Source organism: Macaca mulatta, chromosome X (assembly GCF_049350105.2).
Source record: "Macaca mulatta isolate MMU2019108-1 chromosome X, T2T-MMU8v2.0, whole genome shotgun sequence".
Lineage (NCBI taxonomy): Eukaryota > Metazoa > Chordata > Mammalia > Primates > Cercopithecidae > Macaca > Macaca mulatta.
Window position 1 is genome coordinate 108,504,828 of NC_133426.1, and position 72,089 is coordinate 108,576,916.

At 38.6% G+C, this 72,089-nt stretch overlaps 1 protein-coding gene, 1 long non-coding RNA gene and 2 other non-coding genes across 31 annotated transcripts; 2 read left to right on the forward strand and 2 right to left on the reverse strand.

Moving 5' to 3' along the window:
- Positions 1-5,717: 5,717 nt before the first annotated feature.
- Positions 5,718-5,824, reverse strand: LOC114675142 (U6 spliceosomal RNA). The gene has a single exon (XR_003726240.1). It is a non-coding gene; the product is annotated as a U6 spliceosomal RNA (small nuclear RNA).
- Positions 5,825-24,410: 18,586 nt separating this feature from the next.
- ARMCX2 (armadillo repeat containing X-linked 2) lies at positions 24,411-29,237 on the reverse strand. 27 transcript variants are annotated; one of them, XM_077987757.1, is made up of 6 exons: positions 29,021-29,237; positions 28,561-28,643; positions 28,221-28,293; positions 27,603-27,710; positions 27,204-27,276; positions 24,411-26,846 (listed from the first exon to the last, which is right to left on the reverse strand). In XM_077987757.1, exon 6 carries the CDS (start codon positions 26,717-26,719, stop codon positions 24,821-24,823), a length of 1,899 nt encoding a protein of 632 aa, XP_077843883.1. In that variant the 5' UTR covers positions 26,720-26,846; positions 27,204-27,276; positions 27,603-27,710; positions 28,221-28,293; positions 28,561-28,643; positions 29,021-29,237; the 3' UTR covers positions 24,411-24,820. The 27 variants fall into 27 exon arrangements, with proteins under 27 accessions (XP_077843883.1, XP_077843884.1, XP_077843894.1 ...); XM_077987758.1 differs by having other exon boundaries at positions 27,200-27,276; XM_077987768.1 differs by having other exon boundaries at positions 28,221-28,281; positions 29,021-29,048.
- LOC114674673 (uncharacterized) lies at positions 29,076-34,115 on the forward strand. 2 transcript variants are annotated; one of them, XR_003725797.2, is made up of 4 exons: positions 29,076-31,668; positions 32,902-33,035; positions 33,284-33,360; positions 33,495-34,115. It is a non-coding gene; the product is annotated as an uncharacterized LOC114674673 (long non-coding RNA). The 2 variants fall into 2 exon arrangements; XR_013413031.1 differs by having other exon boundaries at positions 33,284-34,115.
- Positions 34,116-63,378: 29,263 nt separating this feature from the next.
- On the forward strand, positions 63,379-63,485 carry LOC114675174 (U6 spliceosomal RNA). Its single transcript, XR_003726269.1, has one exon. It is a non-coding gene; the product is annotated as a U6 spliceosomal RNA (small nuclear RNA).
- Positions 63,486-72,089: the final 8,604 nt, after the last annotated feature.

Consider the following 72,089-nt stretch of genomic DNA (forward strand, 5'->3'; position numbering starts at 1 on the left):
TTGTACCCTTTAAGAAACATCTCTCCTTTCCTTGTGCCTCTCCTTACCCCCATCCCCTGGTAACTACCATTCAACTCTACTTCTATGAATTCAACTTTTTAAGATTCCACATATAAGTGAGATCATGCATTATTTGTCTTTTTGTGCCTGACTCATTTCACCTAGTACAATGCTTTCTAGATTAACACATGTTATTGTAAATGTTGCAACTGACAAATTTTCCTTCTTTTTTTTTTAAGAGACATAAGACATAAGAGTCTCACTACGTTGCCCATGCTGATATCAAACTCCTAGGCTCAAGAGATCCTCCCACCCCAGCCTCTGAAGTAGCTAGGACTACAGGCCAGTGCCAGTACACCTGGCTGGCTAGAATTTTCTTCTTTTTAAAGGCTGAATTGTTTCCACTGTATTTCCATTTGCATGTGCCACATTTTCTTTATCCATCCAATGATGGACACCTAGGTTGCTTCCACGTCTTGGCTATTGTGAATAATGCTGTAACTAACATGGGAGTGAAGATATCTCTTTAATATACCGATTTCAATTACTTTGAATATATATGCAGAAGTGGGATTGCTGGATCATACGGTAATTATAATTTTAGTTTTTTGAGGGGCCTCCATACTGTTTTCCAAAATGGCTGTACTAATTTACACTCCCACCAACAATGTTCGAGCGTTTCATATTCTCCACATTCTTACCAAAAAAGATTGTCTTTTATATTTTTGATAATAGCTATCCCTAACAGGTGTGAGGTGATATCTCATTGCGGTTTAATCTGCATTTCCAGATGATTAAAGATGTTGAGCATTTTTTTCACATGTCTGTTGGCCATTTGTTTGTCTCTTTTGAGAAATGTCTTTTCAGATCCTTTGCCCGTTTTTTAATTGGGTTATTTGTTTTCTTAGTATTGAGTTGTTTGAGTTACTTATATATTTTGGGTATTGCCCCTTAACAGGTATGTAATTTCCAAATATCTTCTCCTTATCTGTGGGTTATCTCTTTGCTCTGTTAATTGTTTCCTTTGTTGTTCAGAAACATTTTAGTTGGATACAATCCCATTTGCTTTTTTCTGCTGTTGTTTCTTGTGCTTTGGGAGTCATGTCCAAGAAATCGTTGACCAGACCAATGTTGTGGAGATTTTATCCTGTTTTCTGAAAGATATATGCTCTTACAGCAGGAGGAAACTGTAGTATTTGCAATGCATTTTCCCATACATGTTGATTAATTTCTTCCTTTTCTAGATTTTTTTTTTTTTTTTTTTTTGAGACGGAGTCTCGCTCTGTTGCCTAGGCTGGAGTGCAGTGGTGTGGTCTCGGCTCACTGCAAGATCCGCCTCCCAGGTTCACGCCATTCTCCTGCCTCAGCCTCCCGAGTAGCTGGGACTGCAGGTGCCCGCCACCATGCCCAGCTGATTTTCTTGTATTTTTAGTAGAGACGGGGTTTCACTGTGTTAGCCAGGATGGAGTCTCGATCTTCTGACCTCGTGATCCGCCCGCCTTGGCCTCCCAAAATGCTGGGATTACAGGCGTGAGCCACCGTGCCCGGCCTAGATTTTTTTTTAATGGGAAATGATACCTAGTTACTAAATGTTTTTGAAACCTGAGCAAAATTGTTCCTTCTTAATTTTTTTCCGTTTTCAGTCCTCTGTTCACTAAATTGTGATTTTGACTATCTTCATGTTAATTTTTGTGGTCCCCTTACAATAAGCTATAATGAAAATCCGGACTGAATGAAATGAATTCATAAAACAAAACTTTTGATTTTTATTATCTTCCATCACTTAAAATGTGTTCAAATGGACTCTCTTTTTGATATTAGAAATGATGGAATATAAAGAAGACTGAATAAAACAAGCAATATTTAAAGTACTTTATAAATCTTCAATCCATTCAAATGGACTTGGAGAATGATTCTTTAAAATCAGTTATTAATCATCAATCATCACCTCTTCTTAAGTTGGTCCATGTAATCTATAGCCAAATATTCGAAGTGTTAAATAGCACCATGTCATTCATGAAAATTCAATGAATTCTGGCTGCTTTTCTTCTAATATAAAAGTAAACCCTTTTATTATGAATATCATAACTTGTGAATGTTTATGAATATATGCCACATATAAATTACATTTGTTTAGGTGGCTATGGTTATAACTGGGGAAATATTATGGTATTACTAAGACCCTGAAATTGTTTTACAGATATTCCAAAAAAAAATTGTTTTTACGTCTCTCAGCTCATACCTGTTTTTCAACTATTTTTTAAACTACTGATAGAAGTCTCAGAATTACATATATACACACACAGACACACACACACACACACACACACACACACACACACACACACACACACACACATATATATATATATATGTATGTTTCAGCGTAGAAAGAGAAAAAATTAGCATCTGGGAACAAAGACCATATTATAGCCTGTGCATCGGAGGGTAGGATTTTGCATTGAACTAGCCATTTGACCACCACTTGGAGATGGATTTGGGAGTTACCAGCACTCTGAGAGATTATTTTTCACAATGAGCTGTATTTTAACATTCCTTATTGTGTTTTCTTAGACCATAGAAATAACAAATGCTTATTAAAAATTAAAACAGGTAAATATATAAAGTAAAATATGCAAATTGCCCTATTTCCATCCATCTATACAGTTACCTACTATTACCAATCTGATGTTTTCTATGCATATACATAAATAGATATTATACATACTCACATTTTTAACAGAAAATGAACTCTTAGTCCATATAGTGTTCTATTCTGTAACCATTTTTTTCACTTAAAATACATCACACTTATTCTGCCATGCATATCTTACCTCATTTAACTGTGTTCATGGTGTCATTCTCTGTAGATGATCTACATTTTCATGTAGTCATATCCCTCAGCCTTTCCCTTTATGGCTTCTAGGTTTGAGGTTGTGCTTCGGCCTTTTCCACTCCATGATTTAAAAATAATTTTTATATTGTCTTCAAATATACATATTGTCACAATTTGTAAAAGGTAGTCTAATAAGTGGCCTGAGTGAATGTGACAACACTTCATTGAAAGCAATCTTAGGTTTTTCCAACTCTAGTCAATAATAACTTAATTGTACATTCTAAAATGACTCAAAGAGTGTAATTGGATTGCTTGTAACTTAAAGGATAAATGCTTGAGGGGATGGATGCCTCATTCTCCATGATGTGCTTATTTCACATTGCACGCCTGTATCAAAACATTATATTTATCCCATAAATATACACACTATGTACCCCCAAAAAATAAAGATTAAAATTAAATATTCAAAAAAAACCAATCTTAATGTTGTCCTAGGACATATGACAATGAATAATCTAATCAGTGTACTTGAGAGTTTGAAAGTCTGCTGGCTATTCCAGCCTTCCAACAAGACAGTTACTATATATTATCATGTGTGCTTAGAACCAAAGATAAGAAACTGATCTTTTTGAAGCATAAAATGAATTGTCAGATATAGAGGTTTTAGGCACTATAAGTTAAGACATTTGGTGGACACTTACAAGATAAAGTAATATGCTTATCAAGCATGATGAAATACAGATTAAATTTATAAAATAAATGGGTACAAATGGAAAAAATAGTAAATCATATAATAGTGTAATAAAAAATAAAATAAGTATCAGAGGGACATTGAGACTGATACAATTGGTTGAACTAGCAGTTGATGCAACCATTCTATGCACTAGTTCAATGAGTTTGATAGATGATAGCCATTTACGAGTGATATATATTCTTTTAATCAAAAGAAATAAAAGAATAATGTTGATCCATGGGCTCTGTAGTGTAATATTCTCTAAAAACTTGCTAGAATAGAGAAAAGCTGTTGATTTTAAAAATATTTATCTTATGTCCCACCACCTTTTCTAATTTGCTTATTGACTTTCTAATTTTTAAATAGTCCCTTGTTTTTAGAAAAATACAATCATTATCAGTTGTAAATATAAATTAATTTTATCTTTTCCCAATTTTACTCTAATTATTTCTTATTGCAATAGTTATAATCTCAAAAAACACTTGAATAAGAATGGAAATTGTGAGTAACAGTGACTTGTTTCTGGTTTTAGTGGGAATTACTTTAGAATTTCATGGTTTGAATGAGGATTGCTGTTGATTGTTGGTAAAAAGTGCTTTTAATATTTAAGTAATTCCCTTCTATTTCTATTAGTGTCTGTTAGGATTAGCTACTGATTTTTTCCCTGTTTGCTTTTCAGCATCTATTAATAGAATCATGTACTTTTTCTCCTTTAATTTTTTTTTTTTTTTTAGACAAGAGTTTCGCTTTTGTCACCCATGCTGGAGTACAATGGTGCGATCTCAGCTCACGGCAACCTCCACCTCCCAGGTTCAAGCAATTCTCCTGCCTCAGCCTCCCGAGTAGCTGAGATGACAGGCATGCGCCACCACGCCAGGCTAATTTTGTATTTTTAGTAGAGACGGGATTTCTCCATGTTAGTCAGGCTGGCCTTGAACTCCTGACCTCAGGTGATCCACTCACCTTGGCCTCCTCAAATTTTTTATGTAATTAACTATATTGATAGAATTCCTGGGGGAAAAAGACACTATCTGTCTCAAAATACACATAGAAAAAAACTTTTTTAGAAAAGAGAATTCAGTCTGCAGTCCCAGCTATCTGGGAAGCTGAGGTGGGAGGATCACCTGAGCCTGAGAGGTCGAGGCTACAGTGAGCCGTGATTGTGCCATTGAACTGTAGCCTGGGCGACAGAGTGAGACCTGTCTCAAAAACAAAAACAGAACAAAACAAAGCAAAAAACAAAAAAGAATTTGGTATTTGACTGTTTATTTTTGCCTTTGTGGATCTATCCCTATCAGGTAATAGTATAGTTTTTTTTCTTGCTGTACTTCTGAGATCTATTTGTCTACATATTTTAGAGTTTGTTAATATTTTATTCTGTTTTTTATATTATTACTGATAACTGCTTATAGTTATCTTTTTATGTGCTATCTTTAACAGATTTTGGTCTCAGCTTTGCTAGCTTTATAAAATTATTAGTGAACTTTCCATTTTTTCCTGTTTTCTGGCAGAGTTTAAATAACATTGGTATTATCCTTTCCTTAAAGGTTAGTTAGAACCCAACTGCAAATCTATTTCCTTTTGGTTTGTTTACAATGGTAAATCTACAAACACATTTCCAATCTCATCTGTAGTAACTGGTCTAGTCAAATTTTCTATTTCTTGAGTTAATGTTGGTAACTTCTATTCTATTGGGAAATTATATGTTATCTTTAGATTATCAATTTTGATGTCATATGTTTGTGTGTAAAATTATAATAATAACAATTATAATATAATAATAAATTACCCGTGTGATTTATAATAATCACATCTATTTGTGTGGTTCAACCCTTTAATCATAATTTGTATGCTTTTGCTTTCTCTATGTTTTCTTAGCCATAATCATGATGTTTATGTATTTTATTGGTGATTAAAAAAACAACTTTTTATCACTTTTTAAATTATACTTTAAGTTTTGGGTTACATGTGCAGAGTGTGCAGTTTTGTTACATAGTTATACACGTGCCATGGTGGTTTGCTGCACCCATCAACCTGTCACCGACATTAGGTATTTCTCCTGATGTTATCCCTCCCCTAGCCACCCACTCCCTAACAGAACCCAGTGTGATGTTCCCCTCCCTGTGTCCATGTGTTCTCATTGTTCAAAAATATATGGAATGCTTCACGAATTTGCGTGTCATCCTTGCACAGGGGCCACGCTAATCTTCTCTGTATAGTTCCAATTTTAGTATATGTGCTGCCGAAGCGAGCACTATTTATCACTTTTACAATGGGCTGTTTTTGGTCATTATTTTAAACTTTAATTTTACTAATTTCTTCTACTGTTTTTGGATTATTTCTGTCGTGCTTTCTAATTTCTTCAAGAAGAATGTGTATTTCTTTTATTTATGGTTTTATTGAATAATAATGGTAATTATGACTATGGATTTTTCTCTGGGTATATCTTTAGCCACGCCACAATAGGGTTTCATATGATGTATTCTCTTTTTCTTTGCTTTCCATATAACTTGCAACTTTATTTTTAATTTTCTTTTTGACGTAGGGGTTATTTTGGAAAATATTGCTCTATTATCAGGCAATTACTATGGTCATTTTAATTATTTATTTCTAATTTTATTTGTTAAGATAAGAGGATATGCCTATATATTCTCTTTTTTACAATTTATTAATGTATTTTTATGTTTTTGAGGACATGATTGATTTCTTAAAAGTTTTATACATGTAAGAAAAAAGATGCACATTCTCTCCTTATATCATGCAAACTTCTCTCTATTGAGTTAATATTGTTGTTTGATTATTTATTCTCTATGTCTTTGATTATCTTTTCATCTAATGGGTTGGTCAAATTCCGATAGAGGTGTATTAAAGTTCTCCTTGTAATTCTAACAGTTTTTGCTTTATCTGTTTAGTTGCAATGCTGTTTGGTACATACAAGATTATTATAATTTCTTTAGAGGTGCCATTTTTATTCACACAAATAATGATTTAAACTGTGTTTTTTTTTAGAGCTTCCTTTGGCTTATATTAATATTTTCAACCATGTTTTCTTTTTGCTTGCTTATGCCTGATACCTCCTCACCCACGGATTTGTTTCAACGTTTCTTTGTTGCTGTGTTGTAGGTGTGTTTCTTATAAAGAACATATAGTTGGATTTTTAATTCACTATCATGGTCTGTGCCCTTTTACCTTTAGTGCAACATTTAATACCCTTGATTTTATTCTCTTCATTTTGTTTTACGTTCCTATTATTTTTACTATTAATTTTATTTTGTTGAGTCCTATTTCCTTTTCCTTTTTTTTTTTTTTTGGTTTATTCAAACTTCTATTCTTACACATTCATTATATTGTGAATTCAGAAAATTTACTATGCTTTTCTGCACACTTCATTCCATGAGTGCTAGCACTCAAAATCAAACAATGTTTCTCTACTGTTGAATCCAAATGAGATAATTACACCACCCGCTGAGGTGCCTTATTTTCCCACTGCTCCCTGACTTCAAAAATAGGAAACCTTTAGAAACATTTATACAAAGTCCAAGTAGCATTCAGTACATAGTGGTTAAATTAGTGATCTCAGAATGACAGTGGCTGAGTTAAAAGCTATTTATTTAAAAGCTGTATTTTCTTGGGTGAGTTTTAAACCACTGTCTATCTCAATTTCTTTATGTGAAAATGAAGCTAAGAATTGGATTATCTCATAAGGTTGTTGAGCTGATATGTAAAGATATGTAAAGTGCTCAGAGCAGCACCTGACAAGTACTAAGTGCTCAATAAATGCTACCTGTGATAATTTAGACATGGATTGTATTCTCTCTGAATCTTTGCATGCTTGAATATCTTACTTCACCTTGACTTGTAATGATTATCTAGGTTGGGCACACAATTTTGGGGTTACTACTCTTCCCTTTTAGTAGTGTGTGGATATTTCCTTGTTTTCTTACTTCCAGGATGGCAAGTAAAAATAATTTACCTGTCAGATATTTTTCCTTTTTATGTAACTTCTTTTTTATAATATTCTCTATCATTGGAATTTATGAATTTTATAATGATACTTCTAGGCATTTGAACTTTTAAAAAATAATGGTGTCTGGCACTTGGGGTATCTCTTTATTGTTCAGCCTCAAGATTTTCTTTAGATTAGAGAATTTTTTCTTCATAATTTCTTTACCTATCACTTCTTCATCTATTTCTCTTTCTCATCCTAGAAAGTCATTAATGTATTGGGCCTTTTGGATGGGTCATCCAAGATTTATCTTTTCCTTCATCATTTTCATTTATTGTTTAAATTTTCACCTGATCACCTTGGCTGCTTGTTCAATTTTCAACAGTGACATTATCTCTTTCATTTAGTCTGAGTTTTTAAATTTGAAAATCATGTTTCTCAATTCCAGAAATTATTTTTCCTGTTTTAATTTTATTTCTTCCAGTGTTGTTATTGCTTTCTGCTAAATATGATAGTTGACTCTTTTCCATAGTTCTATTTCAGTCAGAAATAATATAAATTTTGAAATGCACAGACAATGGATATGAATTGTCCCCTACGGAAATACTACAAGGGACTGGAGAAATTTGGAGAATGGAAAACTCCAAGGCAGGTCTTTTGGGGGATAGGCAAAACTGGGATTGATTGAAATCAATTTTGTGATTCTGTATTTCTTCACTGCATCAACATTTTGCTTCATATACTGTTTCTTAGACATACCTAGAGAGGCCTACCTAAGTGATGGATTAAAGATTTTAAGCAAATATCTTTAGACTGTAATCCATAATATACTTACTCTCTCAATTTGTCTTCCCCATCCCTTACAAGTCCCTTTCTTTTTTCTTTTCTTTCTTTTTATTTTTTTGAGATGAAATTTCTCCCTTGTTGCCCAGGCTGGAGTGCAATGGCCTGATCTCAGTTCACTGCAACCCCTGCCTCCTAGGTTCAACCGATTCTCCTGCCTCCGCTTTCCAAGTAGCTGGGATTACAGGGGCCCACCACTATGCCCAGCTAATTTTTGTATTTTTAGTAGACATGGGGTTTCACCATGTTGGCGAGGCTGGTCTCAAACTCCTGACCTCAGGTGATCCATCCACCTCGGCCTCCCAAAGTGCTGGGTTTACAGGTGTGAGCCACCACGCCCGGCAGTCTCTGATACTTCACAGTAGCACATTGCTCCAGCTACCATTATTGTATGTTGATTACCTTAGTTGTAGCTTTAAAATAACTATGCTCAGAATTTAGTATCAGGAGAAAGCAGGACAGTTAAGCTGGGTAGAGACTGTGGCTTGACTAACAGCTGATACGATTTCTCAATGGGATCGTTTCTCAATGGGATCGTTTTGTATATGTTCCCAAGAGAATCCTCTGAATAGTCAGAAGGAAGAAAATGTTCAATGATTTACGAAGGAATGGGATGACAGATACAGAAAACTGTTAAACATTGTCACGTACCCTCTGACTGGAATCCTGGAAAGAGTGCTATATCCTCCTTTATTTGAAAACAGTTTCTTACTTTTTCTTTTTTTGGTTTTTTTTCGAGACGGAGTCTCCCTCTGTCGCCCAGGCTGGAGTGCAATGGCCGGATCTCAGCTCACTGCAAGCTCCGCCTCCCGGGTTTACGCCATTCTCCTGCCTCAGCCACCCAAGTAGCTGGGACTACAAGCGCCCGCCACCGCGCCCGGCTAGTTTTTTGTATTTTTTAGTAGAGACGGGGTTTCACCGGGTTAGCCAGGATGGTCTCGCTCTCCTGACCTCGTGATCCTCCCGTCTCGGCCTCCCAAAGTGCTGGGATTACCGGCTTGAGCCACCGCGCCCGGCCAGTTTCTTACTTTTTCTTAAAAAAAGATTTACCATTTCACTAGAGATTGTAAATATTTACACATGTGCATATATGACAGAATAGTATGTTTTATATATAAACTTATGTTCTTTTGTTTCCCAGAATATTCCTTACTTTTCCATTTTTCCATTCCTTGCTTCAGGAAAGGTTTATGGAAGGGCTTTTTGATTTCCCAAAGCCTAAACACATGAAAATATAGTGTTAGGTACAGTTGGTGCTCTTCCCTAAGATGTATCAAGCTATGGCTTTACTTCTATTTGTGCTGCTCAAGGATTCATGTCTTGCATCAGTTGTTGAAAAATTCATGCCACTATCTCTTCAAATATTGTCCCTTCCTCATTCTCTCAAGACTCTCTTTATGGACTTCGTTCTAGGTATATTTTGAAACTTTCCCTTTTTGTGCCATGTCTTCTAGCTTCTCATTCATATTTTGTACTGTTTTATCTTTGTGTGCTGCATTCTGGGTGATTTATTGAGATGTATATTTTCTCCTTGCCTTTGTCTCTGCTAGGGCTATAAAAGTTTCACCAGTTCCAGATTAATTTTTGTATTAGTGTATGTCCTTTGAGTTCTCTCACGTGTACAGATTATGAATTCAGCCTATGAATGGAGCTGGCCTGGATTCTGATTGCTCCCAAGGCGCTCTGTATCCACCCATGACTTCACATAAAAGATGAGCTTTCTTCTCATGTATCTTTGCTGTGGGATAAAGTTTTCTAGTTACTATTTCATGTGCTGGTTGTGTTTCTGTGGCGTCTAGATTTAGATTGGAGCTCAGTACCAGCTTCCCATCTTCCACTGCGTAGAGGCATTGTTTTCTGTCCCTATGTGGGATTAAATCCTGGTCTCTAGATCTTAAAGCCAATAGCCGTCTGTTTTCATCTCCAGCTCATTGTTGCTAGCTCCTTCTTTGTTTCTTAGAGATTTCCATTTCATGACCATGAACTTGACTATATTACTGTCTTTGGAGAAGGTGAGTATTCTATCATATCTGTGAGTTTCAAGTGGGAAGGGGGAAGCTTTCCAAGTCAGTTCAGTCTGCTGTTGACTGGAAATTCGTTGAACAGTTTTGTTGGATTAAATTGTGTAGGTGACATGTCATACCTATTAAGAGATACCTGAAGCATGGCTGCTTTATATTGCTTCTAGACATATAGTATAGAGTCTAACGAAGTTTTCTGTATCTCAGCATAGCAAAGGCAGGGAAGCAGCACAGAAAGTCTTGATCATTCAAGGTTGACACAAGCAAACTAGAGAGCTACAATATCTGAAAAGGTCATGAGGAAGGAATGAGAATGGCGAGTTATGTAGAGCAATAATACTAGAATCATGTGGACCTCTTCCAACAACTCTAAGGTGCTTTGTAAGCATCTTTGATCTTAGACACACAATGGAAAACACAGCAGATCCTAAACTGATTCCATTTCAGCACCACAATGGGATGAGAAGACAAAATATAAATTATGAGTATTGCTATGGAAAATAAAAGCTGGATGTTTTATACACTTGGGTTTGTGGACTGTGATTTATTCCAGTTATACATATGTGTTAGCTATGGCATTCTGCAGGATGTATGATTACAAGACATTTATATTATCCTCTTTGCCTAGTACTTATACTTTTCCTTATTTCCTCTCAAATTTTACTTCCTTAGGAAAGCTTTCTTTGTTCCCATTTTAGCCCCTCAGAGTATGTCTTGATCTGCTGCTATATACTCATATACATATTTGTGTTCCATTCCTTCTTTGTATTTATGTGGAATTATAATTATCTGTACACTCATGTGATTATTTGATTAATGTATATACCCCACTAATCTGTGAGCTTCATGAATACAAAGACCTAGTCTGTTTTTTCTACCATTGTATTCTCAATGCCTTGCATAGGCGCTCAATAGAGACTATTAAGTGAATGAATGAATACAATACATTCTGCATTGTTTGACATTTTTATAATGACTATATTAGTTTTACTATTAAAAACAATCATCCTATTTAGAACAAATATAAACACAGACCTTCTGGGCCAGTGGTTTTTAATATATTTAGGGTTATACTTCCCATTAAAAACATGTTAATAATTATAGCTTATAGCCTCTCACCTGGAAAACTTATATGCACCCTCCCCTCACTCCCAATACATAGCCTTGTATACAATTTCCAGGAATTTATAGACTTGTCCAGTTGAGAACACATGGTCTAAGTTAATCAGTATGGTCAGTAGGTGAGAGTTTCTTGGACACTGTCCTTAGCCTGGCTGAGGGGCCACTAAGGAGGAAGGTGACTGGAAGGCAGCAACCGTGCAGTAAGGCTAGGTTCCCTAGACTCCCTGGAGATGCAGATTTGGGGCATGAAAGGCCCACCAGACTGCACTGCTCATGATAGGTGGGAGGCAGCAGATAGCGTCCAGGGAGGCTTCCACTCAGACACTGTGAATAAGGGCAGAGAGCAGGGAGACAGTTAGGGATACTCCCCCAGCAATCACTTCTCCAGGCCTCATGGACACCCTCAGCTGCAAGGGTCTAGAAGGCATGCATTCTGGTTTCCAGTGGCAGGAACAGTGCTCCCTTCTCTGCTGGGGCTGGGTTACCCCAGTGGAAATTTAGGAGAGGGAGGAGGGAAGGATCCAAAAGCATTTACTCAGGTCACCACCTTGGTCATCTGTCCAGGTATATTTTTGAAGTGAGCAAGAGTCAGGTGCCCATATGCAGGAGATGAGAAGTTCTGAAATATGAGAGGGGATGGGGGCAGCACCTTCCCCCGATCTTGACTGGGCAGAAAGGACAGGACCATCTCTGCATTCCTCATACCTTGCAGCATCAATCTCACAGCTCTTCCCTTTGCCCAGAGTTAAATCTCATTGTTTAGAAGGATTCAGTCTAATCCTTCTAAATACCTTATCAAAAACCTTACCAATTACCTTATCAAATACCTTAGCATGTTTATAAACTCTTCTTGTGTAGAAAAGCAATACATTCATAAAACTTAATTGTGCTAAGGCACTTCCTCCCTCTTAAGTTGAACTTTTTTTTTTTTTTTTAGACTTAGTCTCCCTCACTCTTACCCAGGCTGGAGTGCAGTGGCGCGATTTTGGCTCACTGCAAACTCCACCTCCTAGGTTCAAGCGATTCTCCTGCCTCAGTCTCATGAGTAGCTGGGATTACAGGTGTGCACTGCCATCCCCGGATGATTTTTGTATATTTAGTAGAGACAGGGTTTCACCATGTGGGACAGGCTGGTCTCGAACTCCTGGCGTCAAGTGATCCACCTGCTTTGGCCTTGCAAAGTGCTGGGATTACAGGTGTGAGCTACTGTGCCTGGCCAGAAATATTTTTATGATAGATTTTCCCAGATTAATTCCTCATTAATTTTTCAGTGACAATAACTTCATTTTTTTTCTGATTGTAAAAATAATTGCGTGCTGATGCTTTTTTTTTGAGACGGAGTTTCTCGCTCTGTCACCCAGGCTGGAGTGAATTGGCATGATCTAGGCTCACTGCAACCTCCATCTCTGGGATTCAAGCAATTCTCCTGCCTCAGCCTCCTGAGTAGCTGGGACTACAGGCGTGTGCCACCATGCCCAGCTAATTTTTATATTTTTAGTAGAGATGGGGTTTCACCATGCTGGCCAGGCTGGTGTTGAACTCCTGACTTCAGGTGATCTGCCTGCCTTGGCCTCCCAAAGTGCTAAGATTACAGGCGTGAGCCACTGCTCCTCGCCACTGATGCTTATTTTTTTAAGGCAGTAATAATACATGAGGAAGTGAAAATATGAGGAAGTACAATCTCATGTTCATTCCCTGCCTCTGTTACCGACATCCTGTCCATTTTCTAATTCCAATCGCTGCCTGCCTCTCCGCCCTCACGTTTTGAGGGATGGACACAGTTGCAGGGGAAATGGAAGACATTACTGATCATGGACATCGAGGGTGGAGAGAGAAATTTGGGCATCAAACTAACCCTGAGAAATGTACCAGGGAGGTTGAAAACATTTGTAAACCATTGCCCAGGAAAAGCAGTCACTGAGATCTGCATTGTGGATGATTAATATCTTTTAAAAACATTTTATAATTCCCTCAACAAAGTTCTTGCAAACTGTGGTAGAGGCTGTTAGTGCTCTCCAATATCCATGCTTTCTGCCCACTCCTTGGAATCCAGCTAGACTGGTTAATAGTGGTCTAGCTATAGTGGTCAGCGTCCCTTATGATTGGGTGCAACCATGAGACTGAGTTCTGGCCAATGGATTGTGGCAGCAGTGATGTGTTCCAGACTTTCCCTCATAAAACGTCCTCATGCTTGACATGTGCTCTCTCTTTTCCTAGCTACCGGCTGAGTGCAGATAACTTTGAGTACCTAGAGAAGGGTGGAGCTACAAGATGGAATGAGCCTGGGACCCTGAATGGCTATGTGTAGCAGAGCCTCTCTGCTGACCTGGAACATTAACCTCAGACTCTTTTGGTAAAGAATATATATTTTTTAAGTCATACAATTTTTGAGTTTTTCATTATAGCAGTTTAGACTTTTATACTACTACAACATTAATGGATTATTTTCTTTCCTTTTTTTTTTTGGACCTTAGGTGATGAGGATTATACTAACCATATTCTTCCCTTTGTAGCATACCATCTGCATTGATCTAATCAAACCCATTTTCTTTTCTTTATTAATTCATTTACTACTTTGTTTCCTTTCTTCTCTATTCTTTACTTCCATCTCCTCCCCAAAGGCAACCTTCTAATTTATTTGATGTGTATGTTTGTTTGAGTTATTTTAAAACTTACTTTATTTTGTATGCATGGATTTAGATAGTAGTATGGTGCTGTGGATCTCATTCTGACTTCTTTCCCCACTCAGTAATATTTTTTTAAAGATCCATCTATGTCACTCTGTGTACGTCATCTGTAGTCTCACACTGTTGTATAATGTACCACGGTATTCATCCACTCCAATTTACTTCCTCATTTTCCTGGAAATAAAATCTATACTGCTTCCAACTTACTGTTACCTCATACATTGTGATGAACGTCCTCATGCATGTCCCCTTATGGACCTATGTGAAAAGTGTTCTGGAATATATATAAAATGAATGGAATTGTTGAGCCATAGGGCATATGTATAATTCATTTATGTATGTCAGATTGCTCTTTGGAATAGCAGCTCCAGTCTAAACTCTAATTAGCTGTGTGCGTTAGAATTCTTCTATCTCTGTACCCTCAGTAACAATTGGCATGTCCCAGCTTTAAAATTTTTGGCAGCCAAATAGGTATAAACGGATTTATAATTGAATTTTAATTAGCAATTAACTGGTTAATAATGAGTCTGAATATCTCTTCATTTATTTCTGAGCATTTTGGTTTTCATCTCCTCGGGGTATATTTGTCATGTTTTGTCAGTTTATTTTTCTCATTTTACTTTATTTTATTTTTTGAGATAGGGTCTCAGTCTGTCACCCAGGCTGGAGTGCAGTGACACCAACATGCCTCACTGCAGTCTTGACCTCCTGGGCTCAAGCAATCCTTCTGCCTAGCTGCTCCAAGTAGCTGGAAGCAGAGGCATGCACCATCACACTCAGACAATTTTTTAAAATAGTTTTTTTTTTTTTTCTTTGTAGAGACAGGATCTTGCCATGTTGCCTAAGCTGGTCTTCAACTCCTGGCCTCAAGCTATCCTCCTGCTTTGGCCTCCCAAAGCACTGGCTTTATAGGCAGGAGCCATCTCACCTGTCCGTCCTCTTTTGTCACTATAGGGCAGTGTATTCCTGTCCTTTTCTTTTGGATTTGCAGGAGTACTTTGTATATGCTAGCTATTAATCCTTTGTTAAAGGTATTGTAAATAAGTTTTCTCTGTCATCTATTAACTTTGTTTATGGTGTCTCTCATTGAATAGAAATTCTTATTTTTTATGTAATCAAATCTATTAATCTTTTGTGTCTTATGGCATCTACTTCTGAGGTTTTGTTTAAGAAATTGTTATCTAATTCTAGGCAGCAAAGATATTCTTCTATATTATCATCTATTAAGTTCACAATTTTAGCTTTCATATTTATTTTGTTCTCTGTAGTCTGGATTTATATTTGGTGCTAAGGGGGGTTCCAGCTTTATTTTTCTTCAAATAGCTAGTCTTTCCAATTCCATATATTAAACCGTCCATTCTTTCTCCATTGATTTGTGCTGCCAGTTTTTTCTGTATCTACTTAAGTCTGTCTCTAAGCGCTTCCATTTATCTATTTATCTCTTCCATATTACTTTTGTTACTATGACATGGCAAGGATAGCTGGTACTCACCAAATGATTTTTGTACTTACTTTCCTAACTTGCCTTGCAGTTAGATTGAGGTCATATGACTATCTGGACTACACACTACAAGCAAAGTAATGTTTATTATTTCTGGGTTAAAGTTATTTAAAACTGGTGTAAAAGGCTGTGTGTTTAGATGGAGGAACCACAAGATGCAAGAAGTCTTAGGTTCCTGAGTAACTGCGTGGAAGATTGGAGAGCTGCCTAATCATTAAATTTTACGTAAATAGGAAATAAACCTTTGTTTAGTTCACTGAGGTTTTGAGGTTCATTTGTTGCTTCAGTATAGCATATTGTTACCCTGACTGACACATACAGTGTATCTTACTATCTAGTAGAGTAAGTTTCCAGTAGAGTAAGTATCCTTTGTTTCCAAATTGATGTAGCTCTTGTTGGGTCTTTATATTTCCATATAGTGTTAGAATGTATCAATTAAGCTTTGATAGATTTTTTAAAATGTTAAACCAGCTCTGCCTTACCATTCTGATCATGACTTTTTAAAATATATTGCTGGATTCTACTTGCTGGTATTTTGTTTAAGATTTTCACATCTATATTTTGAGACTTGTTTGAAATTTCATTTTTTTATACTGATCGTGTTGGTTTTAATATAAAAGATATTTGACTCATAAAACGCATTGAAGAACATTACTTATTTCTAGGCTATAGAACAGTTTGTATAAGATTGGACTTTATCTGTTACATCTGGGTCTATTTTTTGAGGAGAGGGGCAGGGAACTTTTAAACTGCTGATTTAATTTTTTCCCGTGGTTATAGGACCCTTTGAATTCTCTGTTTCTTTCTGAGCCAATTTTGGCAAGTTTTATTTTTCCAATAATGTATCCATTTCATCCACATTTTCAAATTCATTGTCATAAAGTTAATTATGGTATTCTCTTATCTCTTAAAATCACTGCATATTCATTATTATGTCCTCTTGTTCAGTGCTAATATTGTTTATTTTCACCTTTTTTCTTGATTAGTCTTACCAAAGATTTGCTTTTTAAATTATATCTTTTCAGGACCAATTTTTCATTTTTTAAAATTCTATCAAACGTATTTTTTTCTATTCCGTCTATTTCTGCTCTTGTCTTTTTCATTTTATTATCTTTACATTTATTCTATCAGTCTATTTCCAACTTTTGATTTGGATGCTTAGCTCATTAATGCGTACCTTTTTTTCCCCCCAGTCTAACATAAGATTTTTAAAACAGCTTTATGAGATATAATTCACATTCTAAATAATTCACCTATTTAAAGTGTAAAATTCAACCTTTTGTTGTATGCTTCCAGAGTTGTGCAACCATCACCACAATGAATTGTGGAATATTTTCATTACTCCAAACAGAAATCCTGCACCTATGAGTTGTCACTCTTCATCTTGCCTCTGCCTCTCCTTTCAAGTATTACTTTACTTTCTGTCTTTATAGATTTGCCTGTTGTAGACATTTCATATAACATAAAAACTTAAGACCATAAATTTCCTTTGAAATAATATTTTCATTGAGAACACAGGGACACAGGGAAACAACATACACCAGGGCCTGTTGGAGGGTGGGAGGTGAGGGGAGGGATCTTAGAGAACGGGTCAATAGGTGCGGCAAACCACGATGGCACACGTATGCCTATGTAACAAGCCTGCACATTCGGCAAATGTATCCCATTTTTTTTCCTTTTAGAAGAAATAAAGAAAAAAAGCAATACTGTTTTTACTGAATCCTACAAATGTTGGTATTTAGTGTTTTTGTTATTATTCAGTTTTCAGTGTTTTAGAATTTCTATTATGCTTCCTTTTTTAACCCATAAACTACAAAAAACTTTTCTTTTTTTTTTTTAAATTTCCAAACATGACCGTAGGTGGTGGCTCACACCCGTAATTCCAGCACTATGGGAGGCCACCCGCCTCAGCCTCCCAAAGTGCTGGGATTACAGGCTGAGCCACTGTGCCTGGCCTCTTTATATGTTTTGAGGCTATTTTATTAAATACTCACAAATTTATAATTTTTTGGCGAATTTAACTTTTTATCATCATTTAAAAACTTTTGTTGTGAAATAATTATATATTCACCTGTAACTGCAAGGATAATACAGAGAGGCAGGAGAATCACATGAGGTTAGGAGTTGGAGACCAGCCTGGGCAACATAGACAAACCCGTCTCTACCAAAAATACAAAAATTAGCCGTGCAACGTGGCATGCACCTGTAGTCCCAGCTACTTGGGAGGCTGAGGTGGTGTGATCCATTGAGCCCGGGAGGCGGAGGTTGCAGTGAGCCATGATCGCGCCACTGCACTCCAGCCCGAGCGACAGAGTGAGAACCCGTCTCAAAATAATAAATAAATAAATAAAATAAAAGTTTCAAATACATGGTTTTAAAAACATATTACCTTGTTATTTATTTCTATCCTAATTGCATTTTGGTCAAATAAAGTGATTATTATGACATTGATTCTTGGAAATTTGTTGAGATCTGTTTTATGGCCAAATTCATGATCATTATTATAAATAGTCCCTGTATGCTTGAGAGGAAAGTGTATTCTCCTATTAATTGGTGCAGGATTTTGTGTATGTCCATTAAATCAGATTGTTGACCACATTGCTCAATATTCTATATCTTTACTATCAAGATATAATAATAGAATACTTTTTGTTCTCCTTATTCTTTAAATACTTTAGAGAAGTATGTTGTATTCTTCCGTGATTGTTGATTTGTTCCTTTTATAGTTCCATAACATTTTTCTTTATATATACATATATATGTTTTGAGATGGAATCTCGCTCTGTCACCCAGGCTGGAGTGCAATGGCGCAATCTCGGCTGACTGCAACCTCCGCCTCTCTGGTTCAAGCAAGTCTTTTGCCTCAGCCTCCTGATTAGCTGAGATTACAGGCACGCGTCACCACGCCCGGTTAATTTTTTGTGTTTTTAGTAGAGATGGGGTTTCACCATTTTGGCCAGCCTGTTATTGAATTCCTGACCTGAAGCGCTCCACCTGCCTCAGCCTCCCAAAGTGCTGGGATTACAGGCTGAGCCACTGTGCCCAGCTTCTTTATATATTTTGAGGTTATTTCATATATACTCACAAATTTATAATTTTTTGGCGAATTTAACTTTTTACCATCATTTAAAAACTTTTATTGTGAAATAATTATATATTTACCTGTAATTGCAAGGATAATACCAACAGGTCTTCTGTACCTTTCCTAACAGTTTCCCCCGATGGCTACATTTTATATGACTGTAGTACAATATTAAAATTAGGAATTTGATACTGGTAGAAAATGCATCATATAGTTCTATACCATTGTATCACACCACTGCAATCAAGATGCAGAACTATTCTATCCCCACAGAGATATCCTTTGTGCTGCCCCTTTCCAGTGATACACACTACCCACCCTACCACGCCTAACACCTGGCAACCATGAATCTGTTTTCTATTTCTATAATTTTTTCATTTTAAGACTGTTATACAAGGAACTCAACTCAAGAGCAAAACCCCAAATAATTCCATTAAAGTGGGCAAAGGATCTCAACAGACATTTCCCTAAAGAAGACATACAAATGGCCAACAGGTATATGAAAAAATGCTCTATATCAGTAATTATCAAATAAATGCAAATCAAAACCAGAATGAGATATCAACTCACCCCATTTAGAATGGCTACTATCAAAAAGACAAACAAATAACATGCTGGCGAGGATGTGGAGAAAAGAGGACACTAATATACTGTTGGTGGGAATATAAATTTGTACAGCCATTACAGAAAAGAGTATAGGGGTTTCTCAAAAACAACAAAATTAGAACTATCATCCAATCTAGCAGTCCCCACCACTGGATATTTATCCAAGGAAAAGAAAATCAGTATATCAATGGGATACTTGTACCCCCGTGTTTATTGCAACACTATGCACAATAACCAAGATGTGAAAGCAACCTAAGTGTCCATCAATGGATGAATGGATAAAGAAAGTATGTTATATATACACAATGGAATACTATTCAGCCATAAAAAGAATGAAATCCTGTCATTTGCAGCAACATGGATAGAACTGGAGGTCATTATGTTAAGTAAAATAAGCCAGGCACAAAAAGGCAGTTGCATGTTCTCACTCACATGAGGGAGCCAAAAAAAGGTTCATCTAATGGAGGTAGAGAGTAGAATGATAGTTACCTGAGTCTGGGAACTGGGTGAGGTGGGTAGCGGGGGATGAAGAGAGATTGGTTAATGAGTACAAACATACAGTTAGATAGAAGAAATAAGTTCTAGAGTTCGATAGCACAGTAGGGTGACTATAGTTAACAATAATTCAAAATAGCTAGAAGATTTGAAATGGTCCCAACACAAAGAAATGACAAATGGTTAAGGTAGTGGATATCCTGAATATCCTTGATCGTTACACCTTGTTGGCACATATCAAAGCATCACATGTACTCCACCAATACTACAATTATTATGTATCAATAACAAAGCTAAAAGAAGAATGTTATAAAAATGGAATCACATAGTATGTGACTTTTTGAGATTTGTTTTCTCACTCAGTATAATGCCCTTGAGATTAATCTAGATTGTTGTATGTATCAATAGTTCATTCATTTTTATTTCCAAATGGTATTCTATGTTATGGATGTAACAGTGTGTTTAATCATTCACCCACTTTTTATCTTTAACAATGTTTTTTGCTTTAAAATCTATTTAGTCTCATATTTACTTGGCTATGGCAGCCTCCTTTCGGTTAATGCTTACATGGTATAACTTTTCCTATCTTTTTGCTTTCAAAATTTCTGCATGCTTATTATTTAGCATGTAGATGGTTTTCAAAATCCGGTTATATATATATTTAACAAGTAAATTTAGCCATTTTCACTTATTGTGATTACAAATACATTTGAACTATGTACTTTCTATTTGTCTTCCTTTTTTGAGGCTTCACTTTTCTCATTTCTCACCTACTTTTGGATTAAAAATATTTTCTCAAAGTGCATTTTTTCTTTTATTGCTCTAGATATTATATACTCTATTTCTATAATTTTAGTGGTTGTTCTTGAAATTTTACCATTCATGTCTAACTTAACTAGAGCTAATCAATGTATTATTCATGTATTAACAATAGGTGAGAACTCTAACTGCAATTAATTTGGACTGATCTAAACTCTGTCCCCTAGTCAGGCACACTGAAAATCTAATTATCTGGTTTTAATATTAAATTATCAACCTCATATTTTAAAATATCAACCTCGTATTTTAAAATACGAATTTCAGTGGGGGCATATGAGGCAAATTGTTATTTTCTTTATAGGCAGGGCATAGTCGAACTATTTTCAAAAATCCCAAAAAGGCTCAGGATTTGCCGGATTACCTATCCTGGTTACCAGTGTTTCCAGTTTCACTAAGGAAACCTGGTAAGGTGGTGAATTCAACTGATATTACAGTTAAGTAATAGACAAGGTCAATTCCTAAACTCATTCTTCAAGAGATCTCTGTATGACAGCCTTAACTGGAAAGGCTTCTTGCAGTAGGATTCCTTGTTGTTTTATCTTTTACATTAAATTCCATATTCAAGCCTACTCACTGTTTTCACTGGAAGTTGTTCGTTGTCCCTAGATACAAATACCTGATCCCACTCAATTCCTCTTCCCCATGAAATTGTTCTATAGGAGCAATTGCCTTGTCACATAGAACTTTTGTAACAGGGAAAGCTCTCAATTAATTATAGACTGTTTTCGACCCCAGATTGGGAAGGAAGTCTCATTTGCATTTTGCCCACCTCAACCCAAATATCCCATGATTTCATGAGACTCTATTGCTTACTACCCCATCTCTCATCTTACTCTTAGTATGAGGCCTTTTGCTTAAGCGCAAAAGGATAATTTAAGGAAATATATTGTAATAGATCTTACAATGGAAAAGTTGAATAACCTGGCCTGATAAAGGGTGGAAACAAATGCAGCTCCAGGAACTCCAAGAATAATAGAATACTATACAGCTGATGTTCAATTCCTGGTACCTATTGTTATTATTCTATGAAGTTAAATCTTTCAAAGAACTACTCTTTTAGGATTTAGCCACACCTGAACTATGCTCGTACTTTCACATGTGATGTGATTTAAGGCACAAAAATCCAGACCTTAGGAAATAAAGCATTTCCCTATTGAGTGATTTGTAGCTTGTTCATTAGGCCAGACCACACATCTATGTACGGGAATAGGTTTCACCTGAAGATTATGGAAGTTTCCACTGTTAATCAGAGCAGATGAAGCTGGTTAGACTACCTGAATAGTGAGGATCAAGCCAGGAGATGCTGATGCATCCATCTTCCAAATACAAACTCAAATACTATCTTACCCCAGAAGTCCTTTTCCAGGACTGACATATTTTCAGGTTCCCCTTAGTAAGGGTTCAAAAATTCTTGGGTCTAACCTCACTCAGGGTCATGTTGTTACCACAGCAATTGTATTATTTATTAAATCGCCGTGGATTTGATGTCATATGGGTTACAATGATTACAGTAAAACTGAGTAAGAACAACATTAAGCCCTAGGGTCCTCCATCAATTTTCTCCTAGGAGAAAAAGAAAAAAAGGCCATCACCTCCATTATTATCACCACTGATCTCGTCAGAAAAATCTTCAAGAGAAGCTGTCAAGCTTGCATTTGTGGATGCAAGTTTTATAAATTTCTAATTTTGCTTAAAAGCTCAAATTTTATTGTTGGTGACAAATCCTGTCAGTTGTTTTTCTTGAAGTCTCACTTCATTCATTTTCAAGAAAATCTCTAATAAATACCCAAGTCTGAAAAACCATAGTTTGTCTGCCAGTCATTCTTCAAGTAAAACTAATGTTCCATGAAAATAGCAGCTAATTCAGTGCACAACTAAAATGATTATGCAAATATTTACCTTAGAGACAACCATTGTCCTAAGCTATGCGGCAGAAATGCTTTGTGCGTACTTCCTATTTCATCACATGGAATATTAAAAAGACATGCACTCAATCATTGAGATTTTATCATATACAATTTATATAAATAAGGACTTTATTATTAAAGACATTTTAAAATAAATTTGGATTAAAAAAATTAGAGCGTGTGGTTCTAAAGAATGCAATCACTACTAGTATAGTATGGGGACACTGCCTTAATCCATGCTAAGGCACCAGCAGCTCTACCCGCCATTGCTTTTGCACCATCAGTGCAAATGTCAACTCAGTGAAAAACAGAAAATAACATGTTACTATTGTTTTGAAAATAGTTTTGACCTTACTGTTTCAGGGACCTGCAGTAGCCCATGGACTACACATTGAGAACCACTATCATACAATATGATTCCAATTTTATGAAAAAAATACACAGGGATGTATATAATAAACATCTGAAAGAATTTTCACCCAGTTTTAATTGTGTGGACTTTTTGACTGATGCAATAGGCCCTTACATGTAGTTAATGTCTTTTCACGCCAACATGGACGTATATAACAATTTTTAAAAAATGTATTTTTAGTAAACAAATAAGAATTGTATATATTTAGGGGTAAACATGGCATTTTGATATATGTATACATTGTGGAATGGCTAAACCAAGCTAATTAACGTATGCATTTGCCCCATATAGTTACCTTTTGTGGTTGGAACACTTAACATCTACTCTTTCTGCAATTTTTAAGTATACAATATACTGTTAACCATAAAGGGTGTCAGGAAAGCAGACTGGGTTTGGAAAAATCTCTGGGACCCTCCCACTTTCTCATTGCTTCAGTGGGCCAGGGAGGGGAGGGAGGAAGGTATACCTGCTCATAAGTGAACTTGGGAGTGGGGATGGGAACTCCCATCAAGGCCTCACCAGTGCTCTTCTTCTAAAAGACGGCAGACCTAAACCTCTAACCCTAGGAAGTCAACCACTGCTCTGTGCCAAGAGTCATTCTTTCTGCAACACTGCTTTTTTCTCACCCCAAATGGTGACTCACTTTGTCATTGTGCTGTCTCCTCAGTTGCCCCCCAAAGAGGGCTCTTCCCTCTCAGGACCTGAATGAGGTTACACAATCCTTCAGCTTTGTTGATCCACAGACAAGCGTCTTCGTCCTTCTTGTTCTGTTTTGTCTCTTATCATCATCATCCACTAACAGTTCCTTTAGTCACCACCCCACTTCACCCCTCATCATCTCTTGCTTGGCTTATTCTAACTTTCTAATAAATGTCCAGTCTCCAACATAGCTCCAATCCATCTTTCATATTGCCACCTATTTTTCCTTTATTCAAAACTGTTCAGTGACTTGCATAATGAGACAGGATATATTTCAATATTTTGGCTTGGGGTTCAGGATCTTCCTCAAACTTTCCTCACTCTGAATTTTCACATTTATCTCTCATTATTCCTCTTCCCATGGCTTCCATTCCAAGCAAACTGGCTACCTTCCTATCACAGGAACGGATTTCTCACTTCCATGCCTTTCTCCAAAGCATTTCCCCCTCCTGGAATGCCCTTTTATGTTGCCCTTCAGGGCTCGGCTTAAATGCGCCCTTCCTCCTTGAAACTTTCTCAGCAACCTCTGCTTCATTTAAACAGATCATGTATATTCGACAAAGAGCATATGCCCAGGTACTGTTAGTAATCCTTTTGTATTTATTTATTATTATTATTTTTCATAGATCTTTGTATATATCCTTTTGTATTTATGTACCTTATCTCTCCAGCTGGGTTTTAAATTCAAGCATTAGAACGACTTTTTGTCAGTTGAAACATACAACTTTATTGATGATACACAAATGAAGTCTTTGGTGGATAAATTGAAGTCAAAACAAATAATAGAACAGTAGGCCATTCATAATGGACAGGTTTACTGTCAATTCAGAAGAACCAGTAAAAATATTTCCATCCAAGCAGCACGATTGAAGTCACAAATATGTTTTCAGTACAAGAGGTCTATTTATTTGGTATTCATAAAATGGTTCAGCTTAAAGCTGGTGACTGTCACAGATAACATCACTCTGGATGATACATTATTCAACACTGGCAGCTGAAAGGATTCCTTTACTACATGAGCAAGTGGAAAAGCAGTAACTTTCAATTTTCAACACTTCCAGACTGCAAAATCAAGAAATTTCTTTCAAGTCTTTTGACAGTACATAACCAATCAGAATTTGTTCACTAGCTTTATAACTTTCACTTTCACTAAGAGGTCATGGTGATTTGCTAAGGCTCTAATTTTCTTAACACACACTCCAGATGTAGTGCATAAGTAAAAAAGGGAACCCTTATTGAATTCTCTATAGTTAAACACTTCTGCTCTGAGATTGTCATAGATAATCTCAAAAAGAGTAAGGGCATTAATAAGGATTTCTGATTCCACATAAGAATTATAGAGGGAACTAAATGATGCTGGCACTTGGGTACTGAGAAGTTTCTTCAACATATCTGGATTTTCAGCAAAATTTGAAAGTATTTTCAAAATCTCAACCTTGATTTTTCCACCTCCCTGAGATAGCAAACGGAAAAAGTTTGCAATGGAATTGACAAGCAGGTGCTGGTAGTCATTAGTAATAGTCATGTTTGTTAGAAATTTTAGTCCAACTACTTGAACTGCTGAGTTCAGGTTAGAGGCCATGATATCATCCATCACTTTATTCATGTACACCTGAAGCCGGCCCTGATTTTCATAATTCTCACTCAGGTTATTCATGGCCATTAAGGCTTTTTCTTTAATGTGGGGATCAGTTTTGTTGATCATGTTTGCAATAATTGGGAGGCCTCCCAATTTGCGGATTGTCTCTTGATTGCATGAATAATTGGCATTGTTGCTCAGAGTGAGCAACGCTACCTGTTGGATGAAAGGATCATCAGATTTCTGAAGCAAGGCAAGGACCTTCCTGAGATCGCGAACACCCAGAATCTCATCAATTTCATAAGGAAAGGGGCGCTTCTGCATGGCAACGGGTCTTCTTCCCCTCCCTCTGCGCTGGGTTTCGGGCTCAGAGTCTGAATCTGACTCTGTGTCAGTCCACCCGGACTCCCCTTCCTCAGAATCAGGGACCTCTGCCAGGAAAGCCTGTCCGCCATTGGCAGAGGCTGCAGCAGCTGCTGCAGCCCCATCTCCAGGACGGAAGCCCATCCCCAGTTCGTCTACTTCAACCTTGCTTTTCTTGCCCTTGCCCTTGCCCCCATTCCGGGACCTGGTTACACCCTTGGCTCCACCTTTGGGTACCGCTCCAGTTGCTGATGTGGCTTTAGGTATAGCCCCAGTGTGAGCCCCAGGGGTTGCTTTCTTGGCGGCTGATGTCCCAGGAACCACCGCTGTTCTAGGGGAACCAGAAGTTCCAGGAGACTCCGCAGCCCCAGTAGGTGCTGCAGCCCCAGTAGGCGTTGCGGGCACAGGAGCCTCAGCTGCCTCAGTAGGCGATGTCACCCCAGGAGCTTCAGATACTTTGGTAGGTGCTGCTACCCCAGGAGCCTCGGTCACCTCAGTGGGTGCTGCTGCTTCGGTAGGCACCACTGTCCCAGGAGGCACCGCTGCCCTGGAAGTCTCCGCTTCTCTGGGAGCTTCTGCCACTTTGGGAGCCCCTGTCATTGCATGGGCTTCTGCAGCCCCAAGGGCCTCTGTCACCCCGGGAGGTGGTGCAATTGTAGAAGCCATTGCAGCCCCAACTATTGATTCGGCCTTAGGCCCAACCCTGGCTCCATCTGCCTCTTGGGCCTGACCGCCTGCCCCACTCTGAGCCTCAGCGCTGGATGCAGCTGGGGCCACTGCCTCAGCTCCAGCTGTGTCCAGAACAGAGGCTTCATCCTGAGCCCTGTCCTCTGCTTCAGCGCGGACTGGGGTTGGGGGACTGAATCCTGACCCAAGGTCGATTGTGAATCCGGCTCTTAGCCCAGCTCTAGCCCTGGCTCCAGTCCCAGCCACAGCCCGGTTTTTGGGCTTGGCCATTCTCTTCTTGGTCTGGTCTCTTCCCCTGGTGTATTTGTAGACACAGTACCAGGCACCAGCCCCTATCACTATCCCCGCCGCTACACAGCCAGCATCCCGAACGCGGCTCATGGTGCAGCTGGGGTTATTCACTGATCCAGGGCGTGGAAGTGGCTTGCTTAAGGTTAAGGGATGCCTGCTCCTCCGGGTGAGGCTCTTCAGTTTAGGCTTACAAGTTCTGCTGAGGCTTAGGCAGGGCCTAGGGGTAAAGGATAAAAATGAGGCTTAGGGCTCTTGCTCACTTCGTGTCTAACCAGTTTTACTTAGAGAAGAGTTTAGGGACACAATGCTTGCTCGGTGGGCTAGCACCCAAACACAGGTGTCAAGGCCTGTGTTTGCTGATTCACAGACCTAGTTTAACGTTTTCTACATCTTCAACCTTAGCCTGCTCTGCCAATGCCTACAACTTGCAGCATCTAAATGGGGGGACGAGAGCCAGTACAGACATCGGCAAAGCTGGTGGAGAGCTGGGAAAACAGTAGAGACCTCAGATACTGCTATGATGTCCCACTCCCTACCCCCAAGGTCCCTAGATGTTGCTCATGCACATACCAACCTCCTGGGATCAAGAGTAGTTTGCTTTTCTCCACTGTAGCTGCAGTTGCACAGAGCCCAAAAGGAAGACAGACCTGAGGACAGATCAGAAAGGGTGTTTTTGAGCCTTTGGTGGACAAATTCTGGTTCTTTTCCTGATTTGAAACCCTGTGGGTCAAAAGTTTTCCCCCTCTCAGGGATCCTTTTTTCCTCTTCAACCTTTCCTCCCCCAAATATTAACTAAGGCAGATGCCACGCCCCTTTCTCTGCACCAAAAAGAAAGGGCCCGGGGAAAGGGGCAAGGGTGTCTTTTAAGTTAAAAGAGAGAAGATGCAGGAGGAGCCTCTGGTCCCATACTCTGCTCTGGTCTCTGCCACACCCACACCTGGGGGCCCCAGACAATTCCAACCCCAACACTGACCTCCAAAGATTCAAGGCTGTTTCTCCTTACTTCAGTTCAGTTAGAGATTCATCCTAAGGACAGACTGCAGAGCAGAAATATAGCCTGTCGCCGTTAGACAATGAAAGCCTGGTGGATGGATCAGCACCAGGACAAGGGTCTTAGTAACTGCCTTTTCGTATTCGCACACCAGAATGTCAAATGATTCTACCTCTCAATTCCTTCAACTCTTCTCACCCCACCCTCCCTTCTCAATCCTCCTCCTGCGCAGGCTCCCCAGGCACTCAATCTCTCCTTCCGCTTTGCCCCGCCCCCATCCGCCATTTCTCCGGGACACACCGCCACACCCCTTCTCCTCCAACGAAGCGGGAGGGGAGCGGGGCGAGGGCGAGGGTGCAGCAAAAGCCGGATGGGACGCGGTATGGGGGACTCCTGCCAAACAATTCAGTGTTCCCCTCCCAGGATCACCTGTCTTTCACTACCCAGCCCCTAGGCCTAGGATTAGCCTGCAGAAGAGGGGCCTCAACGTCTGCCTTTTCGGGTTCAGGGTTGAGATTTTCCACGATTTCTCTGTTATGGGCTTTACCTCCCACTTTCCACAAATCCCCCCAACAACCGCCATTTCTCCCGCCTGCATACCCGAATTCCTTTTCCAGGACTGAAAAGACGGGGGGTGAACGGCTGTGTGGGCCGGAGGTGTCTGGAAAGCAGTCTGCGAGTTAACAAGGCGGTTTAATACCAGATTCTCTCAGGGTCCCCCCCACCCCCACCTCCCGTGAAGCCCAGACAGCGCCAAACCCGCCATCTCTCCAACAGCAGCTGGTACACCCATTTCCCAGCACTCCCAAAGCACAGAGGGTCGGCTGGGTGATGGGAGGGTGCGGGGGCGGTGGTGGGGGAGGTCAGGGTGGGAGTGTACGGCCCAGATTGTTACCAAATTGCATGCCCCACCCCCGCCTCCTGGTTACCCTTTCCCAACCTCTCCGCTGGCCTTCTATGCGCTGCCACGTTTATTTCTCTTCCCTCCTCCTCTCAAAACAGGACGGGATGCGGGGTGCGGGCCTGAATGTTATAAACAAAACCAAAAACACTGGCTGGACAGGAAGTAAGCGGATTCTTCGTAAACTCTATCAAAAGTCTTTTCGTTTTCCCCTCCCCCTTTCCTCGCCGCCCACCAAAATGAGCCGCGTCTGAGCACCTCAGGTCTGGAAAGCCGGCCAGGAGCGGGGGAGACCGAGGCACCCGCGGCCTCCGACTCCCGCATCCCTAGATTACCCCATTCAGGGGTCCCAGACTGTGCCCACCCTCGCACCCACCTGCCCGAGTCTGGGAAATTTTCTCCTCCTCCTCCTCGCCTGGGTTAAACGCACGGCAGCGAGCTGCGCAATAGAGTTGGTACCCAGAGGAGGACGGGGGACGGCGGTCAGGGCTTTAAGTACCTTTGCCCACGTCAGCTCCTGGTCACGTGAGGACTGCATCGCCAGTAAGCTTGTGTCCCCAATTTCCACTCCTACCAAGAGTACGAACCCCCTCCTTTACTTCCATTCCCATCTCCCCCGACCACATCAGGTCCTGTCACTCATTTTTTTGTCTTTGTAGTCCGGGAGGCCCAAAGTAGCCCCTTCTCCCTGCTTTCAGAATTTGCCTTTCTCTGGTTACCTGGGAGGGGCTGCATCTTCTCGGAGGGCTATTGAAAATTTTTACTTTTTTGTTGGGGAATTGTTTCATCCTTTTCTGGGCTACTGGACACTCTTCCATCGCTCCACTTCTAGTTCCTCAGCCCCTAGTCCCCAGGATTTTCCTTGCAGTTGATGCCCTGTTCCAGTATAGCTAAGGGGCAGAGTGTCAGAAAGGTGACAAGGAGTGGGAGTGGGGTCTGTACTTCTGGAATACTCCTGTTTTGCTTTTAAAACTATCATCATACTTTATTTTTATAGTAAAAAAAATTCAGTAAAACAAGAATTCAATGTGGGAAGTAGCAACAAAAAAAGGGTGGGCATGTTTTGTAAAGAAAAAAGGTTTCCTGCGTCCATTGGAAAGCACCATTAATTTTGGTTAATTTTTACCGAATAGAACATGAATTCTTTTGGCCACATAGGAAATAGTTTTTAAAATAGGCTAAGGTATTTGAACATCTAAAATGAAATATTTCTCAATAAGATAAGCGTATTTCCATATGATCTGTAAATTGATCCACAGAGAGCTGTTCAGTTGTCCAATCTTATTTATTTTGGACAAATAATGTGCTACTTTTTTCTCCTTCTGGGATAGCTTTTAAGTTGCATAAATAAATGATCCTGTCTTGTTCTGTTACAGAAACACATTTATTTAATATTCCCAAACCATTGCTGACTGCTGTGTGTGAACCTCCTGTAATTTGATGGCTGTAACCATGACAGTTTTGAACACCTGTCTTCGGATTAGGTTCCTGTTAATGATTCAACTCTGGGAAAAAGGAAAAGCTGTGAGGCCAAGGAAACTGAGTGTGGTGGGTGCAGGGTGGTCAAATTCTCCCTGCCCTGTCAGGAGGAGGAGGGAGGTGCTGTCTCTCTACTCCCTCCCATATACCAGAGCCGCTCATCTCCTGCGTTCAGGCACCTGGCTCAGTTGCTCACTCCCAAAATATATCTGGACAAGTGACCAAGACGCAGACCTGGTTAAATGTCTTTGGCTCCTTCCGTCCCTTCCCGAAGTTCCCAGAGGTAACCCATTGATGCATAGAAAGGAATGCTGTTCTTACCTGACCCTGCAGCTGACGATTTGTGAAACCTGTGATTTCACAAAAAGGTTTTTGTGATCACACAAAATGTGATTGCTGGGGGAAGTTCCCAGGCCTGACTGCTGTCTATCCTTATTCGTGGTTACCAGTGAACCTTGCTCCAAACACTGTCAGCTACTACCACCTGGCCTAAGAGATGCAGCCTCCTGGGCCTCTCACTTCTGATCTCCTTAGCTCCAGGGGACACAGGAAGAGTCTAGCCTTGCTGCAAGGTTACTGCCTGCCAGTGCACATCCACCTTGGTGTCCTCTCAACCAAATGTATGCCCAGGGAAAAATCCCCACTGATGAGCCCAGAGTAGGTGTTCTCACCCGGTCAACTCTGTGGACCACCTGAAATTGCATTCACCTGCAAAGTTTTGTTTGGGATTATATGTGTGGCTAAATGCATTTTTTTTTTTTCAGGAACAGAGATCATCGACCTCATCAGTTTCTCAAGGGGTTGGTAATCCCCACCCCACAAAAAGTTAAGAGTTAATACAATGGCCAAGAGGGTCTGTGTTATGTATGTATAATAGTCCAGATTAGGAATCTTGTATTTTGTTCTGGTAATACAAGTAATATATACTAGTGGTTAAAAATATTCAAAACAATAGGAAATATATAAAGTATACAGGGAAAGAACCTTGTGTTATCTTTTCCACTCCCAGCCACTGTCAACCGTTTCCAACTTTCTTTTTAGACACATATTAGTAAGTGCGTTTGTGCTTATTAATCAAGTTCCAAATTTTTGTGATAGTCTTATTAATTCTAATTTAAAGTGATACCTTTGGCTTATCTTGGTATTATATATAATCATTTGTAAATGATGAGTTTTCATTTCTTCCTTTCCAACATTTATGCCCCCTTTTGTTTCTTCTTCTGCATGAGTTGTTCTTGGTTAAATTAGACATAAACAAAAATATCCTTAATCTGATGAAGAATATATCAGAAGTTCTTCTGATCTGGCAGATTTGTCCCTCCCTGTGGTCTGCCAAGATCACAGAACTTAATGACTGGCATTGACTAGAACTTCCTTAACAGCCTCCTGATCTTGTTCTTGAAGTCAGTGGGAATGCCTCTTTTGTTTCATTATTTAGTATAACTTTTATTGTTTGGATTGAAGTATTTTCTTTTTTTTTTTCAAGGCTAATTTCACTTATGTTTACCAGTCTGTCTCTTTCTCTCTTTTGCACGTGCACACACACATGTAGTACAAAGAAATACTATCAGTGAATGGAGGCAAGTCGTTAAGTTCTGTAATCTTGATAGACCAGAGAGAGGGATGAATCTGCCAGATCAGAAGAGCTCCTGATATCTTCTTCATCAGGTTAAGGATATTTTCTTTTATATCTAATTTAATTCATCTAAGTACGACTCATGGAATTACATATAATTATTTACTACATAAATGAAGTTCTCTCCTATTCCTATTTTACTACTTTTTTTTAAAATTAGGAATGGTGACTTATTTTATCAAATGCTTTCATTGTGAGGTTTCTTTTCTTCTTTGGTTTGCTGTTGTCAGGAATGATGTAGACAGGCCAATGTCCCTGTCATTCTTCTCTTCCTATAGTTTATTCTCAACACATCCAGGCACATGTCCCTTGTTCAAACTCCCCACCCACTTCCTGTGTTGTTTAGAGGAAATACAAATGTCCTTATTACAACTGACAAGGCCCTACCCTATTCAATCTTACTACTTTTCTGCCTAATCTACTTCTCTCTCTCTATCTAACTCACCCTGCTCAGTCATCTTGGCTTTCTTGATGTTCCTGGAATATACTGGACATGTTCCCTTTACAGAGCCTTTTCAGTTGCTCGTCTTCTTGCCTGGGATGTATTACCACCACACATCACCGCACTTAGTTAGATCCCTCACAGACTTCAGATCTTTACTCAAAGGTCACCTTTTTAGCGAGTCCTTCATTAGTCACCCTTTCTAAAAGTTCATCCCATCTTGACTTTTCATATCTTCTTTCCTGCCATTTATTTTTTCTTTAGTACTTATTAATAACAATATACTATATGTTTTATCTTGTTGGTTGCTTGTCTGTTTCACAGAATGTAAGAACTATGAGGTTAGAAATTTAGGTCAACTCTATTCACTGCTGTAACCACAGCATCAAGAACAATGCATGGCATGTAGTAGGTGCTCAGTACACGTGCTGAATAAATGAATAAATGAATGAATGACTTTCTAACACTGAACCACCTTTACGTTCCAGAAATAAACCTAGTTGGTTCTGGCATATCATCAGATTTGTAAACTGTCAAGTGATTACCTAATCAGGATGTTGTCATGGGACAAGATGTAGAAAACTTAAGATTGCTTTGAGTGACATGTGCAGAACTCATTATGCAGTGAGAATTATCGTTTATGATATATGCCACTTAATAAAAGTGAATCATTTTTCTTGAATGAAAATAGTTCTTTAACATTGTTCAATAATAAAAATGCATGTTTGTATAACAAAGAATAGAATAGTGTTAACAAGAAAGTAACAGAATCCATTCCTACTGTTTCCTTTCCTGACATTCCCTCCCTCATCTTCATTTCCAGGTATTTTCAGGACTGCAGAGATGAACATTAGTGAGTCCAAATAGAAGTGGTGAAGGGAGCAGAGAAGAGGATGGGCCTGTTTCCCAGAGAAGTAGAAATGACCAGTAGCTCAGGAGAAGATGCTGTTTCTTCCGGTAATCAGAGAAAGATGACACATTTGTTGTGTGCGCAAAGACTAAAAAGAAAACGAGTGACAGTGCCCCGCATGGTGGAGGTGGTGGGAGGGAAGGCGGGGAGTAAGGGACCTTGCAAATAATGGGAGGGGAAATTTGGGACCCAGACTTACCAGTGAAGTGGCTTCACGTGACCAGGAGCTGATGTGCTGGTGTGTTGGTCCAAATAGCGGTTCCTGCTCAGCTCTCAGCTCCCTATTTCCTTAAAGGTGGTGTGACTGTGGCCTAAGAAGGTGGAGGAGGAGAGGGAGGAAACCCATCCAGATCCTTGTAGGTTGGTGTGAAGGTGGGTGTTGATTGGAGACTCCTGAAGTCCGGGTGGAAGGTAGCAGCACAATTTTCAAGTTAGGAGGCACTTCTCTGTTTCCCCAAGGGGACAACCTGAACCCAGGCTTGTTCTCATTTTGTGACTTGTCAAAGGCAGGGCAGTGTCAGCAGCAGAAATGGTTGACGTTGGTGACTTCAGGAGGTGGAGGGAAGAAAGTGGTTATCATGTAGCAGAGCGATGGAGGACTGTGAAATAAGAGACAGACTGACAACCTGCACCCTGAACAGGGAAAGGTCTGGGTCTGGACGCACATTCAGATGTTGGTGCATCCACTGAGCACTAAGTCCAAATTGTCTCCTCTTTGTTCCTGTCTGGTTTTCGCTTCCGTCTGTCTGTGTCTGCTGCTCTGTCCATCAGTGGTGGGTTTTCCACGCAAAAGGAGGAGAAGCTTAAAGGTTCATTTCCTTCCTCCTTCCCCTCCCCCTAAACACTCAGTCCCTACATCCAAGTTGACTGCGGCTTCAAACTCCTGCTCTCAATGTGTTCTCACTAGACTAAGGGAGCACCCCTGAGACATTCACAGTGCTGTAGCATGGGCGGAGCTTAGAACTCGGACTTGATAGCAGTGGGACTGGTGATTCCGGCTCGTGCCTCGTACTACTGACTGGCCTGTGGTAGAGAGCAGAAAAAGAAGAGACCAGCTGATTTGAAAAACAATAATCATGTCTACAAAAGTTTAGAAAATACAGAAAACTATAAGAAATAAAATAAAAATAAGCCACCAAACAATTACCACTCCTTGTCTTTCCTAAGTATGTGGATGTGTGTATTTAACATTATTGCAGTCATACTGTATATGTTGCCCTGAAATTATTATTTTTTCAGGTGCATTGCAGGGTATTATTTTATTAGTTAATGAAAATGCTTCATAAACATCCTATTAATTAATGTTTCATAATAACAAAGCGTAATAATCATAAACTTACCCTTTTGCTGCCCTTCATGAAGCAGGTATGAAACGTAACTCGTATGTGAAAGAATTATTAAACATCTTTATTTTCATAAAAAAGCCAGTCCTCTGTAGATTCCAGGATGGCAGAACATCCTATCACAGGGATTTGGGGGTGGTGCCAGGTCCCCGGGGTTACCCATTACCAAGGTATTGGGGAGTGTCTTTCTGTACTTGTTATAGCTGTGAAACGGGTCATCCATGTTTCCATGAGCCTTTCAGTGGGCCAGTGAAGCAGCTTGTGTGACATGCTTGGCATAGAGGGGACAGGAATTTGGTGAGACTGGGCATCCTGGATAGGACTCAGTCTCCAAGGTATGTCACATGGCCATCAGCATTGAATTTCTACTGTATTCTCTGGGTTGTTGGGGAGCAGGGCAGAGGTCCCATCTGCTCAAGGAATTCAAAGGCCCCTTTCTTTCTCCCTTCAGTGGTGGTGGTGGGCCATTTTCTTTTTAGTGTGAGGGAAATCTTTCACTCCTCGAACTCTGTTCTTCACAATGGACTTGGGTTTCTGGGAAATGGACTCTGGGAAGTCCTGACATAAACTTTCTCTGAGGCAGGGAAGTGCAGAGTTAGCTTGACTGAGAAAGGGAAAGTGGAAGTGGAAAACATAAACAGAGACAGAAATGAAATATAAATTAGTATCCTGGTGTCTTAAGTGGGGTTCCCTAGAAGCAGAACCAAGAATGGGGATTCTTGTGAAAGTGGTTTATCGAGGGAGTATCCTTAGATGAAACCTATATGGAAGTGAAGGGAGCAGCATAGGACAGGGGAAGAAACTCAGCATAGATATGATCCAGCTGAAGTCTAGCCTCAGCCTGAGTCCGGGGGACTGTGGAACGTGAAGGGCACCAGGGAAAGAATGCACCTTGAGACAAGGGAGCCAGGCTTTTATGCCCACTGATTTCAAGACAGGATGCATGAGTGGGTGGCGGGGCGGCGGGGGGGAGTGGGGGAGGGCGGCGGTGTGGGGTGAAAGAAGAGAGGTTTTAATTCCTCAGGTTTTCTAGACATGGTGTATCTGACAAGGGCAAGAGTACGAATCTTCAGCAGCCAATACTCACAGCAGGTAGGGGATGGATGCACTGGCCCAATAAATGGAATCTGGAGAGGGCATCAATAGCGTCCACTGTAACTAGCCAATCTGCATTCTTGCAATGAAAATGTACTTCTTATCTATGTGTCCCATCCCCACCAGAAGGCCTTAATTTCAGCATTACTAGCTGTAGAATCTCTTCATGTGTGCAGTCTACTAGGAAATGACCAACTTCTCCATTAACAAAAGAAAAAGAAGAGAATGCTTGTGCTTCTCTGATCTTCTAGTGGTTGTCTCAGAAATACCACCCTCAGAGGCTAGTTTTCTCTCTTTGACCTAGAATCAAATCTTCTCCTTCAATGTATGCATTTCAGAAAAGGACTACATAACATGTAATTTAGCACTTAGTGAAAACGTGTTCTACTTGTAATGAGATTAAAGGCCAGTACAAAGTTTGAGGGAAATTTAGACATAGGATGATTTGCTCTGGATAATTTAAAACAGATTTTGGCAGGTGTTAAAATGACCACCATACAACTTGTCTCTGAATTTCTTTAAATTAGTGAAGGAGTTGCTAAAGGAAAGGCAGGCATCATTCACTTAATTCAATCCAAGGTGATCCAAGCAAAGATGGAAGGGTATCAAGGCAAAGGGAGTTTGCCACCCTGACAAATGGACTGCCCATTAATCTAACATCCACATAGTAGCCCTGGGCTCTTGGGGATAGATGGTGCCTTGGAGGAATGTAAACTTTGAGCTTCCATATTGCTAACATGGAAGAAAAATTAGCCTTATTTATTTTTGTGGTTCCCTCACTCATTGAGTGTTGTCAAAATTTGGGAGCGAAGATATCAGAAAAGCAAGCCCCTCTACAAAGATTATTGCTGAGACACATATTGTCCCAGATTGCAAACTCATTTCGGGCTTAATGGCTCTGATGCTTCTGTGCTGTACTGGAGGAACAGCAATCTTTGTCAAAGCTGGAGTTGCTAGGCTTAGGATCCGGTCTTCCTGGTGCATTTCATGGCTGTCCTGTCTGGGGCTTGCAATATGGTTGAGAAAGTGTTGGAGTAGGATGAAGTATCTCCTTATTTAGGAGCCCTCTGATGCTTCATCCTCACTAATCCTTTCCCGGAACAGAGGAGGGTTTCTTTTATTTTATCTTTTTATTTTATTTTATTTTATTTTGTTGTTGTTGTTTTGGTTTTTAACAGGGGAAAAATTCCTGTCTTTTAAAACACAAGTTATCTCGCTCAACTTCACAGATAAGGCCGGAAGAGAATAAGTAAATTAACCAAGACTCTATAGACATTGGTGGGTCATTAAATAAGTTTTTTTTTCTCATTTTAAAAGTGTGTATCCAGTTAAAATAATTAAACACTGAGAAACAGTACTATTATTCAATTTACTCCCCTCTCCTGTCCCCAACCAGTTTCATTTGTAATTAAAAGTTATAACTTCTAACGTTGTAATATAACTAAATATTCTAGAACATTATAGGATACGATGTGAGAGTCTATAGAAAATGTTTCCATGACAAAGGTTCTCAATTCTCAGCTAATTGCCGACTTTATTCAATATGAGCATTTCTTTCACAACTATGTTTTCATAATTCAGACTGGATACAATGTAATTGATCAATAAGAAAACCTAATTTGCATTGTGCAAAGAGTGGTTGGTAACAATGTCATCAAAACCAGGAGCCATTATCAGTTGCGTTTAAAGCAAAAACCTTGAGACACACCACAAGATGCCTTTCGGTTTTGTTTATCCTAGCAGTGGGTGATAAATGTGATAAAAATTGATAAGAATGTATAAGAAACTTTATTTATTAGTTATAGAGCTCATGGTGATAAGGAAAATAAAAGACGTCACTCTTGAGCAAATATTTCTGAATTTGTTCATTGAAGTCTGTTTTATAGTTATACACTTATAGCTCTAATAAAACCTTTATTATTGAAATTCCTGCAGAAAACATAACTTTGTTATTGTGAGTTTCAACTTCTCTGGACCTTAATTTCACTTTCTCAACTGAAACAAATGTTTTTAGATGGGAATTTTGAAAAATGTAGGTTTCTTTGAAATGTAAATACTGCCTTAGAGGAGAGCAGGGTGTATGTGTGAATCATGTGAACCATTAAGTAACCATGACAATCCTGATTACTAAGTGGAGAAGTGCCTTTCTGTTATCTAGATTTACGGCCCCCAAGGAATTTGAGACTCCATAAACATGTTTTTCACCTATTTTAGTTTTACTTTAAAGGGTGAGTCTAGAATTGGCTCACTGGCTGACCATACAATAAAAATCAAATCAAGAAGGATTTGGGGACTCCAAACCAATCTCCTGTAATATGTGAACTTCCCATGTTGTATGTTACAGTAGATCAGATGGTATCTTGGGAAAAGGAACTCTTGTCTTTGAGCACCTGAATCAACATCCAGAAATGCCTCATCAATCTCACACTAACCCTGTGGCTTCCCACTCCTCTAGAAATTACAACATTTTTTATAAATCAGGGAGACAGTATGCTTCTTAGGCACTCTTCTTTCCTCCTGATGCCTGGCATAAAACCTTAGGGTTGCAGCCTCCAGATTCTTTTGGAGCATGAATAATAATAATAATAATAATAATAGTGAATGTGATGAAGCTTTCCATGAGCTATCTATTTCAATCTTCACAAAATGTCTCTGGAAATGGTATTAGTTTAGAGATGAAGAAATGGAGATGGAGAAAGGTTAAACAACTTTGCCAGTGTGCATACAGCTAGAAATTAGTGGAGGTAGTCTGAACTGTGCTCTTCACCCCTGGATTATGCTGCCTCTTAAGGCCAAGAGCCCTCAAAGGCCTAAAGAATGCAAAGGTAGTAAAGAATGGCAGCCCCTAGGCTGCTCCACCCCCAGAAACACAGACACACTGTTAGCAGGAACCCACCATAGTAAGGAAGGAAAGATATTGCCTCTGGGGGATTACAAAAGTCCTTTTCCACACCATGTGAGAAACTTTAGGCATCTGCTGTCTGTGCCTTACAGTTTTCCCTGTTTCTCATTTCTCTTCTCCATTTTCGTGGTTGCGTATCCTCTAGCCAGCTGATCCTCCCTCGAGTTTCTGAAAGCTGATGACACCCACATCTTCATCTCCCAGTGCAGGCCTCACACCTGAACTCCAGATCCATATGATCAACTGGTCACTGAAGAGCTCCCTTTGGGTAACTCACAACCTCCCACAACTCAACTTTTCTCAACCTGAACTCTTCCACTTTCTCCTCAAATACTTGTTTCTCCTTCCCTTCCTCCTCTTCTTCCTGCTTCTCCTCAAAGGGTTCTCACTCTCCATGACGGACACCATCAATGCGCCTCACTTCCCAAGCCAGACTCTCTTCTCTGCCTCACCCCCACATCCCATCTGCCATTGTCTGAAGGTTGGTGCCTCTCCAAACTTCATATGTTGGAACCTAATAACCAGTGTGATAGTATTAAGAGATGAGGCCTTTGAGAAGTGGTTAAGATGAAGGCTCTACTCTCATGAATGGAATGTGACTCCTTAGAGGAGAGGCTGGAGCAAGCTCCCTTAGCCCATTCTGTCATGTGAGGACACAGTAGCAAGGCACCATCTATGAAGCAGGGGAACCCTCACCAGATACCACATTTGCTGGCACCTTGGTCTTGGACTTCCCAGCCTCTAGAACTGTGAGCAATACGTTTCTGTTGTTTATAAATTACCCAGTGTAAGGTATTTTGTTATAGCAACCCCAGCGGACTAAGACACCATCCATGTACCTTTGAGATGTGTCTCATCAGTCCACTCCTACCAGATGCCACTCCTGCCTACTTTGCCCAGGCCATCTTCCTTCTGGATATCTGCAGCAGCCTCTTCTGCTGTGGGGTAGAGGTGGGGACAACTCCAATACACTGCAGTCAAAGACACCTTCCTAAAATCTGAGTGCTTCCATGTCTGACTGAGAACATCTCAATGTCTGGCTTCCCAATGTATTGGGGACAAGGTCCAATCAACCTTAATGTGGTAGACAGGACCTTCCACTGCCCTGCCCCTGCCTACTACTCTATCTTCACTGCTTTGGCCATACTGAACTTTTCTAAGATCTCTGAATGCATACTGCTCTCTCTCACCTCCTAGCTTTTGCACATGTTGTGCTTCTGCCTGGACATCTTTCCTGATGAAAGGGAAGTAAGGTCATGTCCCCACTCAACCTTGACTGGTGTGTTGGGTGTGTGCGTATTTTGCTGTCATACCTGAACAGGCAGTCCTTTGATTGTGTCCTCCAATCCAATTGTCACATCCATTGTGGCTGGGTTTTACTGGTTTAGCTTTCAGAGGAAAATCTTATTTCTGAATTCTTGAAGTGTGCGTGTGTGTGTGTGTGCGTGCGTGTGTGCATCTCACTGAAACTCCCGTTTACCAAAGTTATACATCTACTTTCAGTTCTTAAAAAATTGACCATGGGTGCATGATCTGTCCCATCAAACTAGGTGACAAAATGATTTTGTAATTTATTACCATAAGTAGATTTTAGTTCTTTGTCTTCGTGCAAGCATTCCTTTAATTATCCAGTATGCTTTCTCATTACTGGTCATTATTGATACTCAAGGGTATGTTATGATCTAATAACTCATACCTGCATTGTGTCAACATTGTCAGCCTGGGTGCCACTTTCTCCAGCTGATAATGACTTTTAAAGAACTCATACTAACTGTTTTTTTTTTCCTGCAAATTTACCTTTAGAAACTTTGACCATTGCATCTTTGAGTAGCTTTTTATTTTTATGTCTGAACCCTCTTCTTTTTTGCTTTCCAATAGGTACTGAAGCAGAGGAGTCTCCTGTCTTAAATACCTTGCTAAATACATGGCATTGTTTATGAATCTGATTTTCTTTGTGTTGGAAATGCTATTAGGCACAAATTCATCTTTATGTTTCTTTAGTTTTTAACATTCATAAAGGAAGTTTGGTGCCATCTTAGGCTGGCTACCAGTTAAATTCTACCTCTTAAATATTTATTTTCAGGTCAAGTCCCAGTTAATTCATTCTTTTTCTGCAATTATATCCTCATCTGGTTTAGATGGTGCTAAACAGAATGTTTTGGTTTCACAAGCTAGTAAAACAATGTTCTCATTAATATATTGGCTCTCCTATTTCTGATTAAAGTCTGTTATTTATTTAGTGATTGCTTAATTCAAATCTAAATATTTGTTTTCCCCATTTTCCAGATTTGATATTAAATTCTATGTTGTCTCTCCACGTAGACTAATGCCTGCTCTTGCTCCCAAGCAAGGATAACTCTATGTACTTATTTAGAAGCAGTGGTCTTCCAAGTGAGGTGTATAGTCCCTAATAGATGTATGTTTTTGTTTTTTATCTCACTCTTTCAGATGATTTTTAAGTTTTCTGTTTTATAATGTACATAACATATTGGTACAATGTTATACTTTTATTATTTGTGAAGAGATAAATACTGTATACATACATTGATGTGAGTGCTAATTTTCTTTTTTTTCCAATAGGGGCCTATAATAAAAAAACTTTTGGAGACCACTGGCTTAGAATATTAGCCAGCAGACTTGCATATGCTAAGACACAGCAATTTGCAGTATTGTCAGACGCTACAGTTTAGAAGGAATTGATCTCTGAGTAAAGTGTGCAGTGTATTCACTGAATGTTCTCATCCACCTTTTGTAAATTCTGGATTTTTCTTTTTTTTTTATCGATAACATCTTTAATAATATATGCACTCATGCTGTACAGAATACACTAATTACATTCAATCATTTAAGTATCAACCAATACCTACAAACTATATACGAATGCCTGGAATTTTTTTAGGAGAACGGTGAATGAAAGAGCAAGAGAGAAAGATACCAAATTAAAAATATACATGTATGATTATCAAAGTGAGACCCCATCTCTATAAAAAAATTTACGCATGCACATCAAGTTGTAATGAGTACTAAGAACAACAATGAAGAACGAGAGAAGAAAGAGACAGATAAGTTAATTCATGTAGAATGATCAAGGAAGTTTTTCTGCAATTACAGTGGTTACCATTGCAGGTTTTAGAATCGGACAGATGCCAGTTTTAATCCTGGCTCTGCATCTTATAGCTGGGTGTCCCATGGACAATTTATTCCATTTTTAAATCTTAGTTTTCTAATTTCTAATTTCTAAATGTTTATTATTAGGAATAAAAGCACATAAAAAACAAATTATAAAGAATCAAGCACAGAAAAATGATGAGACTGTATAATGAAATGGCTGTAAAAATGGAGACACTAAAACTGCCGAACTTATTAGACAATTCTGAAGATTAGAAGATAAAAATACATAAAGAATTTAGCTTGTCATGTGGCATATAGTTAGCCCATGGTAACTACAATTATTATCCACATCTTACTAAAGGAAAATATATATCATACTTGGGCATTAAAAAAGCTGTGAGACATAGTTTTTCAAATTATGCAAACACATAATTAAAGATTCAATTTTATATTAAATAATTCTACCTTTAACATTTTTAAAAGAGATTCCTTGAAAGCATGTGTCAAAAATCTCACATAATGCTTTCTGCTTCCTAACCAAAGTTTAGAGGAACTTAACAATCAAACTCCTAAAATGTAGTTATATTAAATAAACTATTTAAAGCAAGAATAAGCACAGCAGCTTTAACTTCTTAAAAATTTCTTAAGCATTTCAACTAAAAAAATCATTTGTCTTTCAAATACACAGGAATCTGTTTAGAAAAATTTTAACTAGAAAAAGTTGGAATTCTAAAGTAAAAAGTGCATAAGGCCAAAAAATTTTTCACAGCTTTCAATTTGATGTCAATTGGGGGGAAAAAAAATCATTCTCTGAAGTTTGCTTTTATACCATTAAACACTTACTTTTTATTACCAGCAATACAGAGCGACTCATTCAGGTTGAATCTTGAAGGTAAACTTTAGCTTAATTTTAAGTTTAGGCTAATTTTTTTTAAAATTATTATTATACTTTAAGTTCTAGGGTACATGTGCATAACGTGCAGGTTTGTTACATATGTATACTTGTGCCATGTTGCTGTGCTGCACCCATCAACTCGTCAGCACCCATCAACTCGTCATTTACATCAGGTATAACTCCCAATGCAATCCCTCCCCCCTCCCCCCTCCCCAAGATAGGCCCCAGTGTGTGATGTTCCCCTTCCCGAGTCCAAGTGATCTCATTGTTCAGTTCCCACCTATGAGTGAGAACATGCGGTGTTTGGTTTTCTGTTCTTGTGATAGTTTGCTAAGAATGATGGTTTCCAGCTGCATCCATGTCCCTACAAAGGACACAAACTCATCCTTTTTTATGGCTGCATAGTATTCCATGGTGTGTATGTGCCACATTTTCTTAATCCAGTCTGTCACTGATGGACATTTGGGTTGATTCCAAGTCTTTGCTATTGTGAATAGTGCCGCAATCAACATACGTGTGCATGTGTCTTTATAGCAGCATGATTTATAATCCTTTGGGTATATACCCAGTAATGGGATGGCTGGGTCATATGGTACGTCTAGTTCTAGATCCTTGAGGAATCGCCATACTGTTTTCCATAATGGTTGAACTAGTTTACAATCCCACCAACAGTGTAAAAGTGTTCCTATTTCTCCACATCCTCTCCAGCACCTGTTGTTTCCTGACTTTTTAATGATCGCCATTCTCACTGGTGTGAGATGGTATCTCATTGTGGTTTTGATTTGCATTTCTCTGATGGCCAGTGATGATGAGCATTTTTTCATGTGTCTGTTGGCTGTATGAATGTCTTCTTTTGAGAAATGTCTGTTCATATCCTTTGCCCACTTTTTGATGGGGTTGTTTGTTTTTTTCTTGTAAATTTGTTTGAGTTCTTTGTAGAAATTCTGGATTTTTCATAGCCCAAAGCACACCATATCAAATCTTGCACGATGAACTGCACATGTAATTAATTCAGCAATACATGATTAGTATCACAGCCCTACATTATTAATTAAATTCATAGTAAAACTGTTTCATTAACATTGACTTTTGGGCCTAATACTAAAACTTGCAATTAAAAATTTTCATTGCCTATGACAAATAATTATTCCAATTTACAAGATAATAAGACCCTTAGCATATCAAAAAGTTCTTAATAATGAGTTAATTTTGAAAATAAAACTAACAGAGGCTAGATGTACTCAAGCTAATGACTGTTAGACTTACTCAAATAGAAGGCCTTATCTATCCTATCAGCTTCTAGCTGATAGGTTTGTTCTCAGGTTGATGGGTTTACAGTTATTTGCCCTCCAAACAAATCTAGCAAGTAGTAGTACCACCAGTAGTTATTAAAATTCCAAGGCCACATTTTACCAAATTTGAGTTCTAATTTCTCTAAATTCTAACTTGCATGGTATATTTCCAATTACACTGATATTTCAAAACTACTAGATTTAACTATATGTAACCACTATTTATATAGGTAGAAATGATAATACCACACTTGTGAAAAGATGTCTTTATTCATTCAAAATATGCCTCAACAGCATTCATAGTTTTTCCCATTGGGAGAGTACAAATAGTTCGAATTCTCCAATTACTGCCTCTTGAGTGACAAATATTTTGTTTCTTAGAAAGAGGGCCAAATGATGAAAAAGATGGTTGTCCTTTGAAGAATATTCCAGTAGATGTGAAAAAATGTCATAGCCTTATTCAGTTTATTCTCTAAGGTGGTTTGTGATGTGTGTAGTCAAAAGCTGTCATACAAAATGATGGATCATTGTTTGTTAGTCAACACGGGTTACTTTTGAATCATTTGAAAAAGTAATCAGTTTTATTAAGTTATAATTTATCTACAATGAAATTAGCTATCTTTAAATGTTCAATTTATTAAACTTTGAAAATTGTATCTAGTAATGTAAAAACTACCACAATCAAGATATAAAATATTCCCATTACCCCAAAAGGAACTCATTAGCAGTCACTCCCCATTTCTCTCCCACCTCCACCCTCCAACTCTAGATGACCACTAGTCTAATTTCTTTCTGTATTGGTTGGTTTATTCTGCATATTTCATATAAATGAATCATACAATAAAAGGCCTTTTGTGCCTGACTTCTTTCACTTAGTATAATGTTTTCAAAGTTCATCCGTGTTTACCCTGAACTAGTACTTTATTCCTTTTTATTGCCAAATAATATTCAGTTGTATGAATATGCCATATGTTTATTTATCCATTCAACTGATGAACGTTTGAGTTGTTTCTACTTTTTCCCTGTTGTAAATAATGCTGCTATAAATACTTGTGGACAGGTTTTTGTGTTGTGGACATATGTTTTTATTTATCTTTGGCATATATTTAGGAGTAGAACTGCTAAGTCATATAGTAACTATGTTTAACATTTTAAGGGACTGCCAAATTGTATTCCACAGTGGTTGCACCATTGTGTATTCCCACTAGCAATATATAAGGGTTCAAGTTGTTCCCTTTTCTTTCCAACATTTAGTATTGTTAGTCTTGTAATTATAGTCATTTAATTTTAAATTTGGAGAAAGTAAAATTCCTCAATTTTAAATGAATTGCATAATTTTGCTGTCATGTCTAAGAATGTTTTCTCTAACCCAAAGTCAATACTTTTTTCTATGTTTTCTTCTATGAATTTTAGAATCTATATTTTACATTTAGACCATTTTGAATTGATTTTTTAATTATGGTGTAAAATGAAGGTCAAGGTGCTGCTTTTTTGCATATGGATTTTCAATTGTTCTAGCATCATTTTTTGAAAAGACACCTTGTCCCTCATGGAATTATTTTAATATTTTTTTGGAAAATCAATTGACCATGTAAATTTGTTTCTGTTTCTGGATTCTCTAATATATTCCATACTTATACCAATCCCACATTATTTTGATTACTGTATCTTGTTAGTTAAATTTTAAAATCAGGTTCAGCTGTGCTTAATGAAGATAACTTACTTGCTTTCCTTCATTACCAGACAGTTGTCAAATCCATTCTTATTTTTATCCTTAGGCAGCAACATTTTAAATCCAGGGACAAGTCAACCAGGCATGATAGCATGTGGGCTAAGCCAAATTATTTGTTCACAAAAGGAGAATCAATTTTAGCTTCTATTAGACATAGTCATTGGCAAATTTTCACTGTCTTAGTCTCATTAACCCGCTGTGGTCTGGCAAATCACTTATCATACAGTAGCTACTAAGTACATTGTTAAATGAATAAATAAATCAATGAAAGAATTATAGCAATTTTTTCTGTTTTTTACCTCCTACCACCATGGTACTACTGGGGCTGGAGGCAAGCTATTTTTCTTTATTTGCTATTTCTTGACATTTTCAGACAATGTCTCTTCTCATATTTTACACATCCTAGCTCCTTTGAATCCTAAGCCATTCGACTAAACCACCCACTACCCCTTTTCATTGTACTCATCTATAATTCTCCTGGTTGTTACTTCTCATTCACTGATGACTTTAGCAACTGGCTCACTGTCTGCTTTTCTCTACAATATTGTTTTCATTCTTAGTGACTTCAATTTCTTGTAAACAGTCCATCAAACATGTCTCATCTCCGTGGGTCTTATCCTCGATTCCACATTACCTAACTACTCCCGTTTGTCATACTGTAGACCTTATCACAACCAATAATGGGACTGTCTTTGAAATACTGATTTCAAGAATCCCTTCTCCAATCATCAGTTCTTTCTTTCCATGTTACTTGCTCTCCTATCCTTACTCCAACTTCAATCCATTGACCCCAGTACTGTGTTTCACTGTTCATCACCTTCCTCCTACTCATACTTCCCTCCATAGCCAGTTTATATCTATGGTCTGATTCCATAATCACTCTATTGCATATTCCATTGTCTCTTTTACCTCCATCTTTACATATCCGGGAAAATCTGGACCTTAGTTAAACTTAACTCTCTACTCTTTTTCTGTTTCTGACCAGCTAAAATCACACAATTCTGCCAACTGTTCCCTCTTTTAAATTTTGGCAAGTGGTCAGTGAACACTGTGTGGCCGTCCTACTGCAGTTCCCTAGTGAATTCACTTTCCTAATCTCTAAGACACTATATACTGTCTTCTTGCTCTTCAATGCCTCCAACACCAAGTGAAAAGTTCTTAACATACATTTGTACATATTTCCAAATCAAATTTTACTGTAATTCCTGGGGAGGTGCTATATAACTGACGAGAAAAAACTTTCTGCTTAGACAAGTTCCTGTTGTTTTTTTCTGTCATTTCATTGCTGCACTTGGGGTTTCTCTGGTAGTCTATAAATTCGAGTTCATGCCAAAGAAAGATAAATGGTGGATTTAGTTTCTAATTATTCAGACTACTCTTGGCCAAAAACAATGAAAAATGCTGGATAAAATATTTTTAAACTATTTAAAAATGTATTAAAGAGTTGATAAGATTTTAAGAAATTGCCAGGCCAAAATCTAAGTGAAAGCAAAAACCCAGTAGGTAAGGAAAGCGCAAAAACTCTTTTTACTGTGAAGATATTTACCAAACTACTGAACTTGAACTCAAATTTTTATGGGCTAGTGAAGGTTGAGGGAGAGAAGACAAAGACCAGAATCTGCTTACAATCAACAGTCTAATAGTCTAAAAGGAGACATATTCCAATAAAGCAGTGATGCTAAAAGTATTAGGGTGATCTTCCCCATTCCAGCTTGGTTGCCTTGGCACTGAATAGATGGGAGGCTTTTAGGATGTTGCAGACTTTAGGATGTTGCTCTCATGAAATTTGCAACCCAAAGATCTAACAACCAGTCCTTGAAAAACTTCATATTACTATGAGCAAAGTAGACTTTAAAACAAAAATTACTGGAGATACAGGGTAACATTCACAAGAATAACAGATTCAACTCATCAGGTTTGAATAATAATTTTAATTTTTTTTGCACTTAATAACATAACCTCAAAAAGTATAAGCAAAACTTGACAGACGCATAACGAAAAATACACAAATCCACAATAGCAGTGAGAGATTTTAATATGCTTCTCAGTAATTGATAGTACAGGCAGACCTTCTCCCTGCTTACAAAAAAAGATCATTAAGGCTATAAAAGCTTGAACACCACTTTATTTTGTGGGATTATTGTTTTTTTTAAATCACCGCCTACTCTTCATGAATAGGAAGTTAATGATAGGTATATCAATATTGATAGATGTCAACCAAACCACATTCATCCAGTGACACACTTGCAGGTATTCATTGTGCACTTTAGTTTTACTAAATTGTTAATTATTTTTAAGGATAAATTCTTAGATTCATCCACAAATTCATTAAACAAATTTTTTTTGAGGGCCTGCTATGTCCTAGGCATCATTGTAGGTGCTGAAGATGCATAGGGAGCAAAGCACAAAAATCTGTGCCCTTATGGAGCTTTACATTGTAGTGGGGCAAGACAGACATTAAATAGCAAACATAATGAATAAGAATATTATAGAATATATTAGAAGGTGATGAGAACTCTGAAATAAAAATGGGATGTCTTAGAGGGATTGGAAGGTTAGGAAGGGATTGCAAATTTAAAAGGAAAGAGTAGATAGACCTCATTGAGAAGTAGACATTTACTCAAAGATTTGAAAAAGGAAACTGATTGAGTTATGTAGATATGTGGGTAAAGAAAGATTCCAGGTAGAAGCAACAGACAGGGCAAAGGCCCTCAGGTAGTGGAGGGGAAGTGGTCATTGCTACGCTATGCCCAGATCTCCTTTCATGCCTACTGGCTCTGTGCATCTGTCCCCAGACTTTGCATTTTTGTTTCTAATGGCTGATGCCTATAACTCTTCTGCCCTTTGGCTACTGGAACTGTTTCACTTGCCTGGGCAGAAAGCCAGAAATTCTGGGAGTTTATGTCCCCCTAGGTGGCCCCATAGGGAGTGACTGACTCGGAAATTTTTTATGTATTTATTTATTTATTTTATTTATTTATTTTTTATTTTACTTTAAGTTCTAGGGTACATGTACACAACGTGAAGGTTTATTACATATGTATACATGTGCCATGTTGGTGTGCTGCACCCATTAAGTCGTCATTTACATTAGGTGTATCTCCTAATGCTATCCCTCCCCCCTCCCCCCACCCCACAACAGGCCCCGGTGTGTGATGTTCCCCTTCCTGTGTCCAAGCGTTCTCATTGTTCAATTCCCACCTATGCGTGAGAACATACGGTGTTTGGTTTTCTGTTCTTGCGATATTAAGAGAGCCTAGCTCCCTTGCTTCAAGGTAGGCAAAAACTCTGAGGCACAATTTACACTTCAAAGTGCCCTTCGAAATCAAGCTGAGGCTTCCACTTTGTCTGTAATCTTACCTTTGCTTGGCTTTTTACTTTTCCCTGTCCTGCTTTACCCATCCTTTTTCTGATTTCCCTTGGTAGCACTTCCTTAAAAAATTACTTGCACATGAATTTTTATGTCACGTTTTCTTCTAGGAAACATGATCTGAGACAGGTAGTAAGTTGTGGACTTGTATGTGAAACTTGGCATTGTATCAGTTTTAGGTACATGATCTTAGCTAGTTTGTCTGGTTTTCCGCTCTAAGCCATTTAGGAAACAAGACTCATATGAATACACATGTAGAGGATAAATATAAATATAAAATGTAAAGAAAAGTATAAGCATGATTTTGGTAAATATGATTTTCTGTATAATTAGAATATAAAACTATAGAAGTTCTTAATTATCTATTCATTACAGAAAAGCTAGGAAATAAAAATAAGCAAAATGGAAAAAATGCAAACACCTCATTACCCAGAGACAGCCATTATTATTATTTTGGTGGTTAACTTTTCAGAATCGTTTCAGTTTATATACACATTGTAGCTGATACGAATACTACTTCACAAACTTGGGTGTGTAAGAAATGTAACATTATTATTTTTAAAATATCAAAATTAAATCTGACTTCAAGCTTCCATCCCACTTGACTGGTGGAAAATTCAGTCTTAGTTAGTTATTTTGTGTCACTGTTTTGAAGAGTGCCCAGAACATGGGGCCCTGTGGTCACTGTTGCTATGTTCATTGTCCAAGCCTAGAAAGCAGGGAGTTGTACTGCTTTTGTGTGAAGATTGGTCCCAGGATTCTGCTGAGACTGGAAGTTTTGAGGTTTGGGGTCCAACCCTTTTAACTGTATCATAGAGTTGTTCTCTTCTGAGCTCCTGCTGTCTCCCTTGGGCACTAGTTGGGAGTAGAATTTTCACTTAACAAAGGATCTGCAGAATTCTATCATTTTCCCCAATCTTGGGAAACCCTCCCCATCTGGTTGCTTTCCCTCTTTCTCTCCATCATCTCTCTCCCTTTCCCAGAAGCACAATTCTCCCTAGGAACTCAAGCTTTTAGAAAACAAAAGCCAGGAAGGGAGGTTGTTGGCAGACAACATCTATTTTCAGTCCTATAGCATCAACTTCCCCAGGGGTAAAGGAGTACAATGGGCATGATTATTTTGTTGAAATTGGGGGTGGTGAGTAGAAAGAGAAGAAAAATACAGTGAACACAACACAAAATAATAAATTGATCCCTCAATACATTTACCTGCCACACATATTTTCATGATGTTGAAATTATGTTGAAAATACTGTATTTTTGCTTGATTTTTTAAAACAGTATACTGTGTCAATAATATACTTGAAAAATTATTCTTTAGACAAATGGGATTGCTAAAAAAACTTCTGCACAGCAAAGGAAACAATTAACAAAATGAAGAGTCAATCCACAAAATGGGAGAGAATATTATCAAACCGTGCATCTGACAAGAGGCTAATATACAAAATATATAAGGAACTCAAACAACCCCGTAGCAAGAAAACAAATAACCTGATTAAAAATGGGCAAAGAATCTGAAAAGACATTTCTCAAAAGAAGACATACAAATGGCCAACAGATATGTGAAAAAATGCTCAACATCTCTAATTACCAGTGAAACACAAATTAAAACCACAAAATGAGATATCACCTCCCACCTGTTAGGGTTGGCTATTATCCAAAAGATGAAAGACAACCTTTATTGGCGAGGATGTGGAAAAAGGACACCCATGTACACTGCTGGTGGAAATGTAAACTAGTACAGACATTTTGAAAAATAGTAAGGAGGTTCCTCAAAAAACTAAAAATATAATTATCATATGATCCAGCAATCCCACTGCTGAGTGTATATCCAAAGGAATTAAAATCAATATGTCGAAGAGATATCTGCACTCCCATGTTCATTTCAGCATTATTCACAATAGTAAAACTATGGAAGCAACCTAAGTGTCTATCAACAGATGAATGAATAAAGAAAATGTGGCATATATATGCAATGGAATACTATTCAGACTTAAAACAGAAGGAAATTCTATCATTCATGACAACATGGATGGAACTGGAGGACATTATGTTAACTGAAATAAGCCAGGCATAGAAAGACAAATACCACATGATCTCACTTACATGTGGTATCTAAGAAAATCTACCTCACAGGAACAGAAAGTAGAAAAGTAGTTACCATAGGCCTGGGGAAAGGGAAGAAATGAGGAAAGGGAAAATGTTGATCAAAGGGTGTGAAGTTTTGATTGGACTGGGGGAATAAAAGTTTTAATAGTCTATTGTACTACATGGTGACTACAGTTAATAACAATGCATTGTATACTTCAAAATTGCTAAAAGAATAGATTTTTAATGTTTGCACCACACAAAAATGATAAGTTGGTGAAGTGATGCATGTGTTCATTAGCTTGATTGAATGACCAAAACATCACATTGTACTTATAAACATACACAATTATTGTCAATTAAAAATAAATTAAAAATAAAAAATACTGTCAGCAGTATCCCACTATTTGTAATAATCCAATCTATTCTTATTTGTCTTCTAGGTTGTATTTAATCATATTTTCATTATAAATTCTGCTGCACTATTCACAGTAGTAAAGACATGGAACCAACTTAAGTGTCCATTAACAGTTGACTGGATAAAGAAAATGTCATACATATACACCATGGAATAATATGTAACCATGAAAAAGAATGAAATCATATATTTTTTAGCAACATGGATGCACTGAAGGCCATTATCCTAAACAAATTAATGCAGGAACAGGAAAGCAAATATCACATGTTCTCAATTATAAGTGAGAGCTAAACATTAGGTATTCAGGGACATAAAGATGGCGACAACAGACACTGGGGACTACCAAATGGGTAAGGGAGAGAGAGGGGCAAGGGCCGAAAAACTAGCTGTTAGGTATTACACTCACTTCTGGAGTGATGAGTTCAATCATACCCCAAACCTCAGCATCAGGAAATATACCCATGTAACAAACCTCCACATGCATCCCTGAATCTAAAATAAAAGTTGAAATTATATAAATAAATAGGTAAATTCTGCTGCATTAAAGAACCTTGTAACTTATCATTTCACATTTACCTAATCTATGTTTTTCACATTGGTAATAGATTTATGATTTTTTTGTTTAGAAATGGTTTAAAGTAATAAAAATTTTAAAATACAAACTTATCAAATGAAAGAGGCCCATATTCCCTACAGCCAGAGATAAACAGTTTGGTGTATAAGTTTTAAGTTATTTCCTATGCATATTTAGCAATACTAATAATATTTGAATTTTCAATTGAAAAAAATTACTATGTATTATTCTTAGTTTTGTAATCTGCTTATTCTCACATAATGTAATATTGTGGGCAACTTGCATATGTTTAAGTGTAGGCTAGATCATCCTTTTACATGACTTCATTGTATCCCTTGTATGAATATAGCATATTTCTAACCAGCATTTACTGTAACTTAGATTTTTCCCATTTTTCCCTCTTACAAACAATTCTTCAACAAACATGCTATACATACATTGGGGTGCAAATTTGATTGTTTCTTAGGAATGGAATCCCTGGGTCAAAATGTAAATAGATTTATGATTCTGATGTATAATACCAAGTTACTGCCAGAAAATGTGTGCACTTTGACACTTGAATCAAACAGAGAATGTTTCTCATACTCTTATTAACATGGAATATTATTCTTTTTCATCTTAGCTAATCTATGGGCAAAAAAGATTATTTTATTTGTTGATTATTAGTGAAGCTGAACGCCTTTTCCCATGTTTACTAGTTATTTGTATTTCTACTTCTGTGAATTGCTTTCCCATTGCCTGTGGGGTGTTATTTTTCTTTTCTTCTTATAAGGTTTCTTTTTTATACTAAAGATGTCAGCTCTTTCTCTGATGCATTTGTTGTAAGTATTTTCTGTGTTTGTTTTTTGCTTGTCAGATAGAGAACCAGCATCCACTGTTTTAATTTATATTTCTGATTAATGGTAAATTTGAGCATATTTTTGTTGACATATTTAGTATAATGCCTTTAAAAAATATTTCAAATGGGTCAGGCATGGTGGCTCATGCCTGTAATCTCAGCATTTTGGGAGGCTGAGGTGGGTGGATCACGAGGCCAGGAGATCAAGACCATCCTGGCTAACACGGTGAAACCCTGTCTCTACTAAATACAAAAGATTAGCCGGGCATGGTGGCGGGCGCCTGTAGTCCCAGCTCCTTGGGAGGCCGAGGCAGGAGAATGGCGTGAACCCGGGAGGCGGCGCTTGCAGTGAGCCAAGATTGTGCCACTGCACTCCAGCCTGGGCAACGGAGCGAGACTCCGTCGCAAATAAGAAAAAAAAAATTCAAATGACTTTGTCTTATAAAGTGTGCCATCAATATATTTTTTATTTAAATAAAATGCATAAAATAAAACGGTTTTAAGCAGGTAGTAACGAAATCTTGTTAAAATTGAATGAAATTATAGAAGATAAAAATATAAGGCCCAGTGTAGTGGTTCACGTCTGTAATCCCAGCACTTTATGAGGCCGAAGCAGGAGGATCACTTGAGGCCAGGAGTTTGAAACCAGCATGGCCAATATAACAAAATCCTGTCTCCACTAAAAATATAAAAATTAGCTGGGCATGGTGGCACATACCTGTAATTCCACCTACCCAGGAAGCTGAGGCATGAGAATCACTTGAACCCAGGAGGTGGAGATGGCAGTGAGCCAAGATTAAGCCACTATACTCCAGACTGGGCAACAGAGTGAGAGTCTGTCAAAAAAAAAAAAAAAAAAAAGTATAAAGCATGAAATTTGTTATGTATTTAACTGATAATACATGTCTTGAATTTTCTAATTCTGGGTCTTTTATTCCCTTTCTGGGAGAAAAACCTTTTTGTAGCTCAGATTCTAATATGTCATACAATGCAGAAACAGCATAAAAGAAATTCAGCAAATTTTCTGCTATTATAACAAATACTTGGGAACATTTTTATAACAAAATCAAATCTCTCTCTGAACTCCCTGTTGTTATTCTCTAAAGTTAACAAATTGCTGTTTATCCTTTATACTATTTCTTATGGAGTTCTTTGAATTTCAATTGGACCACATTATACCCATTCAGCCTCAAAATGTGACAGGGTGGATGTAGTGAGGATTGTTATTGAAACCAAGCACACAAAAAGTGCCTTGCATACTGCTTGTCCTATTTGGGAGATACTGGGCAGCTTGGTAAGGGCGGGAGGAAGTTGTCCTTGTGGAAATTTTACATTCCTGGATTTGGTTCTATGCACCACCCCCTCTACCCAGTCTTATGTTTCTAAGTTTGGGATTGATTGTATTTTTTGCAGTGGCTTTTTCATTGTGTGGGATTTGATATTGCCCTTCAGTAGTGCAAAGGAAACACACTTCCTTTATGCAAACAGGGGGTAAAATAAGGGGATAGGAAAACCCAGGAAACAGAGAGAAATGGGGTAGATGATGACTTCATTCCCTTACCCCAAACTCAGGGGTCCATGAGTCAGTTGGATGGAGATGGTAGAACTGCCTTCTTCCCTTCCCCCAGCCCCATCAGGGTGCTCATTCCACCACACAGAAATGGGACTGACTCATGGTGCAATTAGAAACGTGGGAGTGTTTTTTTTTTCTTCTCTCCACATGCTCTCTAGATCATGCTGCCCCCTCAAATGTATTCACACTTGTAGTTCACCTTTTCCTGCCTCTTCCACTAGTAGCCAGGTAAAGCTCCAGCAGACTCCTGACTCACAGGAGCTTCATCCTCAAAAAGTGTGAGTCTCCTTTTTTCCCCTTCAAATGTACTGCTCTGCCTATGTCTTCTCAGGCCTATTGAGACTCCAGACCCTGCATGAGACAGTGACTGTATGGTCTTTGCTTTCCCAGAGAAATGTATGGCTCCTGCTGACCAACTTTCTGAGTCCAGTGGATTTGTTCAAGGGAGCAGGAAGGTAGCTGGATCCTCTTTGGGAAAGGGCTGTGTCTGGGCAGGAGGTGGAACTCACAGGTTCTGATCAGATCCAGCAGTGATAGACAGGGAGATATTTAGTTGTAGAGTAATGTGATTGGTGGAGTAGATTCTTTTAAAATAATTAATGTAACCCCCCTTGGCAAAGTGAGAAAAGCTCTGTATTTGTTGAGGGCCAGCCAAAGGGCTTCTGAGAAGTCACTGCAGCTCCTCAGGAGTGATTCAGAAAGGAGGACAGAAGAAGAGCCCTTGGATGAGGTCTGTTATTGAGAACTGTAAAGGAAGCGGAACCCCAGGTCCAGCATAATCTGCCCAAAGCAAGTGTAATGATTCGTGGTCGTGGTGGAGCCTGGGCAATAATTTCATGCAGCAAAGCAGTGGTTAGACACTTTGGATGAATGCTTCAGCATTTGTCTTCTCTCCTGATGTGCTGGCAAAAACTAATCACGAGTAATTTTTCAGTATGGAATACGAAATACCAAATAAATCATCCAGTGAATAAGGATCCTAGGAAAACTAGCAGGAGCTCCTCCACCAAACGCTGAACTGTAAGCCAGGAGTCTGAAAGACAGTTCCAAATGCTAAGGTAATAATATAGCCTTTAAAGAGAACACGGAGATGTGGGTAATAACGAAATCACTCTGCTGCCAGGTCAACAGACATTGAGCTTCTCTGTTCAGATTCCCTTTCAACCTCAGGCTCAAATCACCCATCACTGTGAACTTAGACTGAGTGAAAGAGGAGACAACAACCCGAATAATTTGTGGCTGTGGGAAGCCTCCTCTTATAACGCTTAAAAATGATGAAGCCCCTGCTGTTGGTAGAGTGAAGAGAGGGCCTTCTTTGCGTGAAAAATATATTCATCACAATGATTGGTTGGTCAGACGTGATTCTCTATTACTGTTTCATGTTGCAGTAATCTTCTCTCTTCTGCTCCTCATCACATTAGTGTCACACATGGTCTTCCAAATTTGGAAGCAACGTTGGACAACTTAACTTCAGGAGATGAAAGATTTTCAAACTTAGTGGACATCTGCAACTTTCAGAAGAAGAGAACAAATAATGGACCAAAAGGGAAAAGGACATGTACTTCATTATTGCCTCTTGGCATTTAATAACTGGCTCTGGTTTCATTCACAGAGCCAGTCAGCTCCACACCATCAGGCATGAAAGCAGACAATATAAAGATACAGCAGATTTCCTTGCCTCTACATCTGCATATTTTTGTCATTGTCTACCTAAAACTTCTCATTTTGTATAGTTTTGGTAAATAACCTTTACTGTAAATACTCTTTATAATGTGACAGGAATTGTAAGTATGTTACATGTGTAATTTAATTATCACCACAAGCTTATGGGGTAGGTACCACTATTATGCTCATTTTACCAAAGACGTAATGGAGGCTGAAGTGGTTTGTCTGCAGCATGAGCTTATTATAAGTGGCAAGGCCAGAACTGAAACTCAGAATATACGTCCCCTCCAGACACATGCTCTCAATCCCTAGGATGTTCCCTGATGAACAGAGAGCGTCACAGTCTTCTATAGTTCTCAGTGTACAATTTGGTGCAACAGGATGGCTCCTTATTATCTCAATTTCTTCTTATCTTAACATGAACTCCTTTGAGGCTGTAACCTGATGCCAGAATCAAGAGAACCCACGCTTTTAACATTTTGTAAGTAGCACAATGATACACTTTTATAAGTTCTTTACATGTTAGCAAACAATATTTCTGTTTTATTTTTTTCCCCCCCGCATATTATTCCTTGAAATCTACTTAGAACATTTGTGTGAGGGTGAAAGAGAACACAATGTAATTTCTTTGGAATTTTTTATGTAGGCAATAATGTCATCTGTAAGTAGTGACAATTTTATTTCTTCCTTTCTGATCTAAATACCTTTTATTTCCTCTTTTTGCTTTATTGCAATGACTAAAAGTTCCAGCACTATGTTGAATATGAGTGGTGAGAGCAAAAATCCTTGCCTTGCTCCTGATCCTGGGGTGGGGGGGGGAAGATTTAGTCTTTTGCCTTTGAGTACAGTGTTAGTTGTATATCTTTTGTAGATGCTCTTTTATCAAGTTGAGGACATTCCATCTATATTTCTAGCTTGATGAGAGTTTTTATCATGAATTGGTGCTAGATTTTATAAAATTCTTTATCTTTGTCGGTTGATATAATTTTTTTTGGAGTATTCATATGGTGGATGGATTACATTGGTTGGTTTTTAAATGTTGAAACAGCCTTGCATTCATAGAACATAACCACACTTAATCATGGTATATAGTTCTTTCTATATATTGCTTAATTCTATCTGCAACAATTTTTAAAGTATTTTTATGCTTATATTTATGGGGGATGTTGATCTGTAGGTTTTTTTTTTTTTTTTTTGGTACTGTCTTTGTACTGGCTTTGGTATCAGGGTACTACTAGCTTTATAAAATGAAAGTGATCCCTCCTTTTCTATTTTCTAGAATTGGTATTAATTCTTCTTTAAAGGTTGTTCAACATAATTTACTTATGAAACAAATTTGGACAAATTAGTGTGATTTAGCCCAGTTTTATTTTTAATGATTTTTGCTTAAGTTTCTGTCACTGAGAGCCCTTCTTCCATTTTTTCCTATCCTTAAAATGGGTGTTTCATTGAAAATTTACATCCTCTCCAAAACTTAAGGTGTTTTAGTTAGTGGGGCTGTCAGTCTAGCACTTTCCTCTTCACGACTCTTGGGGAACTTATATCCACAACCCCATGCCCTGTGATGAGATCCACAGGGACAGACAAAGCCGGTAGTCTCTCTGGAATGTTGTTAGGAGCTCATGTATTCACTTAGCTCCGTCTCCTGTGGCTGCTTAGAGAGCAGTGGGCTTTGAATTCCCTCTCCCAAGCTAGCTCACACTGAGAAACAGGCACTGCAGAAAAGGCAATCAATCTGAAACTTGGAAATAGGAGGCAGAGAGGGGGCGGGAAAGAAGGAGTGGTGCAGGGAACCAGACTGGGAATGTTAAATCGCCACAGGACATCTTCCTCCTGCCCTTACCAAGCTGTATTCAGAATGTAAAACATAGTGTTTGGTTTGGCATTGGTATTATAGTTGGAAAAAACTTCAAGAGAAACTCAATTTATACTGGCAATCTTTCTCTACTGCTTTTTTAAAAGTCTCCCTTTAAAAAAACATTTTTTCCTCTGTTACTGTTTCCGATTACGAAAGTAATCCGTGTGGTAAAAATTCAACAATGCAGAAGTATATAATATAAAAAGTGACTTTCTCCTCTTTTTCTGCCCTTTCTCTTATTTTTTAATTTTTATTTGTTTGTTTATTTATTTATTTATTTATTTTTTGAGACGGAGTCTCGCTCTGTCGCCCAGGCTGGAGTGCAGTGGCGCGATCTCGGCTCACTGCAAACTCCACCTCCCGGGTTAGCGCCCTTCTCCTGCCTCAGCCTCCCCAGTAGCCGGGACTACAGGCGCCCACCACCACGCCCGGCTAATTTTTGTATTTGTAGTAGAGACGGGGTTTCACCATGTTGGCCAGGATGGTCTCGATCTCCTGACCCCGTGATCCACCCGCCTCCGCCTCCCAAAGTGCTGTGATTACAGGCGTGAGTCACTGCGCCCGGCCTCTCTTATTTTTTTAAATCCTTCTCAGGTTCCAATTTGGTGCTGAACTTGCCCACATTTTCTTCTTCTTACTCTTCTTCCTCGTCCCCTTCTCTAAGAGTTCTAAACCATTTTTAAGGGAAGCCAAGGCTTCCTTTAAAAAACCAAGGCTACTTATGTTTGCATAAAGCACTGGCTACTAGGCACTTACTATATGCACCGCCTTGTAGCACCTACCCTCTTCCCATGCAAATGACTCTGCCCAGCTCTCCAGATATCTACTTACAGCATCTGGCTTAGCCAAACCATTTCACACTAACCTAGCCACATAAAACTATTTCTGGAGAAATCTCTAACATCTTGGTTAAAGAATATGTTTTTAGCACTTTTGAGTTATGATTTGAGGTGGAATATTATTGTGTGGGAGACTGCTATTAAAATAGTTTTGGCAGTGAACTCTGAGCGGGAAAGGCTTTCTAACTTTGCTCCCTCTCCTATTGGCTGGCATTTAAAGCTGGATAGCTTTGATTGGCCAATCATCTGCTTAAGGCATTCCTTTGTTTCTTTACTTCCCAGGTAAAGGACTTGGATATTTCTGTTATATAAACATACCTCGGGCTTTGGAGTTAGTTATATCCCTTCTGATAGTCAAGTACATAGGTAGCAAGGATAAAGTGGTTCAGTGTGTGGATTCTGGAGTCATACTTCTTGCCTGCCCGTCTGTTTGCCTGCCCATCTGTCTGCCTCCTTATTTTTCAAATCCCACAACTACCATTTACTACCTATGCAATGTTAGATAAGTTAGCTAACCTTAAAGTACATCAGCTTTTTCATCAGTGATGGTGAGATTATGGTAGAATGCACCTCAGGGAGTTGGTGTGAGGATTACATAGGTTAATGTGTGGAAAACACTTAGAACAGACTCTGCCATACAGTTGGTCCCAAATAAATATTAGCTATTATAGTAACTACATAGAAGATATCCAGTAACTTACATATGGCCAAGCGACCAGAGTCTCTATATGGTCATGGGTTATACAGAAGATAAAAATGTAAGATAGTTATTCCCTAAAAAAGAAAGGATCAGAGACCCTAATTCCTATACACCAAGGATAAAGGATAAAGGTTGTAGCAATAACTAAATTATTTAGTGTTTCCTGATAATATTCCGTTCACTCTTCCCATTCTCACCTCACTCGATCATTTGTGTGGCTATAGTGGGGACAGAATTCTTGGCAGTGGAACTGACAAGGATAGGTTTAATAGGGTATTTATGATAACCCCTTTCTGAGGCAGCTGGGATTGGGAGTTGACCTCACTCCTGTAGCAGGGAAGGATGTTATGCTGACAGTAAAAAGAATTTACTTGCCAATAGTCTCTCTTTTAATTTATATTACCTGAAGGCCTTAGATGCCACAGTTACTCTTTAAGGAAGAATACTTCAACTTATCTCTTTATGTCTAAACACCTTTCCCCAATATATTCTCTCATTAAACTAACAAGCCGGCCTACTCTCCCAGACTATCAGATACTTCCTATCTTTCTTTAATCTTGACTCAGTCTGGACTTGTGGATAATGTCCCTCTCAATAGCCCCTTCAATTTCCTGGACTTGTCATTTTAATTCACATCCATTTGTCACTCTTCAGCCCTGGATCAATTTTCTCCGCTGCTTCAACGAGCTCCCAGCCCCTGCTGCTGCTGTGCCTGCTATTGCGGCCACTGTAGAAATCCTGGTGACAGGGTGCTCAGAGGCTTTATTTCCACATTAAAGAGCTTCAGGCTCAACTAGGCTCTCCATCCTACTCTGCAACCTCTTTACTTGTCCTAGTAATCTCCTCGCACTGTAGTGTATGGAAGAACAGGGCACTTGAGGTTTCACAAATGAAAAACCCTTTCCTTTTATGATGGCACAGTGATAATTTGCCAGGCCTGATCCAAGGGCTGTGCTACTTAATTAGATGTCCCCTCACTGATGTTAACAGCACATACATAATTTTGCACCCTTTCTTCTACCTTAACTGTATGTGAAATAGTATTTTTGAGCTATTAACTTATATTATTGTTGCTTTTCTGGGTATATCACTCTCTGCCTTCCTGTTATTCAAGCAGATATCTGTGCTTCAGTGAAGGTTTGTAGCAAGGTTTCCCGGTTTTTGTGTTTTTATAAAAACCTGAGCCCATTATTCTAGAAGCCTCCGAAGCAAACAAGAATAACAAAAAGAAGTATATTCCCCAGATTAGAGAAAAACTCTCCCCAACCTCAGTGGTGAGAGGAGAGAAGGAGAGGAAATGATGACAGCCAAGAGTCCAGAGAGGAAGTGAATGCAGATTGTGTCAAGGTGGATTAGGGCCTGGACAACCTTACAGAGGTCCTGTGCCTAAACCTACAGAGAAAATAGTTGAGAGAGGTTTTGGAGACAGGAATGAGGGACTTTCAGCAGCCATCTCCAAGGGCCAATGACCCACACCTGTGTGACTTATTACTCTAGGACTACATGTCCACCACCAACCAGTATCTTTGCTTCCCTCCCCCTTTTGCACTGGACTTTAAACACAAACCTGCTGAAAGGGAAGAACCCAAACTTTATGGGAACTAGATTTTTGCTGCCCCAGGGGAGTGATAGGCTCAAAATAGAAATTAGGTTGAATTATTTCAAAAGTTACATTTCTTGCTCATTAAAGTAGATTCTTAAAAGAAAGAAATGATGCTTTTGCACACTTGAGTATGTGAAAAGCTTGCACACACAAGTTTGTGAACATTGCATTTTGGTAGAGCTTTCTCTCTCTTAAGTAACATTTTAAAATCAACAGCAATAGTCATACAAAGCACTGGCTTTCAGATTGGCTTCCAAGCCAATTTCTAATGGACCTTGGTAGAGCTTGAGGGGAAAGTATTTTGGTAGGAGTTTGGACATCAACCAGCACAGCTTTCTCCAAAGTACTTTCCCTTTTATCTGTTTAATGTGAATATTATTGTAACATTCTCTTTAAATGGAAGATTCAGATTAAAAATTTTTATAGTTGTTCTGTGAGTTAGATCTATATAGGCAGGATACTAATTTGTTTTGGTTGTTGTTTTGTTTGTTTTGCTTGTACAACTTTGGAACAGGTTCTGAAAGCAATTCCCAATGTTTTTAAAGCAATGACAACAAAAGTGCATGGCTTCTTTCAGAGGGAATTATTTTGAAGGTCAGCACTTGGTTGCATTTTAAGTTCTCATGTTTGCTAAAGAAGAAAATCAGTCTCTTGGCTCCAGGGTCACATGCTACATTTTCACTGTCAATACAGTTCTGATAAAACAGGATTAATAAATCTGTTCCTTAAAATGCAAAGGCAGAACTGTGAATAAGTAATATTTCCGTTGGGCTAACTAGAATATTCTTTGCTGGTTGAGTCTATTATTTCCACTGCAATAATCATTTCCATTTCACAATTAAATGACACTCCAACCTCTAACAGAACAGGAAATGGCTTTCTCGTTCCAGGGTTCAAGGAAGAGTGCTTGAGAATGAATAATAGTTTTCTTCATCATCCTTCACTTCCATAATACAATGCTAGCATACTGGGTATTTCTTCCTTCCTTCCTGAGACTTTTCAGAACTTTACCCAGGGGAACTCTCTGGGCTCTGGGCTGTTGAAGGAGGCCCCTAGACAGAAGAATAACTGCTGGAAAAGAAACAGTTTCCACCCAGACTGTGGATCTGTACCCTTCCTTCTCATGTACCCAATAGTCTGAGAGCATCCAGTTTTGGTTTGCTGTTAAGGGGTGGATTCAGCACATACAGCAGGTAGCTGCTTCATCTTGGATGATTCCAAAGACTTCTTTTACTTTATGAAATCCTTGGTCCTTGGTACTGACTCTTATGGTAAAGAGGAGAGTCAGGAAGCTTCTAGGAAGGAGGTAGGAGATTCCATTCAGAATGCTCTGCTGACCATTAGTGGGCAGAACAAATTGAAAATGATCATAGGACACTAGAGGTAATCTAGGAGGGCAGTTTGTGTCCCTTAGTGCAAAATTCATGTGTTTTAATGAAGAGTAGTGTCATCTCTGGTCTCTGTTGCTGTCTCTCTTTTCTTGACAAGTTAGGGTCTCTAGACATGTATTTGTTGTGTAGGATTTTATTTTCTAAATGGTTTGGAAATTTAATTGATTTCCAGATTAAACGGATAGCACTTCTTTTAGTCTTCTCTGGGTGAAACTTGAAAGGTTAATAAAAAGTACATGGAAATTGTTTGAGCTCAGTGATTTCAGTGACTCAGTTAAGTATGAAATTCTGAAAGGACTAAATATTTTATATATATATACACACATATATATAATATTTATGTGTGTATATATGTGTGTGTGTGTGTATGTGTGTGTGTGTGTGTATATATATATATATATATATAGAGAGAGAGAGAGAGAGAGAGCACAAGAGAGAGGAGAGAGAGAAAGAGAGGTCTCACTGTGTTGCCCAGGCTGGAGTGTGGTGGCGCCATCATGGCTCACTGCAGCCTCAACCTCCCGGGCTCAAACCATCTTCCCACCTCAGCCTCCCAGGAAGCTGGGCCTACAGGAATACACCACGATGTTTGGCTAATTTTGTTATTGTTTGTAGAGATGGGGTTTTGCCATGTTGCCCAGGCTAGTCTTGAACTCCTGGGTTCAGGCAATCTGCCCGCTTAGCCTCCCAAAGTGTTGGGATTACAGGCATGAGCTCCCATGCCCAGCTGGACTAAATATTTAACAAACTTAGGCTGAATATCAAAAACCTATTTCAGTCTTTACATTTCTATCTTGGATAGGAGTAACAAAGAAGTTACAGGTAAATAAAAGATCAATTAGAAGTTGTGAGTAAATAGTTTCAACTCACCAATGAAATGCTGCTACTAATAAGTATAAAATATTTCTTTTACAGACACATCCTTATTTCAGAAATTTACAGTTGTACTATACAGAATATTGCATAATTTTCCCCTTTTAATGTAAAATAAATTATTTTAAAAGTTTAAAAGTTAATCAGCATTATAAAAATAAGCTGTGGCTCAAAACATATCTTTAATCTTTGAAAAAATATGCTATGACTCCAGTCAAGAATATAGAGTGGTGTTCACTTTGGCAGCACATATACTAAAATTGGAATGATGCAGAGAATATTAGCATGACTCCTGTGCAGGAATGACATGCAAATTTGTGAAGCATTCCATACTATATTTAAAAAAAAAAAGAGTGTAGAATGTATCATTCATTCACATTTCTATCATTCTTCAACGAGCCACAAAATTAGGAGGACAAGTGACTTAAACTTTTAGTATTAAATATCCCTTCCATGAAGAAATCCTTCCTCTGTGTAACCAAAACCACTCAAAAAAATTATCCCAACTTCTTTAAATTATGTTAGTATGTTTTACTTACTTCCATCCTTTCATTACCTCAGTAGATAAAGACAGGAATAAAGGAAGGAACTTTTTCTTAAATAAACACAATGATGTCATAAAAGGCCTTACCATTGTTTCTGTTCTAAAAGAAAACAGGCATAAACTCTAACCTCATAAAACAAATCATGCATGAACACTAAAGGTCATTCTTTCCATCACTGCTTATTTCTCATTATTCAAAATGGTAATTTTTTCAGTTACACAATCACTGGAATTGCCTAAGAAAAAGGGCATTTACCTATCCAAATATGCATAGGATCATACAGTCTTCCCTCTCTGTCACTCATATATGGTACCAGATTTAGCAAATAAAGATACAGAGCACCAGTTCAATTTGAATTTCAAGTGAAAAACAATTTTTTAGTGTACGTCTCATGAAATATTTGGAACTCTGTAGTTTATCTGGCAAATCCTATCAGCTAACAGATTTTCTTCCTTCTTTTATTGAAGTGTCTTTCACTTCCATAACCACTCCTCTAATCCAAGCATTCACACAGCTTCGTCCTTACATCAGGCCTTATTCATTTCATGCATGTCCCACAATAACTTTCAGATTGTTTTCCTGTCTCCAGTCTCTTTCCTCTGCATGTCCCTGCTAGAATAGTTTTTTCTAATGCCACTTCACAGATTAAAACTCCAACAGTTCTTTAAGAAAAAGAGAATTCCTGTTATTTAAACTATTCAAGAACACAAATTTATAGAGCTTCCAGATTCCTTTTTATAAAGCTAGCAATAACTAAAGAAGAAGTTATAAATATGGTTTCCCAGTAAATCTTCCAAAATTGGACACTTGGCCTCCTTAGAAAAAACAATGCAAACATCTCAAATAAAAATATTAGCAAATAGTATCCAATTTTACATTAAAAATAATAATTCTTGTTTGGTTTATTTCAGTAATATAAATGTGGTGATATTAAGAAATCTATTGCTATAATTAATTAAAAAATAGTTAAAGGAGGAAAACCGTGTGATCATCTTTATAAATGCAGAAAAGGAATGTGTCAATGTTTATCACTGAATCTGGCTTTTTAAAAGCCTTTATAAAATTAATAAATATATCTCAAGTCCAAAGCTAGAATCATTTATGGGGACATACTATAGAAGCATTTTCAGCAAATCAGGAACAATGTAATAATGCTATTGCCACTATATTTTAAAGCAGTTCTGGAAGTACTAGTCAGATGCAATTAAATGTGAGAAAGAAAGCAGTAGACACAGCAAACGAGTTCAGTAAGTGCCCAGCTATAGGATTAATATATAAAAATCAATAGCTTTCCTGTGACTAAAAACCAGCTAAAAGAGCAAGGAGGTTTTTCTTTATTACTGCATTTCCTAAGGAGCTCACCACTAAGTCTCTGTTGTCCAAATATGTGAAAAGCAATCATTTTCTTGAGGATTAAGAAACAATAATGTATACTGATGTGATGAACTGACATCCAACTGAAGCTTGATAAAAATTATTTCCTTCCTTTTGGAAGCTCTGACTTCACCTTCCACTCTCCTAAACTGGAGTTCAAATCTCAGCTAAGGCCCCAGTATGATCTGCAGTAGGTCTCTGATGGAACAGAAGCCTTTCTTGATGCCTGTGGATGAATGAACTAGTAAGCATGGCTGGTGTTGGGACTCCTCAGATCTGCATGTCCTTAACAACTCACTGACAGCAATCCCTGAAAGTGAAGTGGCTGTCTCCAAACCCAGACCAGAAACAGTGAAAGGATCAGCTCAGAACAGTGATCTCAATACTCTAGTTCCTGATTCTGGTTAGTGGTCTTTAAATGTTTATCATCTTAACTCTTACTCCTCTTGTGACTTCCCTTCTTATACTGTTCCACCCCCCGACACACATACACAATGATCAAGTTATAGATGGCTGAAGGCATAACAGCTGGTCTCCACTCTTCTTAGCCATATGTCCTGGAAGTTTCCAGTTAAAGAGAAACCGAGACTGTTTATGCAGTTTTTTCTACTATATAAAAAGGTGCGTAGATTATGACTAACTAATGTGGAATTAATTTCTTTTCTTTTTCTTTATACTTAGTTGCACCTACTAAACTGCCTTGGTATCCTATTGCCTTGTCACTGGGTTGAGTAACTGAGGCTATTCTCTAAGAAAATGGGAACCAGAATAGATCTAAATACTCAAGTTCAAAGTTGCAGGTAAAAAGAAAAGCAAAAGCAAGTCCAGGAGCATATCAGTGAGCTTTCTTTGAAGCAGGAGGGAAGGGTAGGGGAGCTGAAGATGGAGAACCAAACCCAGTGCTCCTGGATGGAGAGGAAGCTGTTAAGGACATGGCTGGACTCTGCTATCCAGGACTGAGGACCAGGAAACCTCATGAAGTTTGTGAAGATTTTCAGCGTCCTCATGGGATAGGACTAGCAGAGGACATGGCACCCAGACAAAACCCAAGGCATTTGTACAATTGTCCCTCAGTATCTGTGGAGAATTAATTCCAGGGCACCCTCACCCTATTCCTCCATTCCCGCCCCTGTGGATACCAAAATCCATGGATGCTCAGGTCTCCAATATAAAATGGTGTACAAAAAGACAAATACCGAATGTTCTCACTTATAAGTGTGAACTAAATAATGTGTGCACACGGACATAGAATGTGATAATAGACAATGGAAACTCAGAAAGATGGGAAGTTGAGGGAGGTAGATGATGAGAAATTACTTAATGGGTACAATGTATGTTATTCTGCTGATGGGTACACTAAAAACCAAGACCTCACTATTATGGAATATAGCTATGTAACAAAACTACATTCATACTCCATAAATATATACAAATAAAAAAATGTAGTAAAAAAGTAAAATGGTGTGGCATTTGCATATAACCTAGGCACATCCTCTGATATTGTTTAAATTATCTTTAGACTCTTTGTAATGCCTAATACAATACAAATGCTATGTAAATAGTTGTTATATTGTATTGGGTTTTAATTTGTGTTATTTTTATTGTTGTATTGTTATTTTTTATTGTTTTTTTTTCTGAATATTTTCTATCTTCAGTTGATTGAATCCATAGACACAGAACTGGTGGATATGGAGGGCTGACTGTGTTCTCTTTTTCTTGAATCTCTGTCCTTATCCCTTTCCTCCCCAGTTCGCTACCTTGGGTTCAGTCCTAATTTAGAGCCCTAGTGGGACTGGCTGCCAGCTGGGATCATGGTCCTATTTTCTTATGTACAGGGTGACGGTGTTTCAAATACTTGCTGGAACTATGCAGAGAAGTCTAGATTGTTCTTTATCTACAGACACACAGACAGTAAAAGACACTGCAGATTGCTGTTGGCTCCAATGTCATTCGTGACACAGGGCCCTGGTTTTCCAGTTTATTACTGTATGATTTTGCTCTTAGGGGATTCCATAACACCTGTTTCTATCTACATTATTCTTCTGTCACAAATCAACATACAGTCAGCAATTATAACAGTATGAAGGGATGGGGAAAAAAGAATGGGAGAGGCTGAGGCAGCTCATCCCTGAAGATATAACTAGACAGATAGGGTGGAACAAGATGGCCAAATAGAAGGCTCCACCAATCATCCTTTCTACAAGGATACCAATTTTAAAACTATCTACACAAAAAACGCCCTTTCATAATAACCAAATCATGTGAGCACTCACAATACCTGGTTTTTACTTTACATAGCTGAAAGGGGCACAGAAAAGGGTAAAAAAGATAGTTTTGAATTATGGACACCACACTTCCCTCATCCTATGGCAGCAGCTGTGTGGCACAGAGAGAGAATCTGTGCACTTGGGAGAGGGAGAGCACAGGAATTGTGACACATTGTGTTGAACTCAGTGCTACACTGTCACAGCAGAAAGTAAAACCAGGCTGAACTCAGCTGATGCCCACCTATGAGGGAGCATTTAAACCAGCCCTAGCCAGAGGGGAATTGCCCTTCCCAGTGGTTGGAACTCCAGTTCTGGCAAGCCCTGTCACTGCAGGCTAAAGTGTTTTGGGGCCCTAAATGAAGTTGAAAGGCAGTCTATGCCACAAGTACTGCTATTCCTAGCCAAGTCATAGTGCTGAACAGGGCTCAGAGCCAGAAGACTTGGGGGACATGTGACCTACTGAGACATCAGCCTGGGCAGCTAAGGGAGTGCTTGTGCCACACCTCCCTCAACCCCAGGCTGCACAGCTCAGGACTCCAAAAAGACCCCTTCATTCCACTTTAGGAGAGGAGAGGAAAGAGTAAAGAGGACTTTGTCCTGCATCTTGGATATCATCTCAGCCACAGCATGATAGGGTACCAGGCAGAGTCCTGAGGCCCTAGCTCCCAGATGACATTTTTAGACACACCATGGGCCAGAAGGGAACCTGCTTCCTTGAAGGGAAGGACCCTGTTCTGGCAGGACCTATCACTTGCTGTTTGAAGAGCCATTAGGCTCTGAATAACCAGCAGCAATACCCTGGTAGTTCGCCATGGGCCTTGGGTGAGCCTCTGAGACTTCCTGACTTCAAGTGAGACTCAGCACATTACCAGCTGTGCTGGCTATGGAGAAAGACACTTTCTTCTTGAGAAAAGTGGAGGAAAAAGTAAAGGAGACTTCCCCTTGCACCTTAGGTACACACTTGGCCACAGCGGGGTGGAGCACCAAGCATGTGCTTGGGGTCCCCAATTCCAGGCCTTGGCTCTTTGACACCATTTCTGGACCTGCCCTGGGCCAAAGGGGAGCCCACTTCCCTGAAGGGTGAGCTCCAGACCAGGTAGCATTCACCACAAGCTGAGTGAAGAGCCCTTGGGCCTTAAGGCAACATTGACAGTAGCCTGGCAGTACCTACCATGGGCCTATGGTGGAGGTGGCCATGGCGTGATGCTCCTCTGCATGTGGAAAGGGGAGGAAAGAGGGAGAAGAACGGTGTCTCATGGTTTGAGTGCTAGCTCAGCTGCAGTACAGTAGAACACCAGGTAGATCTCTAAGGTTTTTGACTTCAGTTCCTATTCTTGGATGGTACCTCTGGATCTGCCCAGGACCTGGGATAAATTGACACCCTGAAGGGAGGGACACAATTCTGCTCCACCACCTGCTGATTATATAGCCTCAAGGCCTTGAGTGAACATAGGCAGTAGCCAGGTAATGGTTAATGGTTACAATGGGCTTTGGGCAAGACCCAGTGCTGCACTGGATTTAGGTCTTACCCAGCACAGTCCCAGTGATGGTGGCCACAAAGGTGCTCATGTCACTTCACCCTCAGCTCCAGGCAGCTCAGAACAGAGAGAAAGAGAGATTCCATTTGTTTGGGAGAAAGTAAGGGAAGAGAACAAGAGTCTCTGCCTGGACATTGGGAGAATTCTTCTGGATCTTATTCAAAACCATCAAGGCGGTACCCCTATGACTCTGCATGAACCACAGTGTTCCTAGGATTGGGGTGCCTCTTAATGCAGATGTGGCTTAGATCACAACACTGAAGTCATCTCAAATTCCTAGAAAACCTTACCAAGAAGGATGGGTACAAATAAGCCCAGACTGCAAAGACTACGATAAACACCTAACTCTTCAATGCTCAAACATAAATATCTACAAGCATCAAGGCCATACAGGAAAACAGGACTGTACCAAATGAACTAAATAAGGCACCAGGGACCAATCCTGGAGAAACAGAGATATGTGACCTTTCAGACAGCGAATTCAAAATAGTTGTTTTGAGAAAACTCAATAAAATTCAAGATAACACAGAAGGAATTCAGAATTCTATCAGATCAACTTAACAAACAGATTGAAATCATTAAAAAGCATCAAGCAGGAATTCTAGGGTTGAAAACTGCAACTGACATACTGATATAGGTTGGATATTTGTCACTACCCAAATCTCATGCTGAATTGTAATCCCCTGTATTGGAGGTGGGATCTGGTGGGAGGTGTTTAAATTATGGGGATGAATCCCTCATGAATGTCTTGGGACATCCCCTTGGTGATAAGTGAGCTCTCCTTCTGAGTTCACACAAGGTCTGTTGGTTTAAAAGTGTGTGGCACCTCCTAGCCCAGGCTCTCTCTCTTTCTCTCGCCCCTGCTTTCGCCAAGTGAAGTGCTTGCTCTCATTTTACCTTCTGCCATGATTGTAAGCTTGCTTCCTGAGGCCTCTGCAGAAGCATATGCCAGTACCATGTTTCCTGTAAAGCCTGGAGAACCATGAACCAATTAAACTTCTTTTCTTTATAAATTCCCCAGACTCAGGTATTTCATTATAGCAATGCAAGAATAACATAATATGCATCCTGAAGAATGCATCCGAGTATTTTAATAGCAGAATTGATCAAGTAAAAGAAAGAATTAGTGAGCTTGAAGATAAGCTATTTGAAAATAAACGGAGGAGATGAAAGAAAAAAGAATAAAAACAATGAAGCATGCCTACAGGATCTGGAAAATAGTCTCAAAAGGGCAAATGTAAGAGTTGGTCGCCTTAAAGAGGAAGTAGAGAAAGAGGAGTAGAAAGTTTATTCAAAAGGCTAATAACAAAAAATTTCCCAAACCTAGAGAAAGATATCAATATCCAAGTATAACTAGGTTATAGAGCACAAAGCAGATTTAGCTTAAAGACGACTACCTCATGGCATTAAATAATCAAATTCCCAAAGGTCAAGAATAAAGAAAATATCCTAAAAACAGCAAGAGAAACAACAGGCTGGGCATGGTGACTCACGTCTGTAATCCCAGCACGTTGGGAGGCCAACATGGGCAGATCACCTGAGGTCAAGAGTTTGAGACCAGCCTGGCCAACGTGGTGAAACCCTGTCTCTACTAAAAATACAAAAATTAGCCAGGCGTGGTGGCCGGTGCCTGTAATCCCAGCTACTTGGGAGGCTGGGGCAGGAGAATTGCTTGAGCCCGGGAGGCGGAGGTTGCAGTGAACTGAGATTGCACCACTGCACTCCAGCCTGGGCAAAAAGAGCAAGACTCCATCTCAGAAACAAAACAAAACAAAAACAACAAAAACCAAAAGACAAAACAAAACAAAAAACATACAATGGATCGCCAACATGTCTGGTAGCAGACATTTTAGTGGAAACTTAACAGGCTAGGAGAGAGTGGTGTGACATATTTAAAGTGCTAAAGTAAAAAAAAAAGTTTACTGTAATAGTGTATCCACTGAAAATATCCTTCAAACGTAAGAAGAAATAAAGACTTTACCAGACAAACAAAAGCTGCAGGATTTAATCAATACCAGACCGGTCTTACAAGAAATACTAAAGAGAGTTCTTCAATCTGAAAGAAAAGGATGTTAATGAGCAATAAGAAATCATCTGAAGGTACAAAACTCACTGGAGACAGTAAGTAAATAGGAAAACGCAGAATATTGTAATAATGAAGCATATTCTCTGACCACAATGATATAAAACTAGAAATTAATAACAGGAAGAATTTTGGAAACTATACAAACATATGAAAATTAAACAATATGCTTCTGAATGACCAGTGGGTCAATGGAGAAACTAAGAAGGAAATTGAACATTTATTTTTAAACAAATGATAATGACAACACAACATATCATAACCTCTGGGATAGAGCAAAAGCAGTACCAAGAGGGAAGTTTATAGCTGTAAGTGCCTACATCAAAAAAGATGCAACACTTCCAATAAGCAACCTAAAGATGCATCTTAAAGAAATAGAAAAACAAGAGCAAACGAAACTCGAAATTAGTAGAAAAAAAGAAATAATAAAGATCAGAACGAAAATAAATAAATTTGAAATGAAGAAAACAACACAAAACATCAATCAAACAAAAAGTTGGTTTTTTGAAAAGTTAAAATTGACAAACCTTTAGCCAGATTAACTAAGAAAAATATAGATAAAATCCAAATAAGTAAAATCAGAGATGAAAAAGGAGACATTACAACTGATACTGCAGAAATTCAAAGGATCAGTAGTGGCTACTGTGAGCAACAATATGCCAATAAATTGGAAAATCTAGAAGAAATGGACACATTCCTAGACATATGCAATCTACCAAGATTGAAAGAGAAAAAAATTCAAAACTTGAACAGACCAATTTTAACAAGTAATGGGATTGAAGTCACAATAAAAAGTCTCGTAGTAAAGAAAAGCCTGGGACCCAATGGCTTCACAGTGAATTTCTACCAAACATTTAAAGAAGAACTAATACCAATCCTATTCAAACTGTTCCAAAAAGTAGAAAAGGAGGGAAGGTGATACCAAAAGCAGAAAAAGACACATCAAAAAAAAAAAAAAAAAAAAAAAAAAAAAAAAAAAACAGGAAAGAAAAAGAAAACTTCAGGTCAATATGTCTGATGAATATTGATGCAAAAAAAAAATCCTCAACAAAATACTAGCAAACCAAATTTAACAATACATTAGAAATACCATTCATCATAACCAAGTGGGATTTATCCCAGAGATGCAAGGAT

Coding starts and splice junctions, on each gene's coding strand:
- ARMCX2 (XM_077987757.1), bottom strand. CDS start 26,719: ATGAGCCGCGTTCGGGATGCTGGCTGTGTAGCGGCGGGGATAGTGATA.